Source organism: Medicago sativa, chromosome 8 (assembly GCF_051527215.1).
Source record: "Medicago sativa cultivar Bolivia chromosome 8, Bolivia_mono, whole genome shotgun sequence".
Taxonomy (NCBI): domain Eukaryota; kingdom Viridiplantae; phylum Streptophyta; class Magnoliopsida; order Fabales; family Fabaceae; genus Medicago; species Medicago sativa.
In genome coordinates this window covers 51,363,637-51,435,725 of record NC_140756.1, presented here as the reverse complement: position 1 = coordinate 51,435,725, position 72,089 = coordinate 51,363,637, and the positions used below count along the sequence as shown (strand labels likewise).

The window sequence follows — 72,089 nt, the reverse complement described above, 5'->3', positions numbered from 1 at the left end:
CATATTCTATCTATAGTGGTGTGTGTGCATGTGTCGGTGCTTGTGTCGGTGTACATTATTAGAGTCCATTGTCCTTTACATCACACCCTAGATACATTCTATGGCCTCTTTGCCAAGAAATTAAAAGCATGAAAGTAAAATATTACAAGAATTCCTAAACCTTTACATTCTAATTTTGGTACAAATTAAATTGCAAGAAGAATAGAAATGAAGATGGGATGAAATGGAGATGCTTATGATGAATATGAAATATGAATTGAAAGGAGTTAGTAGCACAAGATATAAAGCAAGTCCAAAGCTATCATAACAAAAGTAATGGAAATTAACATAAAAGACAAGCAAAAACAATGTGAAATAGGCCTAAAAAAAAAAATCATCACAAATGCAAGGCTTGAATATGACCTATAATCCTCATACTTCAAAGAGTTTCCAAAGAATTTCAATTCAATTTTCACAAAGAGGATTTAAAGGAATATACACTACCAAGCATTTAAGACAAAGATTAGGCAAATTTCACATTATTTATTTACAAACAAAACTTGGAACACAAGGCATTAACGACATATTCACAAACAGCACCAATTTCATGGATTCACAATCACAATTTTCATAAAATTCATGTAACAAGATTCCATATCAAATACTCAAGATTAAGGGCCAAGATCATGCAAAATTTTCACAAGAAGTTACCAAAAAGTAACATAAAATCACAAGAAAACTCCACATATATTTTTATCAATTTTAACATGCAACAATTATCATAAAAAATACCACAAAACTATCAAGAAATATGTATGGAATTTTTGGAGTTTTTAAGGCAATTTTGGACACAAAAACATATAGAATTTCCACCAATTTTTAACCAAAATAGTAACAATTGTCAAGAAAAATATCACACACTTTTTTAATCAAGATTCAATATATGAATATATCACAAAAATGTCAAGAAAATGGTTAAGAACACATAGGAATTTTTAGGAATTTTTTTTAAGGTTCTTTGGACTAAAAATTGCAAGAAAATTATTAATTCTAACAAAAATAAGGGGAAAAAAAAATGCTTCAAGTGCTTCTCTCCAAGCTTTAGCACAAAAATGTCACTAAAATGTAAAAAAAATATTAAGAACACATTAGAAAAATTCAGAAGTTTTTGTGAAAAAATTTGAACTGGTAATGGTGCAAATAGCAAAAAACAGCAAGAAACATACAAGATAGGGGGCGCAAAGAGCAACATATGCACAAATATGACAGTTGGGCCTCAAAGAGGCGGGTTATGGGTCGATCCAACGGGCTGAACCGGTTCACAGGCCTATATAAGGCCTTGAACCGGTTTCTTGAACCATTCCTAACCCTAACTTCTCTCTCTAAGTTGAACGCGTTCTCTCGTCCTCTCTCTACAACCTCTCGTCGGATCCCGGGAATAGTATGAACTTCACGGCGAACTCATGAGTTTTCCGATGAATATTCGGCGAACTCATGAATTTTCCGACGAAGGTACCAAGAACCATCCCTATTCAAAACGCTTTTTCATGCTTCTCAAACTGAAAACTTCTCCTCTTTTCAAAATAAAACCCTATTTTCGGAGGAGATGCGTGGATTAGTGCAGATCTACGAAATTCTTTACCGATTTCTTATTTTCAAAGTTTTTTTCGAAAGGCAAACCCTAAGATTGGTGGATCCATACTAATCTATGCTTTCACACGTTCTATTCGGACGAAACACGTTCATAGCTTCAAATGATTAAGTCCGATACGAAATGAAAGCGAGAGAAAGTGACATTTACCTCGTTGGATTTGCAGAGAGATGAAGGAAGGACCGCTTCACGTAGTTCGTTCTTGTTGCTTCTAGCGAGCGAGATCGAAACGAATGTGGATCGTTTTTCTTTTTCTTCTTCGTATTCCGTGAACTTGTTGTTGGATCTTCCCCGGCAAATCTTGTTGAACCGGTTTTCCTACTTCGTCCCTTCTTCTTCTCGCTCTCCCTTTCGTGATCGCACCGAATTAGTCCTTGCGACGAAACGGTGCTTGAATTGCAGAGCTCAACATCCGATGATGATGATTCAAAGGTTGAATCTCTCGAGGATTATACTCGTGGTAATTTTTGATGAATTCTGAAATTTTTGTTGTTTGGAAGCGTTTTCCGGATGAATATTCGAACTGGTGATGAATCTCGTGGATATTGTTGATTGTGGTTGATGAATTTGGTGGTTTTGTGTTGTTAATGCCGTGAACTTGCGGTGGTTTGCGGTGGCTATGTGTTTGTTACGGTGGTTGTGAGTTAGTTACGGGGAAAGAAACCCGTGATGAGAGTGGCGCGTGGCGCGTGGGGTAGAGGAGAGTGAGAGAAGAAGTTTCGGATTCTTGACTTTTTGGAAACGTGTAAAAAATGATTGGCCCCTTGAAATTTTTGTGATGTGGCGTATATTTATAGGTGGTGACCGTAACATCCGGACCAATGGGACGACGACACCTGGACCTAGACTTGTAACCGATTTTTGGACTAAACCGCAAAAGACTTAATAAAAAGGATCGAATATGCAAAAATGACAAAGAGACTAAAAAAAATAACTAATAATAAAATTGGTAAAAAAACGTAATTTGGAAATAAACGTAAAGTGGAACGAATAAAATTGACAAAACGGACTAAAACGAACCAATGGCCTAAATGAGGTACTTTAAAGTACCTCTCGCCGAAATTTCGTGTGAAATGACCAAAATGCCCCGGGGTGAAAACGACTAAAAATGACTCGTATGCGGTTGAAAAATGGATTTTTGACAGAGATTGAATCAAAGACTCACATAAACAAAATTAAAAGGCTCAGAGAGACAATTTTTTAGGATTTAAACAGGGCGTTAACACATGAAAAGACTAAAATGCCCCTAGGGGCACATCGACTCAAAAATGACTTCAAATGCAATTTTTAAAATGGGTTTTGACATAGAATGAAACAGAGACTTATTCACACTACTTGAAAGGACTCAAACAAAATTTTGAAAGACCGAGGGAAATTTGACGTAGGAAATGACTCAAATACCCTTGCATGTGAATTTTGCAAATAACATTGAAATAAAATGCAGAGAAGGATGCAATTGATCGAGACAAGCTCAAATGACTTAAAATGCAAGGAAAGAAGAATTGAGTTAGTATTTTTAGGTCCAAAATTAGAGTATGACAGCTGCCCCTATTTAAGTTTCTTTGTCGGAGAGTCAAGAGACGAAGTCCTTGGGTTGACGGGACGAAGATACTTAAATATTAACATTTGCATCTGCTTTTGGACATAAAAATACGTTTTTAGATTTTCAAGAACATGAATGCCATGCGAAATTTTGATTATGAATGCAAGACAAACGACCGGAGTCTATGGAACCCGTCATGTCACCGGGGATTCAGGTGAACATTGACAGGGTAGACAAACCAGGGGAGTAGAAAAATAGGTACAAGTTGTTCTTTGGGTCGAACTAGCCACTTGACCAAGGAATACAAAACAAGAGATGGGTACAAGGTTTTGTTCTTGGGATTGAACTTGGCACTTGACCGGAAACATAGACATATAGGCAGATACAAGTTGTTCTTTGGATCGAACTTGACACTTGGTTGAAGATACAAACAGATAGGCAGTACACAAACCGTTCTTTTGGGTTGAACCGGCCGTTTGGCCGGGGACATAGACAAAAGGGTTGATACAAGCCGCTTCTTTGGATCGAACTTGCTTGCCGGATTATCACCACATCATGTGGGGAGTGCAGATCGTTCTCTTAGATCGAACTTGTCGTTTGACCGATAACAAAGTATAAGCCGGGTACAAACTGTTCTTCAGATTGAACTTGTCGTCCGACCGATAACAAGGCATGAGCCGGGTACAACCGTTCTTCAAAACGAACTTGCCATTTGTCCGGAAGCATAGGTATACAAGTAGGTACAAGTGGTTCTTTTTGGCTCGAACTCGGCACTTGACCAAGAACAAGATACCAATTGAAAGTCCGGCTTAACAAGATACCAATTGAGGGTAAATTGTTATTGACTTGATTTGGAAATAGACATGACCATTTTTGTTGGCCCAAAAGTAAATTGAGAGTAAATTGACATTGATTTGAGTTGAAAATTGACATTGGAAGAGGGGTTGAAAGTTGAGATTGAACAGAGACATAGACATAGACATAGACATTGGATTGGAGAGTTGCAATTGACATTGGAATTGGATTGGAATTTGACATTGACATTGATATTGGAGATTGTCATTGAAATTGGAATTGAAATTGGAGATTGGAACTTTGGCATTGACATTGGATTGAAATTGGAGATTGACATTGGAATTGTCATTGGATATTGACATTGGAAATGGAAATGAGATTACTTCGAATTTGACAGTTGAAGTTGAAATTGAGATTGGAAATTGCTTCGAATTTGACGAGTTTGACATTGAAATTGGAAATTGCTTCGAATTTGACAGTTTGACATGATTGGAATTGAAGTTGGAAAGTTGAGATTGCATCGAATTTGGCAGTTGAAATTGAATTGAATTTGTCATTGGAATTTGGAATTGAAATTGGTTTGAATTTGGGGATTGGAATTGAATTTGACAGTTGAAATTTGGACATGCAACATGTATGCATGGTATAGCAAGATTATTGGATGTATGAGCGCATAAAATACATGATTATGCATGTATGAATGCTTGAAATGCATGATTGGCTGGCCGTTGGACGAGAAAGTTTCACAGGGGATAGACAAAACATTGGAAGGTTGGGCACGTAGTGGCTCGCGCCGCAACATATTCACAGGGGAAAACCTCTTTGGAGAGACCGTCGTTGAGAGACGTATCAAAACCATGGGCCGAGGGCAAGTAAAACTTGTAAAGGAGAGACCCTTGGAGGGTTCTTGGATACAGGTCGCCGTTTCTAGGCGTGTCGTTGCCGGGTAAACATTGGATGTTCGCATCGTGGTCAATGCTTTTATATTCTTTCATTTTTCATTTTCAAACCCCATTTTTGCTCGAACCGCCCTTTCGAGTTTTCGATTCACCGGGGAATAAGATTCTTTTCATTGCCCCATTTTTGCTCGAATTGCCTTCATAGGTTGTCAATCAGCGGGGTGCTCATTTTTGCCTAAGCCGCCCTTTCGGGTTTTCAACTTAGCGAGCTTTTCATTTTCATTTTTCATTTTTTTTCATTTTCATTCTGTTTTTCATTCTTGCCTATTGACCACGGATCATCCTGGGGAGTAACTCGCTTGTAACACGTATTGAAATAGACATTGACATTCATTTATTCATGCATGTTTCATTGAAATGTACCCTATTGCTCAGGTTTGCTTTCAAAATAGACGGGAAAAGATTTTTAGTTTTCAAAAGATGTTTATTTCAGACATTGACATTATCAAATAGAAAGGAAGTATTTTGTATATAGCATTGAAAGTAGAAAGAAAAAAAAATAGAGTTTCAAACAATAGAAAGGCTCAAATTGATGCAGAAGAGTGAGAGTCGCCCAAAGGCATGACTTCACGGATTTACAAAGCTTGGAAAATGGTAATTTTATTGGTTGGTGATACATTGAACACGATGACCGCTACATTTCATAGAAAATTTGAATTCACAAGTACGAGAAGCCTCGATGAAGACGATCATTGACGATGCAGATGCCCCAAGGAGTGATGGTGATTTGCCGGATATAGTTACTTGTCTTTTATCAACCTCATTTTTGCATGAACCGCCCTTTCGGGTTTTCGGCTCATCGAGGCGCTCATTCTTGCCTCGAGTTGCGTACAATCTCAGCGAGCTCTTTCATATTCATTTTTTGTCCCTAACTTTTGCTCGGATCGCCCTTTCGGGTTTTCGATCCACCGGAAGCGCATTTTTGCCTAGGCCGCCCTTTCGGGTTTTCGACCTACCACGCCGTTCTTTTCTTTCTAGACAAAGTATTTCTTGACTATATCGGCATTAACAGGATTTGGGAGTTCAACACCATCCATGTGTGTCGAATCAAAGCACCACCAGAGAAAGCCTTCTTGACGACATAAGGACCTTCATAGTTAGGTGTCCACTTGCCCCTTGGGTCGGGTTGCCGACTTATTCTTCTTTTCAATACAAGTTCGCCTTCCTTGAATTCTCGAGGTCGGACTTTCTTGTCAAAGGCATTCTTCATTCGCACTTGATACAACCGTCCATGAGCCATAGCATCCATACGCTTTTCTTCAATCGATTCAATTGATCGTACCGACTTTGACACCATTCGGCATCGGTTAACTTTGCTTCCATGATCACTCGAAGAGATGGGATCTCCACTTCCGCAGGGAGAACCGCTTCCATGCCATATACCGAGAGAAGGGAGTTGCCCGGTTGAACCGCGCACCGTTGTACGGTAACCATGCAAGGCAAAAGGCGGCATCTCATGCCAAGCCTTTGTAAGCGGTGACCATCTTCTCGAACAATCTTCTTGATGTTCTTGTTAGCGGCCTCAACTGCACCATTCATCTGAGGTCTATAAGGAGAAGAGTTGTGATGTTCAATCTTGAATTCTTCACATAAAGCTTCGCATCATACTATTGTTCAGATTGGAACCATTGTCGCTGATGATCTTGTTGGGAACACCATATCGACAGATGATGTTATTCTTGATAAACTTGACAACCACTTGCTTGGTCACATTTGCATAGGAAGCGGCCTCAACCCACTTGGTGAAGTAATCAATTGCCACTAGAATGAAACGATGTCCATTGGAAGCTTTTGGTTCAATCCTTCCGATCATGTCAATGCCCCACATGGAGAAAGGCCATGGGGAAGATATAACATTGAGAGCGTGTGGAGGCGCATGGATCTTATCGGCATAAATTTGACATTTGTGGCATCTTTTAGCATGTTTGTGGCAATCACGTTCCATGGTTATCCGGTAATAGCCGGCTCTTAACGGTTTTCTTGACATGGCGTGGCCCGAAGCATGGGTCCCAAAAGTACCGTCATGTACATCATGCATCAATTTCTCGGCCTTCTTGCTTATCAACACATCTCGGCAAGACCATATCATAGTTCCTCTTGTATAGGGTTTCTCCGTCCAGAAGGAACGCTAGCCCATCGTCTCAAGGTCTTTTTATCCCCGTTGGAAGCACCAGTGGATATTCATGATTTTGCAAGAATTGTTTGATGTTGTAATACCGTGGCTTTTTATCATTCACATCTTCATTAGCTTGATCCGGCATATTCTCAATAGTAAACACATGAGCGGGTCTATCAAGACGTTGCACTTTGATTACGGGCACATCATTCCGAGTGATTGACACGAAACATGGAAGACAGAGTAGCAAGAGCGTCGGCCATCTCGATTTTCATCCCGAGGGATATGGTGCAGCTCAACCTTTGTAAAGTATGTCAACAGACGTCTTGCATAGTCGCGGTATGGGATCGGCTTCTCATGATGAGTCTCCCATTCACCCTTTATCCGGTTAATAACAAGTGCGAGAATCTCCATAGATGTCAAGGTGCTTAATTCTCGGATCGAGGGCTTCTTCAATGCCCAAGATGCATGCTTCATATTCAGCTATGTTGTTTGTGCATTCAAAAGTTATTCGAGCGGTGAAAGGAATGTGGTGCCCCGCGGAGTTACAATGATGGCTCCAATCCCTTTACCATAAGCATTAACAACACCATCAAACACCAATCCCCATTTGCTATTGGGATCCGGCCCTTCATCGATCGGTGGTTCTTCACGGTCTTTCGCTTTCAAGTACATAATCTCTTCATCGTGGAAATCAAACTTAATTGGTGGTAATCATCAAGAGGTTGACAAGCAAGATGCTCACCAGACGCTTCCTTTGATTGCTTTCGAGCTTTGTACACAATATCATATTCGGACAACGGCATTTGCCAACGGGCAATCTTTCCAAGAATAAAGAAGCTTTTCAAAGATGTATTTGATTGGGTCCATTCGGGATATTAACCAAGTTGTATGATTCACCATGTAATGACGTTGGCGTTTGGCAGCCCAGGCTAAAGCACAACAAGTCTTTTCAAGCATCGTATACCGAGTCTCACGGTCGGTGAACTTCTTGCTCGTATAGTAGATGGCATGCTCTTTCTTACCGGTCTCATCTTGTTGACCGAGAACACAACCCATCGAATCATCTAATACCGACAGATACATAATCAAAGGCCTTCCTTCCCTTTGCGGGACAAGGATAGGTGGCTCCAACAGGTATTCTTTGATGCTATCAAAAGCTTCCCGGCATTCATCATTCCATACAACAGTCGATTCTTTACGAGCAATTTGAAAATTGGTCCACAGGTAGTAGTCATGTGAGATATGAATCTTGAAATATAATTCGGACGTCCGAGGAAACCTCGACTTGCTTCTCGGTTTGAGGGGCCGGCATCTCTACGATGGCTCGGACTTTGTCAGGGATCAACCTCAATGCCTCTCTGGTCGACAATGAAGCCTAGCAACTTCCCGGATCGTACACCGAATGTGCATTTGTTAGGATTCAACCGCAGCTTGTACTTTCTTAATCTTTCAAACATCTTTTTCAAATACACAACATGCCGCTCTTCATTACTTGGCTTCACAATCATATCATCAACATATACTTCAATTTCCTTGTGAATCATATCATGAAACGAGTGGTCATACCCCTTTGATAGGTAGCACCGGCATTTATCAAGCCAAACGGCATCACTTTATAACAGAATGTTCCCCATGGAGTGATGAAGGACGTCTTTTCTCTATCTTCGGGAGACATTCGTATCCGATTATAACCAGAGAAACCATCCATAAAGGAGAAGACTTTGGATTGAGCGATGCGTCAACAAGTACATCAATATGAGGCAATGGGAAGTTATCTTTTGGACTAGCTTTATTCAAATCTACGTAATCAACACACATTCGAACTTTCCCATCTTTCTTTAGTACCGGTACGACGTTGGCAATCCACTCGGGATATTCGAGTTTGTCATGAGGAAACCCGCATCAATTTGCTTCGTACTTCAGCCTTGATCTTAAGAGCCATGTACGGACGAGACCTTCTCAATTTGTTTGACGGGAGGACATTCAGGTCTTGTCGGTATCCGATGTTCCACAATTTTGGGATCTAGTCCCGGCATATCTTCATAGGACCATGCAAAGACATCCGGATAATCATGTAGAAGCCGAATGATCTTCTTTTTCACCTCCGGCTCAAGTGCAGCACCAATCTTGATCTCTCTCTTGTTTTCTTCGGTACCTGTGTTGATAAGCTCAATCTCCTCCCGATGAGGCTGAATGGCCCTTCTTTCTTGCTCAAGCGGTCGAGTGATCTCATACGGTATCCCTTCATCATCATCATCCTCATCTTCACTTCATATACGTGGAATTCAAAACTTGGAGGAACCATAGGGTCACCGTGTTCAACAGGTTTATTATGGTTCAATCTGCATAATATGATTGGGGATGATTTTTAGAAAAAGTTTTTTTCATGCGAGATTTTTGAAATTAATAAGAAAATACGGATGTTTTGGTTTTTCCGGCATTACCATTATTTCCAAGAAAAAGGCACTAAAAAGTAAAAAAACAGTCGTGAGAAAGACGACAACTTTTATTGATAACGGCAATGCCGAAACAAACATGCCCTTACAATGATATCACTTTCTCCTTGGGCGAGAGCGAAAGGATTGTTATTTTGAAAACAAGAAAACATGAGCAACAAGACATATTACATGGAAGTATGCATGACTAAAGGAACATCAATGGCTTCCCAATTTCTCACGGTGCCTCCCTGGTATAACAAATGCGGTCACGTAACCACCTCCGGCGGCATCTTCGGTAATAGCATTGATGAACCCAAGATCGTAAAAGGTTCCCTTTGAAACGAGCGGATGTCGGGGAGAATCCAAGGCCCTCTTTACGCTTGTTTTCCGAATCTGAATCACTTTGCCCCCGGCCAGCAGCCACCGCCACGCGAACAGCCTTCCGGGCGTCTTTCGGTGAAGCCATGCTAGCACCAGCCCTCCGGGGCTCTGCACCCTCAACGGTCAAGCCTTGAAACGACGTCCCTTCGGCGGACCCCTGCTTCAACACAAGAGAACGATGATACCCGGCTAACTAGATATGCTTCCTCACCATGCACGGTGACAATCTTACCGTTCCTCATGAATTTGAGCTTCGATGCAAAGTGGATGTGACTGCTCCCGGCGTCATGGATCCATGGTCTTCCGAGGAGACAATTTGTAAGAAGCATTGATATCCATGACTTGGAAAGTAATCCGAAATGTCTCGGGACCAATGGTAATTGGCGGGTCTACTTCCCCGAGAACATCCTTGCGGGATCCATCAAAAGCTTTAACCGGATAGGCGCTACCCCTCGGGGAAATTCCATGATGACTCAATTGCCTTAGTGTGGACTCGGGCATTACATTCGAGAGACGATCCGGTGTCCACCAACACGTTGGATATCATGTCGGATCCACAATGTACCGAGATATGTAGGGCCAAGTTGTGGCGTTTCCCCGCTTCGGGAGCTCATCGTCACCGAACCCCAAGTTGTTGCGAGCGGTAATATTACTCACTATCCCATCAAATTGATCTACGAGACTTCGTGGTCAACATAAGCTTGCTCCGGTATCTTCATTAACACCTTCTGTGAGCTTCGAGCTCATAAGTAGAGACAAGATGGATATCTTTAATGGGGTTTGTAGCATTTGGTCAACAATCTTATAGTCACTTTTCTTTATAAGCCTCGGGATTTCGTCCAGCATTGGACTCTTCAATAGATTGGCTCTTGGGCCGGTGTTCTTGTCAACGGGAGGAACAACCGGTGGAGTTACCGTGGCAATGGGTGTAACTACCTTCTTTTGAAACAAAGGTGGACGGACCTTTCCGCTTCTCGAGTTGTAACTTCACCGGCAACATTGTCAATCGTAGCCGGGGATATCAGAGGCACCTCCACTCCGTTCTCAATCATGGTTGCATTGTATTTGTAAGGAATTGCTTTGGTAGAGGTATAAGATACCGGACCAGTAGCCTGATCACCAAAGGCCCAACATTCTTTGCCCGAGGTACACTTTCAATAGGAGAGTCATGGAACACCGGCACAATCACACATACATCACCGGCAATCGGGTACTTGTCATCCATCGAGCTCTGGATATCATTTTGCACAACACAACAGCCCATAGGATTCGAAGACATTACGAACAAGAATCATGATCATGTTTGAACAGAGAAGCCTCGGCAAAGTTTGACATGTAATGGCACCAAAGGAGTAACGACATTGCGGACATCCAACATGGGATCCTCTTGAGGGACGGGAACCCTTTCAAAGGCCTCAATCATATTGACAACGGCATGGTTTGGAAGCGGATTGTCAAGGACATGAGGAACACTGTTCTCAAAAGTCAAACGTCCTTTTTCTATCGGATCTTTCACAATGTATTTCGGAGCAAAGCAACCTTCGACATCATGGCCTTGAGCACCCCGATGGAATTCACATGTTAAGTCTGACGGAACACAGGAGGTAACGGATTGGGCGGAGGCTTGCTCGGCTTTGGTGACACGGTGTCCCTTAGCTAGTAGAGTTGGGAGTAGCTCACCATACCGCATTGGTATTGTTGGAAAAGAAGGCTTGGGTCGGGGACCTGTTGTTCTTGCCGTTCTTTGTTGAGCGGAGGCTGTTGTTGTACTTGTTGAGGAATGGCATTGACGGGCATTGGTGGTTGACCGGTGGCGAGAGGATATTGCTTGGTAGAATGGTGGGAAGAAAGGATGTTGAGAATACCGCATGTAGTGATAGGGCGAGAGGTAGTTGTGTAGTAGGCTGGCGATGGGTTACCGAGACACCATTCCTCCGTCGGATTCTTTCCTCTTGTGATGACCATTACCATACTTCTTTGGCGCCTTTGTTTGAAGATTCACCTTTCTCAAAGACAATAATACCATCTCGGACGGCCTCTTCTAGGCGAGTTCCCATTGTAACCATATCGAGAGAAGTTGTTCGGAGCGAGACTATCATTCTTTCCTTATACTCCTTCTTTAGAGTCTTCGGGAATGTTTGTGTTAACTCTTCCTCATCAAGTCGAGGAGAAACACGGGCAGCTGCCCCTCTCCATCTACGGCGTATTCACGGAAGGTCTCATCGTCGATTTCGAGATAGGGCTTTAAGAGAGTCCCTATTTGGCCTTAGACGGGTATTGAACTCATATTGACCTTCAAAAGCAACAACGAGTTCCTCAAAGGTATGAATGTTATCTTTGCTCGGACTAGTGTACCAATCTGTTGCATCATCTGTCAAGCTACTCGGAAGCAAGTGGATCATCGGTGCATCATTGTCGGCGTAGTTAGCCATCTTTCGGACATACCGGATAACATGGTTGTGCGGACAAGAAGTTCCATTGTATTTGTCAAATTCGGCTCTTTGAATTTCTTAGGGACCTCAAATCGGGATACCAAGCATAGATCACGAGCTTTAGCGGGAGCACCATTGTTTCCTCGGCTGGCCTTGACCTCACGGAGTTCTCCGGCCAACTCCCTTGCTTGTCTCTTCATAGCTTCTATTGCGGGATCTTGTCCACGTGGAGTATCAACATCAATCACCTGTTGCACGGTGTGTACAATAGGGTCGGTAACAACGGTAGTCACCGAGGCATAGCAATAGATACGGGAATCTGTCCTTGTCCAAGCAAAACCGAGACACCGGCGGCGGTATTAGGAGAGTAGTAAGCCGAGAGGCCATAAGGACGGCCGTTGGGCATAACAAAACGAGCATCGGTAGCCACGGTAGACGAGTGGGATAGAGGGAATCACCTCGGCGGTAAGCTGGAACGGGCGGCTGGTTGTTCTGTGCAGCCATCATAGCGGACATAGCGTCATGAGCCTTAGCCAAGTCTTCTTTCATAGCGACCAATTCGGCACGGAGTGAGCATTTTCCTCTTCAAAGTTAGCCATCATTCTTCTCTTGTGAAATCTTGTTTGATGAATTCGTCCGGTTGGTAGACTTTGCGAACACGAGCCACTTTTCGGATGCGGCGGACAAAACCGGGAGGCAATGAGCACGAGAGAAATTTTTTGTGACCAATGGATGCATATGATGCATGAAATGTATTAATGCATATGCAAAAAGACTCTTTTTATGTTATCGAAGGGTTTTAGACAAATTAAAAACTTGTAAACATTACTAGACAACAATTATCATAAACGGGAAACAAACAAACAACATATAGTTTTACAAGACCATTTCAACATAAACAAACGGAAATAACAACGGGAAAAAGAAATCCTCAAGCATAGGAAGTGGAAGCATCATCCTCGGACTCGGACTCATAGGCTGATATCGTGCATAGAAGTCATGGGCACTCCTAGCCCTCTTGGAGTCCCTCATAAGCAGTCTATCCTTCTCCTCGGTCTCTCTCTTAGCCTTGGCTAACTCTTTCTTCGGTGTCAAGACCTCATGAGTCTTCTGCTCATCCTTTCCATCCAAAGTCATGATCAAGTTCTCGGCCCTCATAGTATCTAGCTCTCCAGCGATGTTTCTCCCGACTCTCCATAGCTAGATGCTCCCGATACATCTCTGGGTAGGTGGGAGTAGAGGCAAAGGCATGGTAGGAACAGATGCGGACACATATCTCATAGAGGGGTAAGGCATACCAATCTCCTCGGCTTGGTTTATCACCCACTTGTGTATAGGCCTCATGAGCAATACCGGACCTTACACCCATATGCTTCACCTCTTTCTTCCGAAGCTTAGACCAAGCATCTATGAAGTCCTCTCTTATGCCGGTGGAAGCATTGGAGTAGTGAAAGAAATAAGGAGCCGTAGCAAGATTGATGGGCTTATCTTTCATCGGGAAACCAAATTGTCGCAAAGCAAGCTCCGGTTATAGTTGATTCCACCACAGGTACCAAGAAGAGGTACATTAAGAAACTTTCCACCACCAAAGATAATTTCCTTGACTCTAGAAGCCGGAGTGAGCCAAACCACTTCATTAGGAGTGAGAGCCATAATCCTCTGTGAAATAGACCAATTCTCGGATTGTCGTGGAAAGACTTCGGAAGGTGCGAAATAAACCACCTATAGAGGAGAGGCACACAACAAAGAATGTATCCACGACCCTTGCCGGATCGATCATGAATAGCATGGTACGTGTCGGCTAGCAAAGTAGGAACCGGATTCTTGGAGTGGAAGATCATAATAGCATTCATGTCCACGAAGCCATCAAGATTCGGAAAGAGAATAAGCCCATAGATGAGAAGTGCAAGAATAGCCTCGAGAGTGTCCCGACAAGTAGTATTGAGGTTGGCTTTCCCAAGAAGATACTCTGAAGTGAACCCTCGGATGCGTGCTTTAGTGACAAGATTCTTGGAGACATCGGTGGTCCCGAGATAGAGATCCTTAGCAATAACCAATGGAGTAAGAGGAGGCTCAAGTCTGAGAAAGGTATCCCCTTAGCAATAGACAGATCCACCGAGAGAAGAATAAGCCTCTAGAGTAGGCACCAACCGAAAGTCGGGGAAAGTAAAGCACCGATACTTCGGATCATAGAATTGCACTAGAGTGTGCACCTGAAGCTTCTCATCCACATTAGTATGGAGAATAGGAAATAAAGCCCCATAACGGTGTCGGAAACCGGTCGGATCCTCAATCTTGAGTGCCAAATCTCTCAAACTAGCCAAATCCACTTCCTTGAACTTGTAGGAATTAGTCCTCTTCATTCCTACAATGTTTACAAATTCAACTTGTCTAAGCCCTTCGATAACAATGCATGGAAAAAGTTTATGCATGTATGCATGTATGCATGAATGCATGATTATGTTCAAGTTCGGAGAAAACATGGTGGGTTGAAGTTCAAAGTTGAGGAGTCATGGGTGGACACGGTGTCCGGTGAATCTAGGGCTTTAGGAAATAGTAACCGGGTTCTAAAAGGTTCCCAAGTTGCAACCTCTCCGACGTATATCACGGCGTCACAAGACAACACTCGCTCCATGATTATATGTGGAAGGTCTAACTTGAGTGTAGTATCGCGTGACGACTAAAACTCGAGACAACACTCGGTTTAGCCTCCGCACTACATCCTAGAAAATGGTCATGGATGGGTTTGGTTATCTACGGTTCATAGCGTCATAGAACAATTAGAAGTAAAGTGCCTAAACGCGACAACACGCGCCGACACCATCACCCCCAAAATGCCTCGGCTATGTGGGATTGATCGCATAATCCAAAACACGAGGCAACCCCCGGAATGAATTGTCGATTATATCCCTCCTAAATCCTAAGTTCACTCAGCCCGGGTGCGGGACTTTTGATATTCTCACCCCACACGTTTGCAAGAAATTAAACATTTATTCACATAGGAAAGCAAGTAAAGGAAGCAAGTAAAAATACAAGCGCAAGCGTGGAAATAAAGACTAGGCGTAACTCTCGAATCTCCCCAGTGAAGTCGCCATTTGTTTTATCTTGGTTTTCGGGTGTCAAACATTGATTACGTTTGAACCTTTTGAACCGGTGATATCTTATTTTTCTTGGGAAGGGAAAAAGTAAGCAAAACCCTTGAGAATCGAGGTCCGGGAGTTGTTTTCGCTACGGGAAGGTGTTAGGCACCCATAACGACTATAGTATCCTATAGGAACCGTCTTTAATTTCTACGCGCGCGCTTTATTTTTAAATGCTATTTTGAAAATGTTATTTACACCTAAAAGTTACTAAATGAAGAATTGGAGGGAGAAGAATGTTTTTGGATTTTTATTTTAGTTGAATTGAAGGAATTTTGTTCCTTGCCTACGTACCCGATTAAGGGATCAAATCCACCGTAGTTCTCTTTCAAAAAATGTTTTTGTTTTTGTTGGTTGATTTTAAGTTTGAAAATGAAATTTTGAAGAATAAGAGAGAGGCCTCAAGGGCATGAGATTAGGAAATTGTGAGGTTGAATTAGTCATTTGCAAAATATGGTCTAAACATGATTATTTTCATTGAAATTTGATTAAGAAAATGGAAAGAAAATACAATGGGATGTTGGGTCCCAAGGTTTATTTGGAAAAGATTTGAGTGAAGTTGTTCACATTTGTTTGGAAAATGGTTTTTTTCTAAGTATAAGTCCTAGGCATTCATCTAAACATACAATCCTAAACATACATCTAACATGCATATTCTATCTATAGTGGTGTGTGTGCATGTGTCGGTGCTTGTGTCGGTGTACATTATTAGAGTCCATTGTCCTTTACATCACACCCTAGATACATTCTATGGCCTCTTTGCCAAGAAATTAAAAGCATGAAAGTAAAATATTACAAGAATTCCTAAACCTTTACATTCTAATTTTGGTACAAATTAAATTGCAAGAAGAATAGAAATGAAGATGGGATGAAATGGAGATGCTTATGATGAATATGAAATATGAAATGAAAGGAGTTAGTAGCACGAGATATAAAGCAATTCCAAAGCTATCATAACAAAAGTAATGGAAATTAACATAAAAGACAAGCAAAAACAATGTGAAATAGGCCTAAAAAAAAAAATCATCACAAATGCAAGGCTTGAATATGACCTATAATCCTCATACTTCAAAGAGTTTCCAAAGAATTTCAATTCAATTTTCACAAAGAGGATTTAAAGGAATATACACTACCAAGCATTTAAGACAAAGATTAGGCAAATTTCACATTATTTATTTACAAACAAAACTTGGAACACAAGGCATTAACGACATATTCACAAACAGCACCAATTTCATGGATTCACAATCACAATTTTCATAAAATTCATGTAACAAGATTCCATATCAAATACTCAAGATTAAGGGCCAAGATCATGCAAAATTTTCACAAGAAGTTACCAAAAAGTAATATAAAATCACAAGAAAACTCCACATATATTTTTATCAATTTTAACATGCAACAATTATCATAAAAAATACCACAAAACTATGAAGAAATATGTATGGAATTTTTTGGAGTTTTTAAGGCAATTTTGGACACAAAAACATATAGAATTTCCACCAATTTTTAACCAAAATAGTAACAATTGTCAAGAAAAATATCACACACTTTTTTAATCAAGATTCAATATATGAATATATCACAAAAATGTCAAGAAAATGGTTAAGAACACATAGGAATTTTTAGGAATTTTTTTTAAGGTTCTTTGGACTAAAAATTGCAAGAAAATTATTAATTCTAACAAAAATAAGGGGAAAAAAAAATGCTTCAAGTGCTTCTCTCCAGCTTTTAGCACAAAAATGTCACTAAAATGTAAAAAATATTAAGAACACATTAGAAAAATTCAGAAGTTTTTGTGAAGAAATTTGAACCGGTAATGGTGCAAATAGCAAAAAACGGCAAGAAACATACGGCATAGGGGGCGCAAAGAGCAACATATGCACAAATATGACAGTTGGGCCTCAAAGAGGCGGGTTATGGGTCGATCCAACGGGCTGAACCGGTTCACGAGCCTATATAAGGCCTTGAACCGGTTTCTTGAACCATTCCTAACCCTAACTTCTCTCTCTAAGTTGAACGCGTTCTCTCGTCCTCTCTCTACAACCTCTCGTCGGATCCCGGGAATAGTATGAACTTCACGGCGAACTCATGAGTTTTCCGATGAATATTCCGGCGAACTCATGAATTTTCCGACGAAGGTACCGGTAACCATCCCTATTCAAAACGTTTTTTCATGCTTCTCAACCGAAAACTTCTCCTCTTTTCAAAATAAAACCCTATTTTCGGAGGAGATGCGTGGATTAGTGTATCTACGAAATTCTTTACCGATTTCTTATTTTCAAAGTTTTTTTCGAAAGGCAAACCCTAAGATTGGTGGATCCATACTAATCTATGCTTTCACACGTTCTATTACTGGACGAAACACGTTCATAGCTTCAAATGATTAAGTCCGATACGAAATGAAAGCGAGAGAAAGTGACATTTACCTCGTTGGATTTGCAGAGAGATGAAGGAAGGACCGCTTCACGTAGTTCGTTCTTGTTGCTTCTAGCAGGCGAGATCGAAACGAATGTGGATCGTTTTTCTTTTCTTCTTCGTATTCTGTGAACTTGTTGTTGGATCTTCCCCGGCAAATCTTGTTGAACCGGTTTTCCTACTTCGTCCCTTCTTCTTCTCGCTCTCCTTCGTGATCGCACCGAATTAGTCCTTGCGACGAAACGGTGCTTGAATTGCGAGCTCAACATCCGATGATGATGATTCAAAGGTTGAATCTCCGAGGATTATACTCTGTGGTAATTTTTGATGAATTCGAAATTTTTGTTGTTTGGAAGCGTTTTACGGATGAATATTCGAACCGGTGATGAATCCGTGGATATTGTTACGGTTGTGGTTGATGAATTTGGTGGTTTTGTGTTGTTAATGCCGTGAACTTGCGGTGGTTTGCGGTGGCTCGTGTTTGTTACGGTGGTTGTGAGTTAGTTACGGGGAAAGAAACCCCGTGATGAGAGTGGCGCGTGGCGCGTGGGGTAGAGGAGAGTGAGAGAAGAAGTTTCGGATTCTTGACTTTTTTGGAAACGTGTAAAAAATGATTGGCCCCTTGAAATTTTTGTGATGTGGCGTATATTTATAGGTGGTGACCGTAACATCTGGACCAATGGGACGACGACACTTGGACCTAGACTTGTAACTGATTTTTGGACTAAGCCGCAAAAGACTTAATAAAAAGGACCGAATATGCAAAAATGACAAAGAGACTAAAAAAAATAACTAATAATAAAATTGGTAAAAAACGTAATTTGGAAATAAACGTAAAGTGGAACGAATAAAATTGACAAAACGGACTAAAACGAACCAATGGCCTAAATGAGGTACTTTAAAGTACCTCTGCGCCGAAATTTCGTGTGAAATGACCAAAATGCCCCTGGGCCGAAAACGACTAAAAATGACTCGGATGCGATTGAAAAATGGATTTTTGACAGAGATTGAATCAAAGACTCACATAAACAAAATTAAAAGGCTCAGAGACAATTTTTTAGGATTTAAACAGGGCGTTAACACATGAAAAGACTAAAATGCCCCTAGGGGCAATGCGACTCAAAAATGACTTCAAATGCAATTTTTAAAATGGGTTTTGACATAGAATGAAACAGAGACTTATTCACACTACTTGAAAGGACTCAAACAAAATTTTGAAAGACCGAGGGAAATTTGACGTAGGAAATGACTCAAATACCCTTGCATGTGAATTTTGCAAATAACATTGAAATAAAATGCGAGAGAAGGATGCAATTGATCGAGACAGTTCAAATGACTTAAAATGCAAGGAAAGAAGAATTGAGTTAGTATTTTTAGGTCCAAAATTAGGGTATGACAGATATGAACAGTTTAATTGATTGATAAGAATCAAACACTCTAATAGAAGAACATATGTGATCACTTGCACACGAATCAACTATCCATGAACCAAACTGGATTGATTCAAAGCATATGAGAGTCCGGATATACCCGAGGTCACATGATTAGTGACATGGTTCACCTTCTTGGAAGAACTTCTGCCGAGTTTGAAGAAGATTAACCTACTGTTCATACCGCTCCTTTGTGATACCAAAAGAATCATTCCCTTTGCAACTCTTTGAATCATCGAGATCCTCCCTTTCTTCATGCACTTCAAGGGAAGAATTATTAGCGATGGCGAGTTTTTGCCAAAATTTGGAGGAAAGCCATGCTTCCTATAACAAGTATCAACCGTGTGGTTGCTTCTTCCACAGAATGAACACACTCGTTTTGCACCGAAGTGGATGAAGAACCTCCATAACCACGTCCTCTTCCTTGGGACTTAGGAAAATTCACCGCATTAATGAGAATCTTAGATTCATCACAGAACAGAGACTCTAAACTCGTCTTTCATGCCGTAGCGCCATTAAGAAAATCTTGTTGAAAGTTGGTAAAGGATTCATCAACAGAATTTGGGAACGCACAAGATCAAATTGATCATTGAGACCAATGAGAAAACGAATAGAACGCGTAATTTCATGTTGATGCTTAGCATTGAGCACACCGATATTACAAGTACAACGATGAGGACATGCACAAACCGGTGTTGGAAGATAAGCTTCAAGCTCTTCCCAAAAAACCTTCAAAGCAAGTGAAGAACTCGAAACAGAGCGTGAATCTTGTTTCAATCCAAAGATTTCACACCGTAATTCAGAAATGCGAATGTAATCTCCTTGAGAAAACCTTTCTTTGAGTTCGTTCCAAACATCTACGCATTCTCAAGAAACACAATGCTCTGCGCAATTGATTCTTCAACGAGTTCATGATCCACGAATGAACGAGCATGTTGCAACGATTCCATGCCTTGAAACCGGGATCAAATTCCGTAGGAACCGGAATTGATCCATCCACAAAATCAAATTTGTTCTTTCCTCCTAAAGCTCTTCGCATTGAACGCGCCCAAGAATGATAGTTCGAATTGTTCAATACCGGAGTGATAGCAACAGAGGAAGGACCATCGGAAGCGTGAACGTAATAGACATTACCGGGTTGTTGAGACGGATCGAGAATCGGAGGATTAACCGCACCTCCATGAACGCCACCGTTTACAACGGCGTTGCCGGCGTTGCCACGCACCATCGGAGAAGAAGCGAGAAAACTAACCGTAAGAAAAGAGAAGAAAGAAAGAGACGATGGGCAACAGAGCTCAGAGGAGCTCGATACCATCTTAAACTTCACCATTTCCATGGTGAAAACACAGAGAAAGCTTAAAACTTGTTGAAGAAGAAAGGAAGAAAATGAGAGAAAAAGTGATTTCATTCAATAATCCCAATGAACTATTACAACAGTGCTATTTATAACAGTTCATGAACCTAACAAACTTGTAACTAACTTTTAGATCTAGTAAAGCTAGTACACTATAAGGATCTATGGAATCACAAGGGAAACTTGCTCTCCAAGTAATCTAATGTTGGTAACTTGCTCTGCAAGTTACTTAATGATACAAGGAGTAAGTAGTTTAACAATATTGTTTTAGAAATTAATGCTACTTTTCTGCAACATATTGCTAACAACAAGCATTATTGTGATGATAAAAATGTTTTCAAATAAGTCTGGAAAAGGTTTGGAGGAGTTCAAAAATGAAATGGTGGTAATTGCCAAGCTTCAACACCTTAATCTTGTCAAATTTCTCGGTTACTGCATTCAAAAAGAAGTAATGTTGATCTATGAATACATGCCGAACAGAAGCTTAGACAATATTTTTGGTTTGATGCTTTATCAATTAGTATCTTCGTTCATATCGATATTCGCCTAGCTATGTTAGTGTATCTCTCATGCTTATATATTTTTTAGAAACATCATATTATTAAAAGCTACACCACACAAAAAGAACGGCAAAGCTAGAGAAAAGAACAACAACGGTCGTAAATATGCGGCAACCCAAAAATATGCTTATCATATTTGTGTTATTGACTAGATATAAATAAACGAAATATGTTTGACTGGATCAAGCGCTTCAATATTATTTGTGGCATTGCACGAGGACTTCGTTATCTTCATCGAGACTCTAGTTTAAGAATTATTCAGAGAGATCTAAAACCAAACAATATTTTACAAGATGCAAATTTGGATCCAAAAATTACGGACTTTGGTCTAGCGCGAACATTGTTGGGAGATCAAATTGAGGCAAATACAAAGAGGGTGCTAGAACCTAGTAAGTCAGTTTCTTATTATGGTATATGAGATTGTATTATCACTATGTCATAACTAAAAATTTTATAGCCTTTGAAGATTAATTTGTCACTAGTTTTAGTTGGAACATCATATGTTTTCAGTGGATGCATGCCTCTTGAATATGCAGTTCGTTGACGTTTCTCAATGAAATCAGATGTCTTTAGTTATGGAGTGGTAGTTCTTGAAATAGTAAGAGGAAAGTAGAACAGAGAATTTTCCAATCCAGAACATTGCGAAAATCTTCTTGGACATGTAAATGACTTGACACCTAAAGGATTAGGCGATTTTGAATAGCTACAAACTTACTATCTCATTTCCTCAATTTTAGGTATGGAGACTGTGGACAGAAGGAAGGCAACTAGAAGTATGGGATGAAATATTACAGGAAAGATGCACAACTTCTGAAGTCATGCAATGCATAAAAGAGGGTTTACTATGTGTTCAACAAAGACCAGAAAATAGGCCGGATATTTTGTCGGTACTTCTGATGTTGGATGGTGGGAAAATATTGCCAAAGCCGAAGGTTCCTGGCTTTTACATTGAAAGAGATCTTACTCCTGAAGATGCTTTATTGGCAAAGGTACTCCTCCTAACATGGGATAAAACATTAAGTTAATATTTACTTTCATACTCCACTTCACATATGCAAGTTACCCCCAACTTTGTATAAGGAGTAATTCAGTCATTAAATTTAATTATTAGTTTGGGTTTATGAGTTAACTACCATTGGTAAAACAATGTAATGTTAAAGTCATGTTCCCATTATTGAATGAAGTTTCCCCTTAAAAGGAACGAATTCGAATTCACACGGGAAAAAAGCAAGAAATTAAAGCAAGAAATTAAAGTTGGTCTCTATAGTCTATAGTTGGTTGCAGTTTATGTGTTTTGATGTTTCTAGAATTTCTTTGATGTTTATCAATTTCCTTGATTCAATGCCATGCTGAAAGAACACATAATCGCCCTACATAAAAAAAGCTGCATAAATCTTGTCGGACGCCGTTCTCCTGATCACCTAAGATCATTAACATTTATTTATCGATACACATAGTCAGAAAACAAAGAAATATAACATTTATAGGATCAAGACTGAGATAAATTTTTTGACTGAAGTTACTATACAAGTACGGAAAGTTAAGGCAAAACATTACATATTCATATATTTAGCAGAATGACACATCCCAAGTTTATCATCAATATCCATGGAGAAACAGACAATACTTTCACTATCTAGGTTCCAACATTGTCATAGATACTTCATTTGTTGAATAGGAAATCTTCTGATCAGAAGTATATTCATCAGTTAAGAAGATAGGCTCTTTTGGTTGGGGTAGAGTGCTATCACTAGTTAGCATAACAAGCACAGATGTCATAGTTGGTCTGTCATTTGGATATTGCTGCACACATAGAAGACCAATATGAATGCATCTTAACACTTCAGATTGAATGTATGAACCCTCTTCCAAACAAGTATCCAAAAATTCCATTGGGATGCATTCTTTCCACAATCTCCATGCCTACAACAATCCAAAACAATAATTAGCAACCATCATTGTATTTAGAAATATAAGTTACTTTTGTTTTTTTTTTTTTGAAGAAACTAAATTAGCCCACCACTTAAATTGACTTTTTTGAAGAAACTAAATTAGCCCACCACTTAAATTGACATAAGAGAGAATCGAACTTGAGACCTTAAGGAGGAGCACACTCTCGAGTCCCAAGCCAATACCACTATGTCAACCCAAGGGGGTTTATATAAGTTACTTTTGTTACTTACATGCCCAATAAGATTGTAGCTGTGATTTGAATAGGAAAGTCCTTTATTTCTCTTTCCATTTATAATTTCTAACAATAAAATTCCAAAGCTATATACGTCAGATTTGATGGAGAATATCCCATCGATCGCATATTCGGGTGCCATATAGCCACTGAAAGAAAATAAACAAATGTATTATTTTGAGGTTCTATTTATGTATAATATAGTTTTAAAACCACTTATTATAATATATACTTACTATGTACCAACAACTCTACTTGTGTTTCCTTGAATCTGATCACCTCCACACATTCGAGCTAGGCCGAAATCAGATATTTTTGGACTCAAATCATTATCTAATAAAATATTACTTGCTTTTAAATCTCGATGTATGATCCTTAATCTAGAGTCTTGGTGAAGGTATAGGAGTCCTCTAGCAACACCACCTATAATGTTGAACCGCGTATACCAATCTAAAACTTTACTTCGAGACGAATCTGAAAAGTTATATACTCATGTTATCTATTATAATAATCACAATAATAATCAAATAGAGAACAAATGAAATTGTAAATATTTAACAATTTTTGAATAGATACTTACCAAAAAGAAAGAAGTCTAAGCTTTTATTGGGCATATATTCATAGATGAGTAATTTCTCATGTTCTTCAATGCAAAAGCCAAGAACCTTAACTAGGTTCCTATGTTGGAGTTTGGAACAAAACATAACCTCATTCTTAAATTCGTTGATTCCTTGAGTAGAGGTATGTGAAAGTCGTTTAACTGCTATATCTTGTCCATCTGGTAGTGTGCCCTTAAAATATTACATTTGTAAAGTAATTTGATGATTAATTAAAAAAGTTAGGCTATGTCCTCTGTTCTTAATTAACCTTAAAATAACAAGTTGCATGTTAACTTAGCTTACCTTATACACAGGACCAAAACCACCTTCACCAAGTTTGTTGTCATTTGAGAAGTCATTAGTGGCAAATGTTATTATACCAAAGTCAAACAAAGGAAGTTCCAAATCTTCTTGTTTCATTTCACTTCTCTTTACTTTTGTCTTCATGATTCTTGTTTCCTCTATAAAATAAAAGATTAGAAGAACTTTGCAACACCTATATAATACTAGCTATGCACTTTGTCTCAACTCTCAAACATGGAATCAATGATGAACACAAATTAAAATCATGTTAAATATAATGTAACTTTAAAGTGTTAAGTTTAAATTCAACTATCGTAAAATTATCATAAATAACACTTTAATTAATAAAATATTTCATTTCTCCAATGTTAAAAAAAAAAGACCGAATGTGTAATATGCAAATAACAATCGTAAAAATTACCTCTTAATTTGGATTTGGTTTTTCTCCTCCAACAAAAAAACGTGATGAATATCAAAAGCATCACAATTAATGAAGTGGAACATGAGACCACAACTACCATTTTCCTTGAACCATATCGATTTCCTTGAGCCGCAGCTACTTTATCTCGGTTTGCTTGATAGGGAAATAAAACAAACAATCAATTAATAATTTTTTTTCAAAGAGTCGATAAATAAATTTTGAAAAACATATTAATTTCAAATCTAACTGATTTAATTTTTGGGTTTAAACATGCGTTTAATATTTTAATTTTAATCTATGTAATATTCTTTGCTTTTGGTATTGGTGTTTTGTTTTAATATCTACGAAGTTTGTTCATATTAACATTGAGACATGTAACTCTGTCAAAGAAAAATTGAGACATGTAATATTCTTTTTAAGTTAAGGGATTCAAATAAAATATTCTACATATTATACAAGGATTAATTTGAAGATGAACAAATCTCACAGTAATATACAAAACATCAAGAATCGAAAGTAAAAAAAGTTATACTCCCTCCGGTCTTTATTATAAGAAACAATTGATTTTTTTGGTTCATTGTGTAAGTGATGTATCTAGTCCATATTTACAATAAAATACATTAATTATTCTATGAACCTAAAAGTCAGCTTTTTCTTATAATAAGGACCGGAGGGAGTATATTTTTGTGGACCTAAACCATATTTAAACTTAGTGTTTTACCAAAGTTTTGTGAGTTTAAAATAAAATTCCATACCTGTTTCGGAGACGGGATCTAACATATAGATCTTGTCCAGCATCTGGTAACTGTCTCAAGTCCAAAAGATCACCAAACCAAAGGATGCAACCACTTCCATTTCCAAGGATGTTTGTGTTTGCATAAGCTGTACATGAACAATTCTCCCAACATTTGCCCTTACATTTCTCAAGTGTCATACTTCTATCTATCCAAGATTGCTTTGTGTCCGGAACCTTCACATTTTGAAACTTGATGAAGCCATCTTTATTTTTCTCTCTACACCTCCAAGTTTCATTATGCACACATCCTTGACTCCAGTTCTTTTCACTCCAATTTCGAGGCGATTTTGGAGTGAATCCAGTTAAACAATCACACATTGACGACTTACCTGTCATAGCGCAGATCCCAAATGAACTACAACGGTTGTAGATATCGCATTCCTCCCTCGGAACATTCAAATACAACATCCATTTTTTATTCTCTTCGGACCACGTTAAGCGTTGAAGAGAAGAAACTGTTTGGTTGATGACAATTCTTGAAAGTAATGATTGATTTTTGGGTTGGTAAGTGAAATAATACTCATCCTTTTTGTACTCAAAATCGACATAGAATAATGGAACATGTTTCAATTTTTGTGTAGCAGCGAACCGATCACCATTGAAAGGTCCACTTCTGTATATCATCGACGAACCATTCCTTATCTCCGATTCAGGATTGTCACTTCTTATGAAGCCGTAAGTCATTTGACCTGAAGAAGGGTCATCCCAATTCTTCCAAGCTGTTAGTTGCCTATTAAGACCGCTTGTTAGGTTCCAACCAAGCTTCATTCCTGGAAGAATTGTATCAGTAGGATAGTCAAAGCTCTGCCATAAGTAAAAGCCATGATCACTATGGTCTTTCTCATTATTTACAACCAAGTTTCCAGTACCTAAGAGCCTTGCTATGAAGCTTGAGGTTGAAGGTTTGGTTGTTACATTTGTTGACCAATGAGTTGTGCCATTTTTGCTGAGAAGAACAAGGTTTCCTTCTTTGTTTACGCTCAATATGCCGGATTTGTCACTGATTGGATTGTCGCGATTGGCTACCCAAACAACTGTTTTTATAGGGATATTTTTGAACCAAATTCCTACATAGCGGTTTGTGGAACTACCAGGACTGAAGAAACCCAGTTCAAATGCTCCATTGACCAATGTGCTTCCATCATGAAGTGGAAGAAATTGTGTTATGATATCAGTTTCAGAGGAAATTTTGGTGGACAACAAGAGTAAATTGACAACAAAAAACATGATAGATAGAATGGCCATTTTTTGTGTTATTAAGAACCACATGAAGTTGAAGATAACACATTAAGTAGGAGCAAGGTTTTAAATAATGGTCCAATACAGCGAAAATGACCATGATCAAAAGGCAAACCGTTTTTCATGGTTTTAACATAGCGAACAAACGTGACATGGTGATATTGACTTGAGACCCGAGAATGTGATCCGTTCAACAAACTATTTTGAAAAAACACTGCGACAAGCGGGAGGTAACAAACTTGTTTAATTTGATTTTTGTATGCTCTTGTTTCTTCTAAATATATCCGTTTGGTTTGAGAGTTTTGGAGGGGAGGGAGGGGAGGGGAGGGGAGATTTTTAATTTGAAGTGTTTGGTTCAATTTTTAGAAGGGGAGGGGAGGGGTGGGGAGGGGAGCAAATTATAATGCACTGCCAAAATTATCCTTATATTAATTTAAAATCTCAATATTATCCTTGTAACATTTATTATTATTAGGTTATATTTTTGAAACAACTTTTACTATTATTAGGTTATAGGTTATATTATCTTGTAACAACTTTTATTCCATATTATTAACAATTTTTCTTGTAACAACTTTTTATTACTACTTGTAATTGTAACAACCCTATTACTAATTCATTATTCCATCGTCTACATTGTGTTGTTATCGATTACATCGTTATTGTTTCGTTACTTTATTATCCTTATTTAATTAAGTTTAAGGGTAAAACAGTAAAATAATTTTCAAATCCCTCCCCTCCCCTTGTGAACCAAACACACTTTTAATTAAAATATCTCTCCTACCCTCCCCTCCGTTAAAATTCCTCCCCTCCCCTCCCCTCCCCTCCCTTCCTAATTCTCGAACCAAACGGACCAGGGATAATAGTCACTTTGGTCCGTGAATGTGTACTAGGTGGTCACAATAGTCAATCAATGTATTTAAATTTCAAAATAATCCGTAATTGTGCACTTTGTTGATCCAAATAGCCTCGATGTTAAAATAATCTCTCAATTTCACAATAACTCTTTTCATATAATGACTAAAATGATGATGAATAAATATTTATGAGTGATATGATAATAAGTAAGTATATTTAATGACTAATATTACAATATTAATAAATTATTTTAACATCGAAACTATTTCGACTAATAAATTGTACAATCAAAGACTATTTTAAAATTTTTATAAATTAAAATATTATTGTGAATACTCGTTACGTTCAAAGATGATAGTGACTATTGTCCCAATAATACAAAGACAAAGAATTTTGTTCTTTGGAGTCTCTTGCGTGTCATATCTGCGAAATGTACCACTACGGAACACCATCCACATGAAATGAAGTATACACTTTAAGTCATCTGTCAATTTTTGCTATGACCTGAACAATCGACAATCTACGGGAACCACAAATTACAAACACTTACTTTTATATAAATCCAACTGATGCTTCAATCAAATTATACATCTTTTTTTATTAAATAATTTTTTTTTTTAAATAACAACCAATATATTGAAAACTAGCTGTATGTTTGGTTAATCAAAAGGATGAGAGATTTTAATGGAGGGGATTAGAGAGATGAAGGTGAGAGGAAAGATTTTTGTCACAACCTAAAATTTTAATCCGGAACAGTGCACGAACTAATACCTCGTAGTTTGACAAGTCTCGTGACCAAAAGGAAAAATAACTATCATTCTAACATCAAAAAATAATAAAGTACCAAGGTAATTTACCCGGAGCTCCAAGTAACCCGCCTTTGTTTGTGCAAAATGTAATCAATCAAAGTAATCGGAGTAGAATTCCAAACAACCTCTGGTCTGGCTAGTTGACCAGACATCATCAATGTTGCAAAGAGACTACGCAAATAACTACGGGTTCCCCAAAGACTTGCCTGTTATTGCGTCTATAAATTCTTTGTCATCGTCCAATAAACCCATAGCAAAGCAAGCTTCCTTGCAACTATTATATTTGACATTGTCGACTATTTTTATGTCATCGTAAGATGTAAGACTCTTGACGTAATTTAGAAGAGTTCTCAAATAAAGCTTTTCACACGAACCAAGAGGCACAAAATAAACCCTTCTAATCGAAAGACCTAGTTGCCTAGGAGCCCATTTATGATCTTTTGCTTTCCAAATGAATTTCAATGGAAATTGGTTGTAAGTCAACTTTCTTGCTTACGGATACTTATGGTTTGCTTTCATCCATGCCAAAAACTTTGTATAGTATTACTATATGATCTTTTAATAACATCTTCAATATTCTCATGATCTTCATATATAATCGACTACTCGTCTTCCAAGTGATAGTTTCGCCTTTCAACCGAAGGTTATCGATATGTATGTCAAAAGAGTATATTCTCCAAGCAGCCTCACACGCACACAAATATCGACAATCATGGTACATATTTATCCCATCCAAACATTAAGAGGTGCCATTTTCAACTCCACATCCGTACAAATTTGTGGTCACACGATCATGTCCTTTGTTTACGTATTTAAAAAGATTCTTGATAGATGTTGATGGTCGGATTTAGACAAGTGTACCAAATCATTTAATAAGTAATAAAGTGATACGTAGAGTATTGTATACACATGGTCTCTTCAAAAAAAATGGTCTCTTAAAAAAATGTATCTTTACGTCAAAAATAAAAAGACAAATAGTCCTACTGCTCTACCCATTTTTGATAGTACCAAGGAAGGAAGGATGACAAAGGCAAGTTGATGTTTTAGTAGGAATCCCTAGGTTAGTAAACTAGCTCCAAGTTCTTTTATTAGCCTACTTTCCCAAATTATATATCCACCCTTAACCTAAGCCAAGTTCTAACCCTTAAAGTCCTCCAAGTGTGTGAATAATCCGATTTTGACTGTCTCGCTTAGAATTTCTTCAAATTTATAGCAAGGTACATTCGTGTGACGACCGGAGTAGGAAAATGTCGTGACCAGCCCTATCGGCTTTAGGAGATACATACGTGTATCATAGAAAAGAGTATGGTTGTGAAATTAAAGGTAAGCATCGATTAACATATACCAAACGAAGGTCATCACATGGCTAATCATGACGGCATGGATGAAAATATAAAATAAATTAAAGGCATCTCGGATCAGTGAATAAAAGAAAACCATTTGATAACAATCATGCAATAAAATTAAGGACATCGATGAATACATATCAACGGAATATACATCACAAAATCTCAATAGATCAAACATATAATTACGGCAATTTAAAAGGATACAAATTTAATAAAGATTCATCAAAGAAAGAAGAAACAACCAAAATTAACAACCATTCACTACCCACATGATCATGCAACCCTTATGGTGAATATAGATTCCCCCTTTACCTTTAGTTTTTGCTAAATTGATGAATTCCTACGGTTGAATCTCTCCCTAAGCTCTTCTCTCTTTGCCTTCTTTGCCTCTTTTCTCCAAAACCCTAGTTTTTCTTTTTGTTGCCTTGTTTCTCTCTTTCTCGGTAACCACTTTCTCTCTAACTCTCCTCTCTATTTATAAGTTTTAATTGAGTTTGTTTCTAATCTTTCCAGATTACACCTTGTTACTAATCTTTTCGCATTACTATTTTCACCTCTAGGTTTTGTTACTATTCTATTGTAATTATTCAGCTCCACTATTTACACCTCCTTTTATTTATTTAATTAAAACACTACTCAACTTATTTACTTAAACCTCTGTTTTACTAATACGCCTCTATTCTCTCATATTTTCTAAAAATATCCCTTATCCCTTAATATCTCATAATCTTCTATTTTTCAACAGTTAACTAATCCATCTATTCACTAATACCCACAATCCTACAACATATATTGAAAACATTAAACAGACAATTCCTAATAATATTAATATTACTAATATTATATAAAAAAATATCAATAAATTAATATTTAAAAATTGGGGTGTTACATCAAGCATATGCAAAGAGGCATATTCGCCTCAAGCATATGCCATGCACCCCAAGCTTGCTTAAATGCGGGGGCACAATCGTCATTTTATTTGTTTTTAAGGGTTTAATCTGCGTTTTTAGCCAAAACCCGGTTAGAAATCTCCACTATAAATACTAGCATTCCTCATTCAAAATTTCTCGTTCGTAATTGTGTGGCAGTTCAAGAGGAAGGCTACTTTGGAGCTTCGGGAGAGAGTCTATCTTCTCCTTGATTTTCTAGGGTATGTTTTTATCTTTAATAATTTTTTAGTTACCATGTGTTACTAAATCTTGTTAGGTTAGAGTTCTAAGATGAACCTCTGTATATTTTTGTTGGATATTTATTTAATTTAATATGTCGTTTATTTTATTTATTTATTCTTTTGTTCTCTATTAAGTTTTATTAGGAAGTAGCTTTATTTATGTGAGAGGTGCAACCCTTGATTAGATACTTAGGTTGTAACGGGGCCTAATATTGCTATCACTAACTGGATTGCTTATATCTTGATATTTATATCCCTTTACCGATAACTATACGTCTACGAAATAAGTGATTATTAACTAGCCAAAGATACCATAGGAATTGTTGACCCTACACGTAGGTACCCGGTGGATGATAACCATTGGGTCGTGTCGTGCATTACCGAAGCTATGAATTAACCGGTTGGTAATTAGGGAAACAAGCACCTAGCTGTCAAACATAAAGTTATAACCTAATATAACCATTCTCTTGAAACCCTTAGTAAGGTAGACGTAGATTAGGGTTGTCCGTTTGTAGAACTACTAAGTAAGCGTAGAGAGAGTGTGCTATGAGTGTCCTAAGATTCATATATAGGCAGACCTAAGGGAACCTTGGCCTTCATTGCCTTGGGAAACACCGGAAAGCCAATATAAAGTTTATGTTTCAATTACCATTAAATTAACAAGACCCCACACATAAGGATTACGGTGTTGGATAATAAACTTGATTTGGTCCATTGGACTAACCAAGTGTTAGGCCCAATTATCAAATAAGTGATGTAGCCCATAGAAAGTTCTAGAGTCATGTAGACCTAGATTGGTAGAAATATCATTAAGTGTAGTTGAGAGAAGAGTGTGGAACTCTCATGAGAGAAGTGTGTAGAACACTCTCTTGAAGTGTGTAGAAAGTTATCCTAGGATGTGTCTAGAACTCTCCCTTGGAACCTATAAAAAGAGGAGAGCTTGTCATTTGTAAAGAAAGCAAACAAACAAGAATCAAAGTATCCTTTCAAGTAATAGAAATTGTTCTTCTCTCAAATATTCTCCTCCTAAATTCCTCACAAAGTTCTCACTATAATCTTCTCCTATTTTCCAACGAGAGAGTTATAAGAGCTTAGGTTACGAGAATAAATTATTCCATAGTTATGGCGGTCAATGGAGCGGCATCCTTCCAAGCTCCACTTCTCAAAGGGAGTACCTATGATAATTGGTGCATCAAAATGATGGCTCATCTTGGAGCACATGATGTTTGGGAGGTTGTTGAAAAAGGCTATACGGAATCACAAGATGAGGATTCCTTAACTAAAGCACAAAGAGACACTTTGAAGGATTCAAGAAAGAGAGACAAAAAGGCTCTCTTCCTCATCTACCAAGCATTGGATGAAGATGAGTTCGAGAAAATCTCAAATGCAACATCCGCTAAGGAGGCATGGGAGAAGCTTAAAACCTCTTGCCAAGGAGAAGACAAGGTAAAGAAGGTACGTCACCAAACTTTAAGAGGCGAGTTTGAATCCTTGCATATGAAAGAGTCGTAGTCTATTTCAGAATATTTTTATAGAGTTATCTCTATCTCAAATCAATTAAAAAGAAACGGTGAAAAGTTAGAAGATGTGAGAATTATGGAGAAGATACTCCGATCATTAGACCCCAAATTCGAGCATATTGTTGTGACAATTGAAGAAACCAAAGATTTATAGACTATGACAATAGAGCAACTTCAAGGATCTTTGCAAGCTTATGAAGAGAAGCACAAGAAGAAGAAAGAGATCATTGAGAAACTCTTCAAGATGCAACTAAAAGAGAAAGATGAAGGTCAAAGAAATGAGAGGAGCCAACAAAGTCAAGGTAGAGGCCAAGGACGAGGTCGCGGTCGAGGACAATTTGGACGTGGCTACGGTGCGCGTGGTTCAATTTTTCCGGGAAGCAAGATTACGAGAAAGGAGAGACTTCAACTAGAGGAGGTGGGAGAGGATACCCAAAATCAAGGTATGACAAATCTCAAACTCAATGCTACAATTGTCACAAGTTTGGGCACTACGATTCGAGTGTAGATTCTCCAAGAATCTAGTAGAGGCGAAGACCAACTACGTGAAAGAAAAAGACGAGAAATTTGAAACAGTCTTGCTAACACGTGGAAGTAATGAAGGCATCCATGAAAATTCATGGTGCCTTGACACCGGTGCAAGCAATCATATGTGTGGAAAAAGGAGCATGTTCGTGGAGCTTGATGAATCGGTGCATGGAAATGTCTCATTTGGCGATGATTCTAAGATTCCGGTGAAAGGCAAAGGTAATATCTTAATTCGCTTGAAAGATGGAAGACATCAATTTATTTCAAATGTCTACTATGTCCCTAATATGAAGAGAAATGTTTTGAGTACGGGGCAACTGTTAGAAAAGGGTTATGATATTCGCATGAAAGATTCAAGTCTTTCCATCAAAGATGAAAAAAATAATCCCATCACTAAGGTACCAATGTCAAGAAATAGAATGTTCTTCTTGAATATCCAAAATGATGTTGCAAAGTGTCTCAAAGCTTACTACAATGATACTTCATGGCTTTGGCATCTCCGATTTGGGCACTCAAATTTTGGAAGCTTAAGCTTGATGGAAAAACAAAATATGGTGAGAGGTCTTCCATCTATCAACCATCCGGACCAATTGTGTGAAGGATGTTTACTTGGGAAGCAATTCCGGATGAGTTTTCCAAAGGAGTCAAACTCAAGAGCCAAGAAGCCGCTCAAACTTATACATGTTGACATATGTGGACCAATCAAGCCATGCTCACTAGGTAAAAACAATTATTTCCTCCTTTTCATTGATGCTTTTTCTAGAAAAAACATGGGTCTATTTCTTGAAGCAGAAATCGAAGTCTTTACAACCTTCAAGAAGTTTGAAGTCATTGTGGAGAAAGAAAGTGGTCGACGAGATAAAAGATATGCGAGATCGACCGAGGAGGAGAATTCACTTCTAAAGAGTTTCAAGAGTTTTGTGAAGAGCATGGAATCGGCGTCCATTGACAGATTTCAAGATCCCCCAACAAAATGGTGTGGCGGAAAGGAAAAATCGAACAATACTTGACATGGCTCGAAGCATGCTTAAAAGTAAGAAACTACCAAAAGAGTTTTGGGTTGAAGCCGTGTCGTGTGCAGCCTATCTATCTAATCGATCTCCAACAAGGAGTGTGTGGGGAAAGACATCACAAGAAGCACGAAGTGGAAGAAGGCTAGGTATCTCACACTTGAGAGTTTTCGAGAGTGTAGCCCATGTTCACATTCCGGATGAGAAAAGAGTAAAGCTTCGATGATAAGAGTGAGAAGTTCATCTCTGTCGGTTATGATCGAGCTCGAAGGGCTACAAGTTATACAATCCGGACAACAACAAGATTGTAATTAGCCGAGATGTGGTCTTTGATGAAGAAGGAGAATGGGACTTTGGAGCACACAAAAAGGAATACAATTTCTTTCCCAAATTCGAAGAAGAAACGTCTCAAGAAGTTCAACAAGTGCCCCGTTCACTAACATCACCCATCGCGAAGATACAAGTAGTGAAAGAATTACGGCGCGCACACGGAGTCTTCAAGATCATTATGATAACACGGAGCCACTATCACAACGAAGGCTTGAAGATATCTATGAGGAAACAGGAGAGACGGATAACATCACACTATTTTGTCTCTTTGCAGATTGTGAACCCATGAACTTCGAAGAAGCTACGCAAGATAAGAAATGGAGAGATGCAATGGATGAAGAAATCAGATCCAAAGAGAAGAACAACACATGGGAACTCGTATCCCTACCCAAAGGGCATAAATCCATCCGTGTCAAATGGGTGTACAAAGCAAAGAAGAATTCAAAGGGAGAAATTGAAAGATATAAGGCAAGAATAGTCGCAAAAGGCTATAGTCAAAAGGCGGGATTGATTATGATGAAGTGTTTTCCCCGGTCGCTCGTCCGGAGACCATAAGACTCATAGTCTCCCTAGCAGCTCAACGAAGTGGAAAATTCACTAGATGGACGTGAAATCTTCCTTCTTAAATGGAGTTCTAGAGGAGGAAGTGTACATCGAACAACCTTTGGGTTACAAGGTGAAAGGACAAGAAGATAAAATTCTCAAACTAAATAAAGCATTGTATAGTTTGAAACAAGCCCCAAGAGTATGGTACGATCGAATTGATAACTATTTCAAAGCAAACAACTTTACAAAGTGCCCACACGAGTATGCCATGTACGTCAAGATCAAGAATGGAGATATCTTGATTGTGTGCATATATGTGGATGACTTGATCCTCGCGGGAAACAATCCAAATATGTTTGAAGAATTCAAGAAAATTATGATCGATGAGTTCGAGATGTCCGATATTGGGCTCATGTCATACTATCTTGGCATAGAGGTAAGGCAGAAAGAGGATGGAATCTTCATTTCCCAACAAAGATATGCAAAGGAGATGCTAAAAAAGTTCAAGATGGATGGTTGTAAACCAATTAGCACACCAATGGAGTGTGGATTGAAGCTATCAAAGATTGATGGAGCGAGAAAAGGTGGATGCTACCAACTTCAAGAGTTTAGTTGGGAGTTTGAGGTATACGACATGCATAAGACACGACATCCTATATGCTACGGGATCATCGGTCGACACATGGAGAATCCAACTATTACCCATCTCAAGGCTGCAAAAAGAATTCTTCGCTATATCAAAGGTACAACCGACCTTGGCTTATGGTTCTCATCATATAAGGACTATAAGTTAGTTGGTTATAGTGACAGATGATTGGGCTGGAGATGGAGATGACCGAAAAAGTACTACCGGCTTTGTGTTCTTCATGGGAAACACATCTTTCACTTGGATGTCGAAGAAGCGGCCAATTGTCGCACTTTCGAATGTGAGTCGAATATGTAGCAGCTACATCATGTGTTTGTCATGCAGTTTGGCTTAGGAATCTATTGAAGGAATTGGGAATGTCACGAAGGAGTCGACCACAATTTTTGTAGACAACAAGTCATCCATCTCTCTTGCAAAGAATCCGGTATTCCATGATCGTAGCAAGCATATTGATACTCGCTACCATTACATAAGGGAGTGCATCGAAAGAAAGGATGTACAAGTTGAATGTGTGAAGTCTCAAGATCAAATAGCCGACATCTTCACCAAGCCACTCAAGCATGAAGACTTTATCAAGTTGAGAGGTTTACTAGGCATGATAAATCAAGTTTAAGGGGGATGTTGGATAATAAACTTGATTTGGTCCATTGGACTAATCAAGTGTTAGGCCCAATTAGCTAATAAGTGATGTAGCCCATAGAAAGTTCTAGAGTCATGTAGAACTAGATTGGTAGAAATATCATTAAGTGTAGTTGAGAGAAGAGTGTAAATTTTTGTCGTTTAAGGTTTGTGCACGATTATCAAGGAAATGATTAATTGTGTTGATTTCAATGGTAAAATCAATAACATTTACTAAAATACCTTATTAATTGTAGTTAGTGTAGTAGTTAAGTTGAATGAAATTCATTAAACAAGGGTATAATAATGAAAAAATAATAATAAATGCTGCATTGGTATTGTAAAGTGAAAATTATTTTGAGGAAAAGAAAAAAATGTAAAAGAGACGATTATTGTGAGACGGATGGAGTATTAGTTACTTCTTGATTTGGGTATTTGTCACATTCTTAAGTCTTGTTATCTCAAGGTTGGTTCACTTCGAAGAAACAAAATCCTATACTATAGTAAAATTAAATAGGATTCATAAAATAAATGAATAAAGAACTTAAATTAAATAATCTAACAAATAAAATAGAGGTTCATCATAGAACCATATCCTAATAGGGTTTAGTTACTCATGGTAACTAATGGCATATTACAAAAGAAATAAAACATACCCCGGAGACTTAGAGTGAGGAGAGAGACTCCTCTGTTGAAGCTCCTAGTGCTTGCCTTCCTCTTTAATTTCTTTGCTCTGAATGCGAAATAATGAATGAGAGGTTTGGTATTTATAGGCAAGTTTTCAACTGGTTTTGGGCTGAAAAAAATGGGCTTGTTCCACTAAAAAGTGGAAAAAGCAAGTTCCGACCCACTCCCGGCATGCCCGGGGAGCACAAGAAAAAAATCTATGCCCAAAGTGTATGTCCAATTCCCAAGGCGTATGACGGCTTTCCGAGGGCGCACCGGTGTAATTTCCTGCGCATAATCGTGTGTTTCTTCATCTCTTTGGATGTTTCCTTCCGTATAAGATGTCTTGGAACTTGGGAACACAATTCCTCCCTTTGTAATGTCTTTTGAGGCCTTTTGAATCTTCATGCATGGTCTTCCTAAGATATTCATAAGTCTTCAAATGTTTTGCTTTGCCGGTTTGCATGATTTCTTCTTGAACTATATCAAAACACCCTAAAATTAATATGTTTCGCAAAAAACTAGAATTACGTGACTCAAATAGAAATGTTACAAATGTCTCGAAAACCATAAGCAATTGTTCTAATACTCCTCTATTTTGGATTAAAACTAAATGAAAATGTGTTGGATATTTGTATGTTGGCTTCACTTTTGCCTAAAACAAATATTCAAGTGTGATGTTGGATATGATGTTCTAACATCTGGCAAGGTTCGGTGTGACCTATTCATGTGCCTTGATTTACGCACGCGTTTTATATTTAAGGAATCCACGCCTTTATTCTTGTTGGTCAACTGCGTGCTTTTAGTACGAGAATCGGATCGTTTGTGATTTCCTAAGAATGTGCTATTTAATTAGGAAAGTTTTGGAGGTGATCGGGATGTTCCTAATTATGTGCCAACATATTAGGAGTTTCCTTTTCTCGGTTCTCGTTGTTCGTGAAATGGATCACCGAATTGTTACGAAGCCGAACAAGTTGTTCTTACCGTATTGCTTCGGTATTTAAACAAAATTACAAAACCTAATTCATGACCGAAGCCGCCGCACTAAAAATTTAGAATTTTAGGGTTTTGAGTCTTTGTGTGTTCTACTCTTGTATCCGTCGATGCAAGTTTAGTTACGATTATTTGCGAGCCTTTCTTGTATTGTTTGTGATACATGTTAAGGATAGATCGAGTTGTAAACTCATGTGTACTACACCAAAGCTGTGAAGCACGGTTGTATGTAGATTGTTTTGAAGGTAACTTCATATTTGATTGAGTACGTAATCGATAGGTCGCTGTGGGCCGTGGATCGATCGTTGTTGTAGGGAGTGAGATGGGATCTCGGATCTAGGAGTTCCTAGGTTGAAGTCTATACGGGTAGGTCCTTGGTCATATAGTGTAAACATGGTTTGCCGAGAGCCGTTGAATATGGCGGTCCTTGGTGACGAAAAGCGATAAGGCGACCGAAACCCTTCACTTTCAACAATAACTTCATTTCGTGTATTTCTTGGGGTCAACATCAACGGGTTGAAGTAATGAGAGATGAAATAGTTTGTTTCCCGACGGACGTAAGTTGCAACTATTGATCCCTCAACCCTTGCTTTATTTCTCACCATTCGCTTTGCATAACCCATAAACCTTTCAAAAGGATACATCCACCTATACCGAAAAGGTCCATTGAGCCAAGCTTCGTATGCGAGATGCACGGGAAGATGTTCCATAGAATCAAAGAAACCCGGGGGAAAACTTGCTCCAATTTACAAAGAGTGATAGGCATATTTTGATCCATTTTAACAAGTTCATCCATCCTCAAGGTTGAAGCACACAATTCTTTAAAAATTTGGCTAATTTCAGCCAATGGGTTTAGAACATTGTTTGGCAATGAACTAAATGCAATTGGAAGTAAGCGTTCTGGGAAACGTGGGAATCATGACTTTTCATTCTATGCGGTCTTCCCGAGTTGACGTTGGCACACCTCGACAAGGTAGAACAATATCCGTCCGGCATCCTCAATTATTTCAACCATTGACAAACAGATTTTGCTTCATCAGCGGTAAGACTATAAACAATCTTGGGTTTTAGATATTTTCCATTTGGAAGAAGTTGTAGCTCCATTTCGGTCTATTACAATGCAATGGCAAGTCCATTCTAGCCTTCTCATTATCTTTTGTTTTACCAGAGACATTCATCACCGTGTGAAGTATATTGTCACAAAAGTTCTTTTCAATGTGCATAACATCAAGATTATGTCTTAGTAAATTATCTTTCCGGTAAGGGAGATCCCGAGAAGATACTTCTTTTGGTCCAATGGTGCTTGTTACCGTATTCGGATGTCCGACTCTTTTGCCAACATCTGTGAATTTTAAAAGTCCTAGTTCATTAACTCTACGGTATACTTCCTCCGATGTTGTCCTAGGAGGCGGACCACCTTTTTCTCGTTTTTCCTTTAGTAAACAAATTCCTCTTCTTACAAAATTCATGTGTCACTGGTAAAAACGGACGATGACGTCAAACCACGAATGCTTTCTTCCGTGATCCAACCATATGGCCTTTGTGCATTTCATGCAATGTGGACAAGCCAATCTGCCATGAGTCGACCATCCAGACAACATTCCATAGGCGGGAAAGTCATTAATAGTCCACATCAAAGCTGCCCTCATTCTAAAATTCTTCTTCCTTGCAATATCATATGTCGATACACCGTTCCACAATCTATTCAAATCATCAATCAAAGGTTGTAGATACACATCTATACCATCTAAGGGGCTCGTAGGTCCTGGTACAATACAACTCAAAAATAAATAAGGCTTTGACATGCACATCTCGGGAGGAAGATTATACGGGGTAAGAAGAATTGGCCAACAAGAATAAGGCGTTGCCGATGCTTGGATATACGGAATAAATCCATCGAGCATAATCCAAGCCTCACATTACGTGGATCTTCTGCAAATGTACTTGATCAAAGTGCTTCCATGCCACCCCGTCACAAGGATGTCGCATCACACCCGAATTAGTTTTATTGTAATAATGCCACGTCATTTTATCGGCCATGTGAGTTGATGCAAATAATCTCGCAATCTTGGTATTATTGGCGTATCAAACATTGACTTGAGCGAGACTCGTTTCTTCTTCGAGAACCGGAATCATCACATACTTCATACCTCGGTGCATTGCAAAATTTACACGCCACCAACACCACATCATTTTTACCAAATTCGTTGTCGTAAAATAACATGCACCCATTAACGCAACAATCAATAGTTTTAACTTCTAATCCCAACTTCTCCACCAACTTTTGAGCCTCATAAAAACTCAAGGGCAAATTGTCCTTTACGGGAGTTGCGTCCCTCATGATATTTGTATAACACTTTGAGCCTTCTTCGGCTACACTCCAATACGACGCGGCGGCTAAAAGCCTTACACTCATGGATAACTTAGAAGCGAGATGACCCTTCAAACAACGGCTTGTTTACTTCTTGCATCATCTTGTAAAACTTCAACGCTCTCTCATCGGGATTTTTTCCTCTTCACCACCCTCGTTGTAAGACAGGTTCACCCCAAGAGCATCACCGACCGTATCTTCCATCACGCCAAAGTTTTCACACTCCATATGCACCTCATCGCTTGAAGTGTGCATATTAACATCGTACTCGGTATTATTTGTCGACTCTTGTTCACCGTGATAAATCCACACATAATAATTCTCCATAAAACCAAGGTCTTTTAAATGGTTTAGAACATCTTTTGGGCTCCGAATCAACCTACACGTACATTTAACACACGGACATCTTATCCCTCCCTCCAATTGAAAGGCATCTTGTGCCATGGCGTAAGCAACAAAATCACGAACTCCATCCACAAAAACCGCCTTAAGTTTCCTTTTCCGGATATTTTCTATCGTACATCCAGCTACGATGAAAAATATGTTGATCTATTTTTCGTGTCGCTGCAATTGACTCAAATTAAATTAGTTCCATTTTCTAACATTCTTTTTTATACGTAAATCTTTTTCTAATATAAATAACAATTTTTTTCTAATCACCTAAACATTTAGAAATTTGTACAAAATAAGCATGCTATCGCATAAAAATTATATAATATTTAATATTTTATGACTAAAATATATAACATTTTCTAATCTATATCACATTTTCTAAAATTTGTATGAAATAATTATTGCGCGCATATACAAATTACGAACCACATATAAATGTTAAGCGCGGCCGCAAAAATTAATTCCCACAAAATAATTTCCGTATGTCATGTTAATTAACTTCATAATTTTTTTTACTAATTTACATTTTTTCTAACAAACCTTATACATATTTCTTTACTAACATAACTTTTTTTAAATAACTACAGTAACATTTTTACCAACTACAATTTTTTAATAACTAAATTAACAATATATAAATACACACATTTTTAAAAGTAAACATTTTTAATTAAACTATCAGTTTTTCTACAAGCTAATGTAACGCCCTATCTCTATTAAAGCGATAAAACACGCGAATATAACGAATATTCAAGAAATAGACGCTACGTCTCACACAAAATCCAAACATATCATACATGCATAAAATGTCATGTTACATAACATAGCGAGCGGAACATACATAACCATATGAATAACATCTCCAAATCTCATGATAATAAATACATGATCTCAAATCTCAACATAATAATGTCTCAACACCAAAACTACATAATCAAATAGAAATCCAACGTGCAAGTACTACCCTAGATTAGAGCCCTAATCTAGACACTTGCTCATAAAAAGAGGAACTCCGCTCCTCGACAACATCGGCACAAAGTCTAAGCATCCTGCACTCCATCTACCCGTCCATACGGAAAGGTAGGTGGTAAACCACCGAGGGTTAGCATTACATCATCATAATCCAATTAAAATTAAAAAGAAACTTTGAGAATGAAAGATATATTTAAGAACGATGAATAAGAAACTATACATGTACTCACAAGTATTCATAACATTCACATCATTCAATATCATCATCTCAAGTTCATATCAACAAGTGTATCATACACGCATCACAAATTCAACCATGTCAATCAAAAATTAACAAATTCAATCATCATTCACAATTCAAATGCATTTCAATTCACCAACAATGTATGCAATGGCTCTAGACTCATCTAGATGCATGTGGTACCGAGTCTCCTCCAAGGTCTTCACCTCCGATGCAACAAAAACAACGTAATCACCTCAATTGGATATAAAATCCACCACCATCAGTCATGAATGCCTGAACATATGACTCAACTCCAAATACATATGTTCACACATACAAATCACCTCAACATCACCAAGATTTAGTATATATGCAATCAACAACAATTCACCACCACATAACATATATACAATCACCAACAACATCCATATTCCAATTAAAATGTAGTTGTCACATATATACACCATTAATCATCTCCACTTATAATGTATCAACTATCCATAAAGGATTCACAAGACAATTAGCTCTTAAAGTCATTTTCAACAAAGTTCGTCTCTCAAAATCACAACATAAAATAACTAGAGGTTATGAACCAAAACCAATTCTACAAGCTCAATTGCCTATGCCATGCACCCTCACAAGTCACTTATGCGTGCAGTAGAGGTTACATAAGCATTTCATCGGCCACATATGGAGAATTCGCAAAAATTCCGAAGTTCGTCTCACTTGATCACTTTTCTCAAAAATTTCCATTTTCAAAGAAAGACAAGTTAGATTCACCACATCATAGTTTGAATACCTTAATTGAACTCGTAAAAATCAAGTTTCAAAGATTAAAAACATTCCACAAGGTTTGGGTCGACTTAGAATTAGTTATGCGGGTTTTTCGATAAAACTTTTCAAGAATATTTTCCCCATAACTTGAAAACCAAAAATCATATTCAAGTCAAACCAACGCCTTTAGAAAGCTAAAAATATTATCTACAATTTCCATGTTTGTACAAAAAACCAGTTCACAACAAAAACAAGGGAAAAAGATGCAAGAATGCGAAACGGGGGTGCCGCCATGTGTAACTCGCCATTGCGAGTCTCCGAGGAGCCCTGCTGCTCGCATCCAACTCGCCATTGCGAGCACGGTGGCAAGTTGTGACACACAAATCCCAAAACCCCAATTTTGACTCCCCAATGCCCAAATTTGATTCCAAGGTCTGTCCAAACATTTATAAACATGAAAAGACACACAAATCCATATAAAATTTGCACTAAAACAACCTTGCAACAAAAATCATCATTTGACCCATTTTTCATTAAAACTTCAAAAACAACACAAAGTCATAGCAAACTCCACAATTATGATTACCCAAGGTTTTAATCATCAACAACAACATCTCTCAACAACAACGGCAACTAACCATCATGAATTCATCAATAATTCATCACAACAACACCTATATCATCATTTTTGGACAAAAATGCAAAGCACACATACAACCACAATTTAAGCATGTAATTTCATCATCAACAACTCAATTAACATTCAATTTACATACCCAAACATTGCATCAAAACATGAGCACGAATTTACAATTAATTAGGTTCAATTCATCAATTTCACAAAATGGGTAGAAATGAAAAGTTAGGAATTATGGTTGAAACCTAACCCTCTTACCTCTAGCACCAAGAATCTCTAACCCAAGCTTCAATTTAGCTCCTAGATGATGAATCCCCTCTTGCCACTAACCATTCTATTCTCAAATGAAAAATGTTGGTGAAAAACCCAATTTCTCTACTAACATTAGTTTATATAGGCTCCCCTAATTGGGCTTATCTCACAAACCTTAATGGGCCTAACCCATTTCTATTCTAACCTCAAAAATGTTACTACTCACTGTTATGCCCTAATTTTGGACCTAAAAATACTTATTCAATTCTTCTTTTCTTGCATTATAAGTCATTTGAACTGTCTCGATCAATTGCATATTTCTTTGCATTTTATTTCAACATTATTTGCAAAATTCACATAGAAGGGTATTTTAGTCATTTCCTGCATTCAACTCATTTTAATCCTTGAAAATTGTTTGAGTCTTTTAAATTGGTTTGTATAGGTCCTTGTTTCAATCTCATGTCAAAATTCATTTCAAAAATATCGGTTGAGTCATTTTTTAGTCGGTTTAGCCCCTAGGGGCATTTTAGTCATTTCCTATGTCAAAATTTCTTTCAGTCTTTTAAAAATTTGTTTGGGTCTTTCAAGTAGTTTGAATAAGTGCTCATTTCAATTCTATGTCAAAATCCATTTTAAAAATTGCGTTTGAAGTCATTTTGAGTCGGTTTTGCCCTAGGGGCATTTTAGTCTTTTCATGTGTTAAAGCCCTGTTTAAATTCTAAAAATTGTCTCTGAGTCTTTTAATTCGCTTGTATAAACTCTTGCTTTAATCCCTTGTTAAAAAATCATTTTAAAATTGCATTTGAGACGTTTCGAGTCATTTTATTCCCTAGGGCGTTTTGGTCATTTCACATAATATTTACGATTCGTTTTAATCTGCTTTGTTGTTTTTAATCGTCTCGTTTTACGTTAATTTTCAGTTTACTTTTTCAATTCAATTTTAGTTTTAATTTTCATTTTAGTCCTCGCACTTTTATTATTTGCATTTTAATCCCTTTTTTAGTTTGTTAGAGTCCAAGTGCCACGTGTCCAAATGTCATTTGTCCACAAAAGTTTGTTAGAGTCCAAGTGCCACATGTCTCTATCCTATTGGTCCAAGGCCAATGAGCTAGCCTATAAATTGGTCAAAGAGTCAATTAATCATTCATTCAATCATTTTTCCACAACAACTAATCATTTTTATTTCACAAAAACTCCACAAAAATCCCAAAAGTTCATAACTTATTTTCTCTCAATTTTCCCTCCCTTCTAACAACTTTTTCTCCCTTCTAACTAACTTTCCACCACCACTTCCTCCACCACAACAAACTCTAAACCACCTCCATCACCACCCTAACAAACTCTAACCACCTCCATCTTCATCATTCAACCATCATCAACCACCACAAACTTCCATCTTCATCTCTAATAACTTCCAAACCACCGCAATCCATCACCGTACAACAACGAATTCGCCGAGCCATAGCCAAATCACACCGATTCTCCAAGAATCCGAACTGTCACAAATCCATATATCATTTTCGAGATCAACATCAACGATCGGTCATCAATCTCGGTGGACCTTCACCGAACTCGTCCTCAACAATTCATCAAGGAACCGCGAAAATCCGTACAACGGCGGTGACGAAGAAAGATTGAACGCGGGAGCTGAATCCGTTCCGTGTAACAACCTGCAGCAATAAACCGAATCCGGAATCGAAGTGAAGCAAGGAAGGAAGAAGAGGAACGACGAGTGTGGATCGAGCAAAGTGTGTACAGAACCAACTCGAATCGGGTCGGAGCATATGTCAACCGGTTTTTGAAGTTTTCCATCGATCGTTTTGATATCTCCGACTTAAGCAAAAGTACTTTATCTTCTCCCCTTGTGATATCACGTTTTGTTGTTGTTGATTGTTTATCTTTGTTCATAAATTTTCGTGACTTTAAATACTAGATCTAGGTTGTGTTGTTGTTTTTTTGTGAAAACTAGATAGATTTTTGGAATGAGGAAAGAAAAGGATTTTAGAAAACGATGTTTGTTTTTGAAAACGGCGGAGTTTTAGTTCCGACGCGGTGGTGCCACCACCGGCCACCGCGCCGGAAAAGGAAGAGTTGGTCGGAGAAGATGAACATGAGGAGGCGCTGTTCTTGTTTCATGTAGAAAGAGAGGTGAGCAATTTCTAAAAGGAAAGGAACGTGATATATGTTTCTTTATCAGCCAAAACATATTTTGTACTATGCCAAAACTGGTTCAATTAACCCAACCTTTTCTTAAGCCCAACCGGTTTTTGTTTCCATTCATTCCTCTCTACAGCTTTCTTGTTTTAAACCCTCGCAATGCTTTTTACACCTTTGCTTTACCAAAAACCCTCTAAAAAATCCCCAAAAAATTGTTAAGACTTTTCTTGTTATTTCTAGTTGTTCTTGAATGCAATTTCATGTTAAAATTTACTTCAGTGGCGTATGTGTTTGTGTTTTGCGGGTCTGTGCACATCTTGTTAAGTCTTTTGTGGATTTGTGACGTGATTGTGAACTCGGATTTTAGTGCATGAGTGTGGCTTCGAGTCTGAAATTTTTGGAGTGAATTTGACTCTTAGATATGGTGTATACTTGCTGTTTTCGAGTTAGTCTTTGTGAATCTTGTGTTTGTGAAGTAATGTGAAGTATCTTGTGAAATAAAGTGCATAAAGAACTTGAAAAATTCCATGATCTTTGGTATAGTTAATGACCTTAATCCTCATATTTTTTCCCTTGAACTAAGTCACTCAAAACTTCTCCAATATCATGAGGGTTTAAGCCTTTAACCTTGCTTTAGAATTGTGTTAAAATGTCAAGTTTCTTTTATCACTTTTGGTTAATTTGGCTTGTTACTTCACTTTCAAGTTACATTTACTTTGCTATGCCTTTATTATGTTGTTCCTATTTCACTCACGCTACTAACCTTTCTTGTTTCATGTCTCCTTTCCATAGCATTTCACATCATACTTCCATCCCTTATTTCCTTACACTTTAATTTTCATGCAAAGGCTTAGAATGTAAAAAACCCTAGGGATTCTTGTATTTTACTTTTATGCAATTTAAATTCTTGCAAGACCATAGAATGTAAACTAGGGCATATGTAAAGGACTATGGACTCTAATGATGTACACCGACACAAGCACCAACACATGCACACACTTCACTTTAGGTATATAGCTAGAATATGCATGTTTAGATGTATGTTTAGGATTGCATGTTTAGATGAATGTTTAGGCTTTATACTTAGAAAAATCATTTTCCAAAAAAATATGAACAATATCACTCAAACCATTTTTTAAAACAAACCTTGGGATCAAAGTCCCATTGAATTTTCCTTTTCTTTTTCTTAAACAAAAATCTTAATGAACCTTAATAATACTTAGACCACATTTTGCAAGTAACTAATTCCACCTCACATTTTCTAAATCTCATGCCCTTGAGGCCTCTTTCTATTCTTCAAAATCCCATTTTCAAACTTAAAATCAACCAAGATAAAACGTGGCGACTTCACCGGGGAGATTCGAGAGTTACGCCTAGTCTTTATTTCCACGCTTGCGCTCTCTTTACTTGTTTCTTTTATTTGCTTTCTTATGTGAATAAATGTTTAATTTCTTGCAAACGTGTGGGGTGAGAATATCAAAAGTCTTGCACCCGGGCTGAGTGAACTTAGGATTTAGGAGGGATATAATCGACAATTCATTCCGAGGGTTGCCTCGTGTTTTGGATTATGCGATCAATCCCACATAGCTGAGGCATTTTGGGGGTGATGTTGTCGGCGCGTGTTGTCGCGTTTAGGCACTTTACTTCTAATTGTTCTATGACGCTATGAACCGTAGATAACCAAACCCATCCATGGCCATTTTCTAGGACGTAGTGCGGAGGCTAAACCGAGTGTTGTCTCGAGTTTTAGTCGTCACGCGATACTACACTCAAGTTAGACCTTCCACGGATAATCATGGAGCGAGTGTTTGTCTCGTGACACCGTGATATACGTCGGAGAGGTTGCAACTTGGGAACCTTTTAGAACCCGGTTACTATTTCCTAAAGCCCTAGATTCACCGGACGCCGTGTCCACCCATGACTCCTCGACTTTGAACTTCAAACCCACCATGTTTTCTCCGAACTTGAACATAATCATGCATACATGCATAAACTTTTTCCCATGCATTTATCGGAGGACTTAGACAAGTCATCTTTTGAACATCACGGATGTGAACACCAAGTGATACCATCTCAACTAAACTTCTAGTTTTGCTTAAGATCTTCAAATAAAACCGTGTTTCCCCGTGATGTTCACAACCACTTTGACAAGTCTTCGACAAAAAGAGTCTTTTTGCATTTGCATATCATGCATCATATGCATCATTCATCGGTCACAAATGGCTTCCGTGCTCATTGTCTCTGGTTTTTCCGCCGCGGTCGAAAGGTGGCTCGTGCTCGTAAGGTTTACCAACCGGCTAGAATTCATCAAACAAGATTGTACAAGAGAAGAAACATGGCTAACCTTGAGGAAGAGAATGCCAGCCCCTCGGGCCAGCCCATTAAAGAGTCTAATACGGACGAGGTTTTAAGGCTCATCAAGAAGAGCGATTATAAAATTGTTGACCGGCTACGCAAGCTCCATCAAAGATATCCATCTTGTCTCTGCTCTTGAGCTCGGAGGCTCGCGGAAAGTGCTAATGAAAATGTTTGGAACAGGCCTATGTCGATCATGAAGTCTGCTGTGGATCGGTTCAACGGAATAGTGGGTAACATTACCGCTTGCAATAACTTGGGATTTGGTGATGATGAACTCCCCGAAGCGGGGAAACACCACAATTTAGCTCTACATATCTCGGTACATCGCAAGTCGACATGATATCCAATGTGTTGGTGGACCGGATCATCTTTAAATGTAATGCCCGACTCTACACTAAGACAGTTGAGTCATCATGGAATTTCTACGAGGGGAAGCGACTATTTGGTTAAGGCTTTCGACGGATCTCGCAAAGATGTTCTTGGGGAGGTAGATCTACCAATCACCATTGGTCTGAGACATTCCAGATTACTTTCCAAGTCATGGACATCAATGCTTCTTACGTTGTCTCCTCGGAAGACCATGGATTCACGGCTTATTTGGAGCGGTAACTTCTACTTTGCATCGAAACTCAAGTTCATGAGGAACGGTAAGATTGTCACCGTGCAAGGTGAGGAAGCATATCTGGTTAGCCAAGTATCATCTTTCTCTTGTGTTGAAGCAGGGTCCGCTGAAGGGACGTCATTTCAAGGCTTGACCGTTGAAGGCGCGGAGCTTCGAAAAGCCGGTACTGCTATGGCCTCATTAAAAGACGCCCGAAGGCTGTTCAAGAAGGGCAAGCCGCCGGGCCGGGGCAAAGGGATTCAGATTTTGGAAAACAAGCGTAAAGAGGGCCTTGGATTCTCCCCAACCTCTCGGTGTTTCAACGGGAACTTTCTACGGTCTTGGGTTTATCAATGCTATTACCGAAGATGCTACAGAGAGTAGTTATGTGCCTACATTTGTTGTACCGGGAGGCACCGTGAGAAATTGGGAGGCCATTGATGTTCCTTTAGTCATGCATGCTTCCATGTAATGTGTCTTGTTGCTCATGTTTTTCTTTGTTTTCAAAATAACAATCCTTCCGCTTCCGCCCAAGGCGAAAGTGATATCATTGTAAGGGCATGTTTGTTTCGGCATTGCCGTTATCAATAAAAATTGTCGTCTTTCTCACGACTCTTTGTTTTTTACTTTTTAGTGCCTTTTTCTTGGAAATAATGGTAATGCCGAAAAAACCAAAACATACGTATTTTCTTATTAATTTCAAAAATCCGCATAGAAAACATTTTTCTAAAAATCATCCCAATCATATTATGCGAGATTGAACCACAATAAACCCGTTGAACACGGTGACCCTATGGTTCCTCCAAATTTTGAATTCCCCGTATATGAAGCTGAAGATGAGGAGGGTAATGAAGAGATACCGTATGAGATCACTCGATTGCTTGAGCAAGAAAGAAGAGCCATTCAGCCTCACCGGGAAGAGATTGAGCTTATCAACTCCGGGTACCGAAGAAAACAAGCGAGAGATCAAGATCGGTGCTGCGCTTGAGCCGAGAGGTGAAGAGGAAGATCATTCGGCTTCTCCATGATTATCCGGATGTCTTTGCATGGTCCTATGAAGATATGCCGGGTCTAGATCCCAAGATTGTGGAACATCGGATACCGACAAGGCTGAATGTCCTCCCGTCAAACAGAAATTGAGAAGGTCTCGTCCGGTACATGGCTCTTAAGATCAAGGCTGAAGTGCAAAAGCAAATTGACGCGGGTTTCCTCATGACGGTGAATACCCCGAGTGGATTGCCAATATTATACCGGTACCAAAGAAAGATGGGAAAGTTCGAATGTGTGTTGATTACAGAGATTTGAATAAAGCCAGCCCAAAAGATAACTTCCCATTGCCTCATATTGATGTGCTTGTTGACGGTACGGCTCGGTCTAAAGTGTTCTCTTTTATGGATGATTTCTCTGGCTATAACCAGATACGGATGTCACTGAAGATAGAGAAAAGACGTCTTTCATCACTCCATGGGGAACGTTACGTTATAAGGTGATGCCGTTCGGCTTAATAAATGCCGGTGCTACCTATCAAAGGGGTATGACCACTCTGTTTCATGATATGATTCACAAAGAGATTGAAGTATATGTTGATAACATGATTGTGAAATCAAGTAATGAGGAGCAGCATGTTGTGTATTTGAAAAAGATGTTTGAAAGGCGAGAAAGTACAAGCTGCGGTTGAATCCTAACAAGTGCACGTTCGGTGTAAGATCCGGAAAGTTGCTAGGCTTCATTGTCGGTCAAAGAGGCATTGAAGTTGACCCCGACAAAGTCCGAGCCATCGAGAGATGTCGGCCCCTCAAGGCGAAAAGCAAGTCGGGGGTTTCCTCGGACGTCCGAATTATATTTCAAGATTTATATCTCACATGACTACTACTGTGGTCCAATTTTCAAATTGCTCGAAAGAATCAACCCGTTGTATGGAATGATGAATGCCAGGGAAGCTTTTGATAGCATTAAAGAATACTGTTAGAACCACCTATCCTTGTCCCACCAAAGTGGAAGGAAGGCCTTTGATTATGTATCTCTCGGTGTTAGATGATTACGTGGGTTGTGTCCTCGGTCAACAAGACGAGACTTGAAAGAAAGAACATGCTATCTACTATCCGAGCAAGAAGTTCACCATTGTGAGACTCGCTATACAATGCTTGAAAAGACTTGTTGTGCTTTAGCTTGGGCTGCCAAACGCCCGCGTCATTATATGGTGAATCATACAACTTGGTTGATATCCCGAATGGATCCAATCAAGTACATCTTTGAGAAGCTTCGTCATTCTTGGAAAGATTGCACGTTGGCAAATGTTGTTGTACGAATATGATATTGTGTACAAAGTTCAAAAAGCAATCAAAGGAAGTGTCCTTCTTGAGCATCTTGCTTGTCAACCTCTTGATGATTACCAGCCAATTAAGTTTGATTTCCACGATGAAGAGATTATGTGTACGAAAGCAAAAGACCGTGAAGAACCACCGATCAATGAAGGGCCGGATCCCAATAGCAAGTGGGGGTTGGTGTTTGATAGTCTTGTTAATGCTTTTGGTAAAGGAATTGGGGCCATCATTGTAACTCCACGGGGGCACCATATTCCTTTCACCGCTCGAATAACTTTTGAATGCACAAACAATATAGCTGAATATGAATCATGTATCTTGGGCATTGAAGAAGCCCTTGATCCGAGAATTAAGCACCTTGACATCTATGGAGATTCCGCACTTGTTATTAATCGGATAAAGGGTGAATGGGAGACTCATCATGAGAAACTGATCCCTTATCGTGACTATGCAAGACGTACGTTGACATACTTTACCAAGGTTGAGCTGCACCACATACCTCGGGATGAAAACCGGATGGCCGACGCTCTTGCTACTTTGTCCTCCATGTTTCGTGTGAACCATTGGAATGACGTGCCCGTAATCAAAGTACGGCGTCTTGATAGACCCGCTCATGTGTTTACTATTGAAAATATGCCAGATCGAGCTAATGAAGATGTGAATGATGGAAAGCCTTGGTATTACAACATCAAACAATTCTTGCGGAATCATGAATATCCACTGGTGCTTCCAACGGGGATAAAAAGACTTTAAGACGATGGGCTAGCAGATTCCTTCCGGACGGAGAAATCCTATACAAGAGGAACTATGACATGGTCTTGTTGAGATGTGTTGACAAACAAGAAGCCGAGAAGTTGATGCATGATGTACATGATGGTACTTTTGGGACCCATGCTTCGGGCCACACCATGTCAAGGAAGCTGCTAAGAGCCGGCTATTACCGGATAACCATGGAGCGTGACTGCCACAAACATGCCAAAAGATGCCACAAGTGTCAAATTTATGCCGACAAGATTCATGTGCCTCCATATGCCCTCAATGTTATATCTTCCCCATGGCCTTTCTCTATGTGGGGCATTGACATGATTCGAAGAATTGAACCAAAAGCTTCCAATGGACATCGTTTCATTCTAGTGGCAATTGACTATTTCACCAAGTGGGTTGAAGCCGCTTCCTATGCAAATGTGACCAAGCAAGTGGTAGTGAAGTTTATCAAGAATAACATCATCCGTCGATATGGTGTTCCCAACAAGATTATCACCGATAATGGTTCCAATTCGAACAATAGCATGATGCAAACTTTATGTGAAGAATTCAAAATTGAACATCACAACTCTTCTCCTTACGGACCTCGGATGAATGGTGCAGGTTGAGGCCGCTAACAAGAACATCAAGAAGATTGTTCGGAAGATGGTCACTACTTATAAAGATCGGCATGAGATGCTACGCGTTTGCCTTGCATGGTTACCGTACTACGGTGCGCGGTTCAACCGGGGCAACTCCTTTCTCTTTGGTATATGGCGTGGAAGCAGTTCTCCCTACGGAAGTGGAGATTCCATCTCTTCGAGTGATCATGGAAGCAAAATTAGCCGAGGCCGAATGGTGTCAAAGTCGGTACGATCAATTGAATCGATTGAAGAGAAACGTATGGATGCTATGGCTCATGGACGGTTGTATCAAGTGCGAATGAAGAATGCTTTTGACAAGAAAGTCCGACCTCGAGAATTCAAGGAAGGCGAACTTGTATTGAAAAGAAGGATAAGTCGGCAACCCGACCCAAGGGGCAAGTGGACACCTAATTATGAAGGACCTTATGTTGTCAAGAAGGCTTTCTCTCGGTGGTGCTTTGATTCTTACACACATGGATGGTGTTGAACTCCCAAATCCCGTTAATGCCGATATAGTCAAGAAATACTTTGTCTAAAAAGAAAAGAACAGCGTGGTAGGTCGAAAACCCGAAAGGGCGGCCTAGGCAAAAATGCGCTTCCGGTGGATCGAAAACCCGAAAGGGCGATCCAGGGCAAAAGTTAGGGACAAAAAAAATGAATATGAAAAAAGCTCGCCGAGATTGTACCCAACTCGAGCAAGAATGAGCGCCTCGATGAGCCGAAAACCCGAAAGGGCGGTTCATGCAAAAATGAGGTTGACAATAAAAGACAAGTAACTATATACGGCAAATCACCATCACCCCTTGGGGCATCAAGCTCGTCAATGATTGTCTTCATCGAAGCTTCGTACTTGTGAATTCAAAATTTCTATGAAATGTAGCGGTCATCGTGTTTAATGTATCACCAACCAATAAAATTACCATTTTCCAAGCTTTGTAAATCCGTGAAGTCATGCCTTTGGCTAACTCTCACTCTTCTACATCAATTTGAGCTCGTGCTATTGTTTGAAATTATATTTTTCTTTCCACTTTCAATGCTATACACAAAACATTTTCTTTCTATTTGATAATGTCAATGTCCGAAACAAACATTTTTGAAAATTGAAAAATCTTTTCTGTCTATTTTGAAGGCAAACTCCGAGCAATAGGGTACATTTCAATGAAACATGCATGAACAAATGAATGTCAATGTCTATTTCAATACATGTTACAAGCGAGGTTACTCCCTAAGATGATTTGTGGTCAATGGCAAGAATGAAAAAAACGAATGAAAATGAAAAAATTGAAAAAATGCAAATAAAAAGCTCGCTAAGTTGAAAACCCGAAAGGGCGGCTTAGGCAAGAATGAGCACCCCGCTGATTGACAACCTATGAAGGCAATTCAGGCAAAAATGGGGCAATGAAAAAGAACTTTACTCCCCGGTGAATCGAAAACCCGAAAGGGCGGTTCGAACAAAAATGGGATTGGAAAAATGAAAAATGTAAATGGTATAAAAGCATTGACCACGGATGCGAGTATCCAATGTTTACCCAAAGACCGACACGCCTAACAACGGCGACCTGTATCCAAGAACTTTCCAAGGGTCCCCCTTTACGAGTTTTATTGTCCTCGGCCATGGTTTCGATACATCTCTCAACGACGGTCTCTCCAAAGAGGTTTTCCCCCGTGAATATGTTGTAGCACGAGCCACTACGTGCCCAATCTTCCAGTTGTTTTGTCTATTTCTGTGAAACTTCTCTGTCAAGTTACAAACCAATCATGCATTTCAAGCATTCATACATGCATAATCATGCATTTTATGTGCTCATACATTCAATAATCTTGTTATACCATACATACATATTGCATTTCCAATTTCAATTTCCAATTTCAATTCAATCTCCCCTTTCAATTCAACCCAATTTCAATTCCCAACTCAACTCAAATCCCAATTTCAATCCAAGCTCAATTTCAATTCAATCCAAATTTCAATCGTCAAACTCGATTTCAATCTCCAATTTCAATTTCAATCACAATTTCAATTCCAACTTTCCAACTCAATTCAATCTCCAATTTCAATCCGGTCTCAATTTCAATTCAATTCAATTTCAACTTGTCAAATTCGATGCAATCTCAACTCTCCAATCTCAATTTCAAATCATTTCAAATCTCAAATTCGATGCAATCTCAACTCTCAAATCTCAATTTCAATTCAATTCCAATTTCCAATTCAACTCAAATCAATTTCAACTCTCAATTCAATGTCTATGTCTATGTCTACGATTATTCTCATCTTTCAATGCCTCTTTCAATGTCATCTTTCAATTCAATTCAAATCGATGTCAATTCACTCTCAATTTGCTTTTGGGCCAACTAAAATGGTCATGTCTATTTTCAAATCAAATCAATGTCAACTTACTCTCAATTTGAATCTTTCCAAATCCAACTTCCAATTTGTATCTTGTTATCGGTCAAGTGGCAAGTTCGATCCAAAGAACGACTTTGTACTGCTTATATGTCTATGTTTCCGGTCAAACGGCAAGTTCGATCCAAAGAACAGTTTGTACCCTTGCTTATGTTTTGTTATCGGTCAAACGGCAAGTTCGATCCAAAGAACCGGTTGCACCTACTTACATGTCGTGGTATTGATCAAGCGGCGGTGTTCGATCCAAAGAACAGCTTGTATCTACCCTTTTGTCTATATCTGCTGATCAAGTGGCAAGTTCGATCCAAAGAACGGCTTGTATCTGCCTATATGGCTATATTTTCAATCAAGTGGCAAGTTCGATCCAAAGAACGGCTTGTACCCCCTTTTCTTGTTTGTATTTCTTGGTCAAGTGGCGAGGTTCGATCCAAAGAAAAGCTTGTACCTATCTTTTGTTTGTATTTCCTCGGTCAAGTGGCATGTTCGATCCAAAGAACAGCTTGTACCCATCTCTTGTTTGTATCTCTCGGTCAAGTGGCGAGGTTCGATCCAAAGAACGGCTTGTACCTATTTTCTATCCCCTGGTTTGTCTACCTGTCAATGTCTACCTAAATCCCCGGTGATATGACATGCTCTGTTAGACTCCAGTTGCTTGTCTTGCATTCATAATCAAAATGTTGCATGACATTCATGTTGTGAAAATCTAAAAGCGTATTTTTATGTCCAAAAACGGTGCAAATGTTAATATTTAAGTATCTTCGTCCCGTCAAATCAAAGACTTCGTCTCTTGACTCTCCGGACAAAGAAACTTAAATAGGGGCAGCTGTTATGCCCTAATTTTGGACCTAAAAATACTTATTCAATTCTTCTTTTCTTGCATTATAAGTCATTTGAACTTGTCTACGATCAATTGCATATTTCTTTGCATTTTATTTCAACATTATTTGCAAAATTCACATAGAAGGGTATTTTAGTCATTTTCTGCATTCAACTCATTTTAATCCTTGAAAATTGTTTGAGTCTTTTAAATTGGTTTGTATAGGTCCTTGTTTCAATCTCATGTCAAAATTCATTTCAAAAATATCGGTTGAGTCATTTTTTAGTCGGTTTAGCTCCTAGGGGCATTTTAGTCATTTCCTATGTCAAAATTTCTTTCATTCTTTTAAAAATTTGTTTGGGTCTTTCAAGCAGTTTGAATAAGTCCTCATTTCAATTCTATGTCAAAATCCATTTTAAAAATTGCGTTTGAAGTCATTTTGAGTCGGTTTTGCCCTAGGGGCATTTTAGTCTTTTCATGTGTTAAAGCCCTGTTTAAATTCTAAAAATTGTCTCTGAGTCTTTTAATTCGCTTGTATAAACTCTTGCTTTAATCCCTTGTTAAAAAATCATTTTAAAATTGCATTTGAGACGTTTCGAGTCATTTTAGTCCCTAGGGGGTTTTGGTCATTTCACATAATATTTCGATTCGTTTTAATGCTTTGTTGTTTTTAATCGTCTCGTTTTACGTTAATTTTCAGTTTACTTTTTCAATTCAATTTTAGTTTTAATTTTCATTTTAGTCCTCGCACTTTTATTATTTGCATTTTAATCCCTTTTTTAGTTTGTTAGAGTCCAAGTGCCACGTGTCCAAATGTCATTTGTCCACAAAAGTTTGTTAGAGTCCAAGTGCCACATGTCTCTATCCTATTGGTCCAAGGCCAATGAGCTAGCCTATAAATTGGTCAAAGAGTCAATTAATCATTCATTCAATCATTTTTCCACAACAACTAATCATTTTTATTTCACAAAAACTCCACAAAAATCCCAAAAGTTCATAACTTATTTTCTCTCAATTTTCCCTCCCTTCTAACAACTTTTTCTCCCTTCTAACTAACTTTCCACCACCACTTCCTCCACCACAACAAACTCTAAACCACCTCCATCACCACCCTAACAAACTCTAACCACCTCCATCTTCATCATTCAACCATCATCAACCACCACAAACTTCCATCTTCATCTATAATAACTTCCAAAACCACCGCAATCTATCACCGTACAACAACGAATTCGCCGAGCCATAGCCAAATCACACCGATTCTCCAAGAATCCGAACTGTCACAAATCCATATATCATTTTCGAGATCAACATCAACGATCGGTCATCAATCTCGGTGGACCTTCACCGAACTCGTCCTCAACAATTCATCAAGGAACTGCGAAAATCCGTACAACGGCGAAGTGACGAAGAAAGATCGAACGCAGGAGCTGAATCCGTTCCGTGTAACAACCTGCAGCAATAAACCGAATCCAAAATCGAAGTGAAGCAAGGAAGGAAGAAGAGGACCGACGAGTGTGGATCGAGCAAAGTGTGTACGTAACCAACTCGAATCGGGTCGGAGCATATGTCAACCGGTTTTTGAAGTTTTCCATCGATCGTTTTGATATCTCCGACTTAAGCAAAAGTACTTTATCTTCTCCCCTTGTGATATCACGTTTTGTTGTTGTTGATTGTTTATCTTTGTTCATAAATTTTCGTGACTTTAAATACTAGATCTAGGTTGTGTTGTTGTTTTTTGTGAAAACTAGATAGATTTTTGGAATGAGGAAAGAAAAGGATTTTAGAAAACGATGTTTGTTTTTGAAAACGACGGAGTTTTAGTTCCGACGCGGTGGTGCCACCACCGGCCACCGCGTTGGAAAAGGAAGAGTTGGTCGGAGAAGATGAACATGAGGAGGCGCTGTTCTTGTTTCATGTAGAAAGAGAGGTGAGCAATTTCTAAAAGGAAAGGAACGTGATATATGTTTCTTTATCAGCCAAAACATATTTTGTACTATGCCAAAGCTGGTTCAATTAACCCAACCTTTTCTTAAGCCCAACTGGTTTTTGTTTCCATTCATTCCTCTCTACAGCTTTACCGTTTTAAACCCCGCAATGCTTTTTACACCCACTCGCTTTACCAAAAACCCTCTAAAAAATCCCCAAAAAATTGTTAAGACTTTTCTTGTTATTTCTAGTTGTTCTTGAATGCAATTACATGTTAAAATTTACTTCGGGGCGTATGTGTTTGTGTTTTGCGGGTCCGTGCACATCTTGTTAAGTCTTTTGTGGATTTGTGACGTGATTGTGAACTCGGATTTTAGTGCATGAGTGTGGCTTCGAGTCTGAAATTTTTGGAGTGAATTTGACTCTTAGATATGGTGTATACTTGCTGTTTTCGAGTTAGTCTTTGTGAATCTTGTGTTTGTGAAGTAATGTGAAGTATCTTGTGAAATAAAGTGCATAAAGAACTTGAAAAATTCCATGATCTTTGGTATAGTTAATGACCTTAATCCTCATATTTTTTCCCTTGAACTAAGTCACTCAAAACTTCTCCAATATCATGAGGGTTTAAGCCTTTAACCTTGCTTTAGAATTGTGTTAAAATGTCAAGTTTCTTTTATCACTTTTGGTTAATTTGGCTTGTTACTTCACTTTCAAGTTACATTTACTTTGCTATGCCTTTATTATGTTGTTCCTATTTCACTCACGCTACTAACCTTTCTTGTTTCATGTCTCCTTTCCATAGCATTTCACATCATACTTCCATCCCTTATTTCCTTACACTTTAATTTTCATGCAAAGGCTTAGAATGTAAAAAACCCTAGGGATTCTTGTATTTTACTTTTATGCAATTTAAATTCTTGCAAGACCATAGAATGTAAACTAGGGCATATGTAAAGGACTATGGACTCTAATGATGTACATCGACACAAGCACCAACACATGCACACACTTCACTTTAGGTATATAGCTAGAATATGCATGTTTAGATGTATGTTTAGGATTGCATGTTTAGATGAATGTTTAGGCTTTATACTTAGAAAAATCATTTTCCAAAAAAATATGAACAATATCACTCAAACCATTTTTTAAAACAAACCTTGGGATCAAAGTCCCATTGAATTTTCCTTTTCTTTTTCTTAAACAAAAATCTTAATGAACCTTAATAATACTTAGACCACATTTTGCAAGTAACTAATTCCACCTCACATTTTCTAAATCTCATGCCCTTGAGGCCTCTTTCTATTCTTCAAAATCCCATTTTCAAACTTAAAATCAACCAAGATAAAACACTCACTTAACGGTAAAACACAACACTAACGGTCACTTATCGGTAATAAAATAAATTACTACAACTCCCTAGCACTTAGTAAAATAACAACTCTCACTAAGCACCAAAATAATCTTCCGTCAAAATTACAAAATTACCCCTACTCTCAAAATGACCAAAATTCCCCTAAGTCCAAAATGACTAAAATACCCCTCTAATACCGAATTCTAGGAATCCCAACCAAAAATACACACGAGAGGCAATAATCACGTAAGAGCACACATAACACAAATAAATAAATAATTAAATAAATCTAGCGAAAATCGGGCTGTTACGGCTAACACTTTTTATTATACTCTCTCTAACACTAATAAGTTGAAATTTAATTTAATCCCACTAAATATTTTTTTAAAGAAGTTAATCCGACAAACATTTTTTTAGAAAAATCCCGCTAACATCTTTATTTAGTACAATACAATAATTTTAGTAAGCTGTTTTTCTAATAATTTATATTTATTACTAATATATACCATTGTAGCAATTATTTAAACTAAGTTAGAAATATACCAACCTCAAATAATAAGTCGACGAACTAAGCGGAGGCAGCAAAATCAACGGCAACGAACAACCTTAAAATGGATCGGAACCAACAAAACTATAAAAAAAAAGTAACTTATTTTAATATATAACTACATTAAATATTTATAAATTCAAACACATGTAAAATTGAAATCAATTATAAAAAAATAACAATAATAACTTGTGTTAGAAACTTCAACAATGATAATAAAATGATGGAGAATAAAATTTGAGTGATATTAAAAAAAATTGAGTCGGAGAATAGAGTGAAGAAAATTGTAAGGAAGAAAATAGAGTGAAGAAAATGTGAGTGAAGAGTGGTATTTATACACACAGAATGCTTTGCAATGGTAACAAACGGCTAGTATGCTGTGGGTCCCAAGTTTTCCGACGAACATTTCGTGGTAACGTCAACCAATCACAACCTTCCACGCACCCTTTATTCAACGGCTTTACGCATGTGGGGCCGCAGCTTTCCTAAGAACCTTTTCCTCGGTAAAAGGAGCCGGTCCCATGCTTCCACGCACCCTTTTTCTCGCACGTGGGGCTTGGGTTTTCCTACGAAATATTTCCTCGGTAAAGTAAGCCAATCACAAGCTACCACACCTCACCTTTACTGTGTATAAGGGTCCCCCTTTGATCGACATATGCTTTCCGACGAATATTTCGTCGCTAATTCTTAGGAAACATACTCCTAGGAAATTTCCTCAAAAACTTTAGTAGGAAAATCAAATATTTCTTGTAGTGGACTTAGCGAAAAAAGGTGTCAGCTAATCAACACATTTAGTTTATGCGCTGTAATAGTTTCATTTATTATAATCTATCAATTTACACACTATAATATGTCTTTAGAATGGATTTCTTTGCAGGTGGAGGGTGGCACATCTCAGATTATATTTACAAGTATTGGCCAAAGTAGAGGCGAGAGCGAAGTTCTGATTATTTTTTTTCATGATTTTTTAAGGGTTTTAGACTCCAAAAATCCTAAAAAAGGCATTCAGATTATATAATCTGGACAAGATGTTTTCAAAACTTATTTATTTATTTTTTTTTGAAGAAAAAACTTATGTAAGGCGAGATAAAAGTAGGGTGAAAAAAAATAAACATATGTGAGGTCCTATAAAAAAAGCCACTAAATTAATAAACATTTAAGGCACAATCACCTATAATAGGAACAGACTAGGAACACTACTTAATTCGATAGAAATTGTTTTGATTGGTCAAAGTTTCCAAACTTTGTTACATTAGGCATGCCTGTACAAGTTTGACTGTCTCAATCAATAGATTCAAAACTAATCTAACTACTTAAAAATGATTTGATACTTATTTTTTTCTTTATAAATCACAAATGTTAATATCAATAGTTTTTATGGTTTGTGCTGATCGGAACCATTCACCTATCAATTACTCAAATTTTTTAACTCTCAAGATCTATGATCCACCAAACAATTCTCGTATTCTCAAAAAAAAAAAAAAAAGATAAAAAAAAGGCACGTGGTTGCTCCAAAAAATAATTTTAGTCGCTCTTGATTTGTCCCCATGAGCTTAGCTCGGTTGGCAAGGACAATGCATAATATATGTAAGGTCCGGGTTCGAATCCCGGCTATCACCAAAAAGTTGCCCTTGGTTTTTTTCCGGGTTCGAATCATTGTCGCCCTTGGTTTTTTTTCCGGGTTCGAATTTCGGCCATCATCAAAAAGTCACCCTTGACTTTTTTTTTGTTGTTTTTTGCTTTTTGAAGGAATTGATTTTATTTTTTTGTTGATATGGACTAGTCACGGTTGGTTTAATTGCTAACATTGTTATTATTATTTATATAATAATAATAAAAGTTAGCAGATTTTTTTAAGTATCTTGTTTTTATATTCATCTTCGTAAGTTTACATCTAAATATGATTAAATATGAAAAGAAAAAAAAAATGCCATGCTCACCTCTTAAGCCGTCTAAATGCTAGTTATTGTTTAAAATTATTATTATCTAATCAAGCTCACCAAGAGTTATTTCTACATTGTCTTTTCTCGTTAAGCAGGAATTGCAGCTTTAATTGGATCACTACCTCCACTGGTAAGTAATTAATCTCTGTTGCACACCTTGCTTAGATTTCGATTTTCTTAATTTATTTTTCCTATTAAAAAAAGCTATGGAATCTATCTCATAATATAGGGAGACAAAAGTTGTCATATATCAACAACTTAATTGAGAGAGTATGGTAACTGAAAATCAACTCCAAGTTTCAAATGCAGGGCAACAAAATGAAGGAACCAATTTTTTCAAAACTTGTTTCAATGGACTCAATGCCTTGACAGGTCTCACATTTTCTCACACAAACATGATTATTTTTCAATTATTATTTTGTTCACCCACTTTTGCACACTGAAATGAGAGTTCTTTAGCTATGAATGCTTGGGTAACTATGTTTATACTATAGTTTTTTATTTTTTTATTTTTTATGAAGAAACTTATACTATAGTGTTAAAGAGTCATATATTGAGTCAGATATTAACTGAATGTGTGTTTGTAAGAGCATCTCTAATGGGATGTCCTTACTTAATAAAGACCACTCCTGTTAAGGACCCCTATTAAAGGAAGGAAAAATTAGTCCCTATTAAGGAACGAACAACTATATAAGTGGTGCATAATTTGGAATTTACAAGCAGATTTTGTAAGGTTTAGTTAGTTCTAATTCAATTTTCTAAGTCTTAATTTTTCATTGGGGCTTTAGTTCTTTTTGTGGATCGAGTACCCTTGAATTTTTTTCCGAAATGTTGGTAAAATACTCTTTATGCAGTTCTCATTCAAAGAAAATCTTACCGTTAAAAAAAATATTCAAGATCCATTAGGTCATCTACTATCGAACTATCAAGTAATGTTCTATATGTATAGTCCTTACTAGATAAGTTGGTTTTGTAAGGATTGATTTAAGCCCAATTTCTTATATATATATATATATATATATATATATATATATATATATATATATATATATATATATAATTTTCTTTTTAAAATAGGAAAGGGAAAATTATTATTAATAGCGTATGTGCTTAGATATACTTCGTGCTTAACTAGGAAAATATGTTTTTTCAGGTATTGGAATACTATCAATGCCATATGCAGTTTCTCAAGGAGGGTGGTTGAGTTTTATGCTGCTAATAATATTTGGGATGATATGTTGTTACACAGCTTTACTTTTAGATAGGTGTATGAATACACATCCACGAATCAAATCTTATGCTGATATAGGTGAGGTTGCTTTTGGGTACAAAGGAAGAGTTGTGATGGCTAGTTTTATTTACGTAGAGTTGTTTTTAGTTGCTGTGGAGCTTCTTATATTAGAAGGAGACAATTTGGAGAAGCTTTTCCCAAATATGAGATTCACAATCTTTGGCCTAAGAATTGGTGGTAAAGGTGGTTTTGTTATTCTCACTGCTTTGGCAATATTACCAACAACATGGTTGAGAAACTATGGAGCTCTAGCATATATTTCTATTGGTGGAGTATTTACTTCTATTGTTTTGGTTGGTTGTGTTGTGTGGGTGGGTGAAGTTGATGGTGTTGGATTTAATGAAAGAGGAAAATTCGTAAATTTGAGAGGATCGTCTACTTCAATGAGCCTTTTTGCTTTTTGTTACAATGTTCATGCATTACTTCCCACAATACGCAATTCCATGAGGGAAAGAAAACAATTTTCCAAGGTATTTTTTTCTTTCATTTAAAGAATTTATGTACTCTCTTTCAAAAACATAAATTAATCATGTACTTCCATTAGAGATGTCAAATTCGCTGTCCTGGCTCAACCAGGTTCGATCCGGAATGCCCGTCAACATAAATTTTCTCCTTTTATTTATATAGTTTCTTAATATATGTGAATTGATCAACTACGTTAGTTATTTTAGGACGGAGAGAGTATGATATAATGAAATGTGTCGCTCATTTTTAGAACGAGTGTCTAATATCCGAATTCATCTTTAGCATTTTGGCATCTTTCATATCAATATGATATTTCACTCATTGCAGGTTGTGCTTGTATGCTTTGTGGTAGAAAGCTGCCACTATCTATGGAACTATTGCCGTTTTAGGCTACATGATGTATGGAGAAAATTTGAAGTCACAAATCACATTAAATTTACCCATAAGCACTATAAGTACTAAAATAGCAATCTATTCCACAGTAATTAATCCTTTCACAAAGTATGCTATTCTTATCAGCCCAATAACAATTGCTATCGAGGACAAATGGCATCTATGCATGAGCAAACCTATTAGCATTATTGTTAGAACAACTATTGTGGTTAGCAGTGTACTTGTGGCACTATACCTTCCCTTTTTTGCGTACATTATGGCCTTCATTGGTGCATTCTTGAGTGTTGCAATTTCATTGTTGTTCCCTTGCCTTTGCTACCTAAAGATAAACAAAGCTGCTAAGAGACTTGGGTTCGAGGTGATAATGATTATTGGAATTCTAGTCATTGGTACGTTTATTGGAATACATGGTACCTACATATCAGTGGGGCATATAGTAAATCATATGAAGCATTGAAGGGGTATGCTTAATGCTAACTAATATTAATATCTACCATCATCAATTATAACATTTACATAGTCAAAAGAATATTAGAAGACACCCATTGTGAAACATGTGACTATGGTAAAAGTACATTATTTTTTTTAATTATGATTTTTGCAACGTAATGTAATATTGATCTTATAAATAGAGGGTACACATGAGTTTAACATGGTAGAATAGAATGAATATTCATTTTTCTCTAGTTTCTTAATCTTTGGAGTTAATTGTAGAGAGAATTCGTATATGTTGTTGATCAAAATGTTGTTACAAGTATTTTGTCGTCGTTCTTTTGTTTGCTATTCATTTTATATAATTGAGTTCGTTTGTGGTAGCAGTAAGCAGTTACAATATGACCAAAAAATATAAAGACAACGTTTTTTTTTTTTTGAAGAGACTAAAATGAATTATCATTACCACAACAAAAAGGCTCTCCTAGCAGAGAAGATGTGCTAAGGAAGAAACACCTTAGAACAAAACAAGTATCTGAAAAGTATTTACAAGGCTAACGCCAACCACCAAAAGACATTGTTATTATGTAGCATGACCAGCAAAAGCATAGAAAGTGAACGTAATATTGCTAATACTGTTGCTATTCGGTTGTTAATAGTGTTTGCAATTTTTTTTATATTCTATTGCTTTTTCTCCTCATAAATGTGCCCATCCAATCAAACAATGAATTTGTTCCCATTAAACTAACTTAACCAAACTAAAAACACACACACTACTCAGGCTCTGCGTGTAGACCGTAGATGGTGAGATTGGACTATTCGAATTAATTTATTTTATTGGCTAGATACCAAGTTAAAAAAAAAAACAGGCCACTTCCATGTGTATATACAATCAATGCTTGCACTCATTCCTATAAATAATCCTATTTCATAAAAAAAAAAAATCATATTTCTTATGTTTGTATTACGATGGTTGCGTTAAATTTACATCCTTTACAATGTGTGCTATACTCCTCTATGTGTAGCTACCACTAAAGCCACTTATCCACAATAAATACACACAACCTCACGCTACTTTCAAATGTATATTATATTAGTGCAAGGTCCCGTGCCAAGTACCGCATACATTTTATTTAAAATTCTTTAACATGTTTTACTCATAAATATGTTTTTCAAATATTATTTAATTTTTTTAGTTTGATTTCATTTCAGAATTTTGACATTATGTGGTACTTTATCCTCATATTTAAAATTGAAACAATAAATTACTTGTTTATTGGGACAAAAAAGTTAAATTTTATAAAGATATAACTATTTTTGTGAGTGCGATAAAATAGTAGCCAAAAGTACAATCATACCTAAAATATAAAAACACTATGAATATTTAATATATTCTTAAAGGAAATGTAAAATGCATTGCGTTAAAAATAAAGGTGGTCTACAAATCGGTTTACATACATTCTATATAACTTGTTTCCCTAGATGCCGGTAGTTTGAGTTTTATAAAATTTTGTAAATGTTTTGCGACCCTTTTTCCGACTTCGAAACACTTATTTATACTAGAATAACTAACCGGCGAACCACTAATCCCATGATCAACACCTCCTCCATCTTGGACAACTGCTTGCCCCCACGTTCCCACTAAGAGAACCGCTTATTGAGCTTGAAATTGTGTTTTCCCGCCTTGATTGCTTTACTTCGACGCGATCATGCTTTTACCCTTATTTTGTCGAACTTCGACTATGAGCGCCGGGCTTGCTATCTTGTCGAAATCTTCGGGTTGAAATGAGAAAGCCTTCGATTCTGCAAAGTTAAAGGTCAAACAAATATTGACCATATTAAATGAGCCTTTCGAAATTACAGCTAACAAGATGCCCCCCAAAAATTCCATTTTCGACGACTCTTGTCAAAAAAGAAGAAGAGTGACATTTTTGAAAGTGCTTCACATGCTTTAATAGTCGACGCCATTTTATGATTTTAGTGAACCACTCCTTGCGGTTGAAAAGTTAGTGGGACACTTAAGCATATCAAACACCAACTGTCGGCCATTGATCGTACACACCGAGATAAACACGTGGCGGTATCTAAACGGTTTCACAATTAAAAGGGTATTTAGCTCTCATTGCACTTCCCTTTTCGTGTAATTATTGTAATATCCCGCTTATTAATGATACGGTGTTTTACCTAATAACGTTAAAATGCGCGCGTTTAAGGTTAAGGATATTATGGTAATTGTTCATGGAGGGAGTATATAAGGACTTTTAGTCCAAAATTCTTCATAATTTCCCATCCCTTCTCTCTCTAGGGTTTGGCACAAAATTTTGCTCTTCCTTCTCTCTAGAAAATCGGTTCTCTCCCTCCTTCTCTACACTTAATCTTCACTCAATCATTCTTCTAGCAAGAATCAAGGAAGAAATGAGTAGAACTACGAGTGTTGGCTAGGAAATTGATAGCGCACAAACTAAAGAGAAGGGTAAACCCGTCATTTGGAGGGTTTATCAAAGGAGAAACAAAAATAACAATAAATAAGTAATATAATATTAGTGTGTTAGTTTGAATTTCAAATAGTTAGTTATTGGTTGTGGTTGTGAATTGTATTTAAGTTTGTTGTTTGTTGTTTTATTTTTTTAGTGGGAAGTTATTAGGAAGTTACTTCGCCGGAAGAAGTTATCTTACGAGAGAGCAACCGCTACGATAGATTGCAGATTGTATTTGCTTTCCTAAATCAATGAAAATCGCAAGTTTACTTGCAAAAGCTTCATCTCTATAATTCTGATCTCTATCAATTTGGTCCGACCTACCGGGTGCCACCGAAGAAGATGGAGGCCAAAGTGACCGCACTTGAAGAGAAAATAGCAACTTTGGAGGTTTCTTTACAAGAAATGCAAAATCAAAATAAGGAGAACCGGAGAAGATCATCTCTTTATTGAATTCAAGTAAGAAGAAGAATGTGGGAGAATCATCACAAAATAATGAGTCGGTTGGTAACAAAAAGAAAAATTACGAATTACATGATGAAGCCTTTGATGAATTTTGCATATACGTAAAAAATGTTGAATTACCGATGTTTAATGGTGATGATCCCGCTGGTTGGATCACTAAGGCGGAAGTTTATTTCAATGTGCGTAACACTACACCAGTAAATCAAAGTGAATTTGGCACAATTATATGTATGGACGGTCCTACAATCCATTTTTTCAAAGGGCTGTTGGAGGAGAATGAAACACCGACGTGGGAAGATTTGAAAGATGCACTTCTTGAAAGGTATGGTGGTTTTAGTGATGGGAATGTATTTGAACAACTTTACGCACTTCAACGGAAGGAACAATCAAAAAATACATTGAAGATTTTGAGAGGTTAGTAGCGCAATCGCCCAGATTACCCAATGACCAAAATTTAGGTTATTTCGTTCATGGTTTGAATGACAAAATCGAGAGGAAAAGTTCGCGGCATGATCGCTATGGGGCCCATGTCAAGAGCAAAGTTAATGAACATGGCTAGAGCGGTAGAACGTGAATTGAAGGAGGGACGAAGAGACTGGACATTGCGAAGGTCACATGGTTCACTATCTAGACCCGTTTTTGGTAACAAGATTGTGACACGAATGAAGGTAGAAATGGGGATTGGGTTATGTGTTGGGTATTTGTATTGGCTGCATTATTGCTAAAACAAATATCCTTGTTCCGTAAGTTGGAACCAATGTTCCGGCATGTGGTTAGGCAGCTTCCGTGAGATGTTGGATACAATGTTCCAACATCCCGGCATGGTTCGGTGTGCACGGGTTACGCCTTAACCGTACGCGCGTAGTTTATCCATTAAGGAAACCATATTTCCTTTACTTACCGACCAAGTAACGCGCATATCTTATTAGAATCACTGTGGAATATTACTAAAATAGATAATTTATTTTAGGAAAATATTTGTTACGATTTGGAATGTTTCCTAATAGGTTCCGACATATTAGGACTTTCCGAAATTGTTTCGATTCTCCGTTTTGCAGGTTCTTTGAACCGATCCGCAAGTTTACCGAAGCCCAATGATTATTTAGCCCAAGTTTGCATCGGTATAAAAGGAAGACTTGAAGACCTAATTGCTCATTCAAGCCGTCACGCTAAAAAGTTTAGATTTTTAGGGTTTGAGTCTTCATGTATTCTACTCTTGTATCGATTGTGATGCGGGTTTAGGATCTTTCTTGTGTTCTTGTTAGTATCGTGTTTAGATACTTGTTTAGGACTAGTTTTGTGAGTATTGGTACTCTTGTGCATCAAACCGAAGTTGTGAAACAAGGTTTGGTTGTTTGTGTTGGAAGGTAACTTCTATCTTTTGTGTTTGAGGTCCGATAGGTCACCGGGGCGGTGGATCGACCATTAGGATAGTGAGATGGGATCTCGGATCTAGGAGTTCCTAGGTTGAAGTCTAGACGGGTAGGTCCTAGGTCATATAGTGTAAACGAGGAGTTTGCTAAGAGCTATTGAATAAGGACTACACTAGTGGATTTCCTTCCGGCTTGATAGCCCCGGATGTAAGCGTGTTGTCTTGAACTGGGTCAACAAACTTCCCGTGTTCTTTATTTTTCTGCACTTTATTTTCTTGTTTTATTTTCTCGTTTATCGCGTGATGTTGAAACATTAATCGGAACATCGCAAACGTTTAAACATCCGACATAACCTAATAAAACAAGTACGCTAGAATTTCAATTGGTATCGTAGCAGGGCACCTGCTGTTTTAGGGTGAGCTCCGGGGAGTTTTATTCTAGCACTATGGACAAGGAAGGTGGATTTGTAAACAGGCCCCCTCTGTTGGATGGATCTAACTATGACTATTGGAAATCACGTATGTGTGCTTTTCTCAAATCCATTGACGGGAAAACACGGAAGGCAATTACGAGAGGTTGGGAACATCCCGTACAACTTGATGATGATGGCAACGGGGTGATGTGTTGAAACCGGGGAGAAGAATGGAGTGCCGATGAAGATGAATTGGCTTTTGGAAACTCAAAGGCTTTGAATGCTCTGTTTAATGGTGTGGACAAAAATATGTTCGGATTAATCAAGCAATGCATCGTGGCTAAGGATGCTTGGGAGATTCTCAAAACCGTACATGAAGGCACAACTAAGGTAAAAAGTGCTAAAATCCAACTTCTTACCACTAAATTTGAGAATCCGAAAATGTTAGAAGATGAGAGCATTCGGGATTATCATCTAAATGTCCTAGACATTGCAAACTCTTTTGAGTCCCTTGGAGAGAAAGTCTGCGAAGAAAAGATTGTGAGGAAAATTCTCGGATCTCTACCTAAGAGATTTGACATGAAGGTCACCGCTATTGAGGAGGCTCGGGACATATCTAGTTTAAAGGTTGATGAGTTGGTAGGGTCTCGCAAAACTTTGAAATAACCGTCAACGACAAAACTAACAAAAAGGGCAAAGGTATTGCTTTTGCTTCTAGTGTGAATACGATGATGCACTAGTAGACATTGAAGATGATGGAGACATGGCGAGTCTCCGGCACTACTTGGGGAGACGGTTTAAGAAGATCTTCAAAATATTTGACGAAGGTCCGGACCAAATGGGCGTAACATCCGACCCAACATTGGCAAATAATCAAGTAAAGAGAAGATGACAAGACTTGATGAAGCGTACTCTCAATACAAAGGGGTACAATGTCATGAATGTGAAGGATATGGTCATATCGGAACAGAGTGTGCCACTTTTCTTAAGAAACAGAAGAAAAGTCCGGGCCGTGTCTTGGTCGGATGGGGATGACTCGGATGATGAGGTTAAAGCCGAATCCGCCAATCATGTCTCTGCCTTATTTGGTAGAATTATGTCGACACTCGTGTCTTGTGAGGAAGAAATGTCTTATGAAGAGCTTGCTATGTCCTATCATGATCTAATGGACAAAAACGGTGGGCGACTCAAAAACTTGAAGAGCAAGCAAGAGAGATTGCACAACCGGCAGGATGAAAGGTTTGATAATCCGGCCCATATCTCGGGAACTCAATGATGAACTGTCAAGATTGAACCTTCAATCGAACCGCAGTTAATGAACAGACCGGGATGAAGTCGGCTAAGTCGGTGTTCCAACATTCCGAGGAACATCCCACTAACAAGAAATCAAAGATATGGGTTTGTGATCACCGTAGAGAAAGAGGACACATCAGACCCTACGCTTCAAACCGAAAGGTGAGTTCATGCATTCTCACAGAATTTATCCGGAATGGGTGGAATCACGTAAACGCCAAGGCTGGTCCGATTGCTCATACTTGCTTGAGAGCATCATCTAAAAAAGATTGGTATTTTGATAGTGGCTGCTCAAGACATATGACCGGTGTTGAAACTTATCCGGAGGATGTGAGACCTTATGTAACCGGTTATGTCACATTTGGTGATGGAGCTAAAGGAAAGATTGTGGGAATTGGAAACCTAATAAAACATGGGTTACCAAGACTTGATGATGTGTTGCTAGTCGAGGACTAACCGCAAACCCGATTAGCATTAGCTTTGTGTGATCTAGGTCCGAGAGTAAACTTCACCAAACCGTAATGTCGATTTCGGATGAGAAAGGAGAAGTTCTTATGAGAGGTACAAGATCCAAAGACAATTGCTATTTATGGGTATCTCGGGAAGAATCTTTCATCTCAACATGTCTCTTGAGCAAAGAGGAAGAGATCAAACCGTGGCATCAAAGGTTGGGACATTTGCATCCGAATGGGATGAGGAAGGCCATGACATACGAAGCCAACAGAGGTTTACGGATACGAAGATAGTTGAAGGTAACATATGTGGTGAATGTCGGATTGGAAAACAAACGAGGATGTCTCATCCAAGGTTGGAACATCAAGCAACCTCTCAAGTTCTTGAACTTCGCACATGGACTTGATGGGACCTATGCAAGTTGAAAGCATTGGTGCAAAGAGGTTCGGTGAATTCGTGAAGAAGGCATTAAACATGAATTTTCGTCACCTATAACTCCTCGGCAAAATGGTGTGGTGGAAAGAAAGAATAGGACTCTCCAAGAATCGGCAAGAGTCATGTTTCATGCTAAGCACCGACCTTATCGTTTTTGGGCTGAAGCTATGAACACGGCTTGCCACATTCACAACGGGGTGACACTAAGAGCGGTACCGAACAACTCTCTATGAGCTATGGAAGGGAAGAAAACCTCTTGTTAAATATTTTCATGTGTTTGGCGGTAAATGCTATATTTTGTCCGATAGAGATTATAGAAGGAAAATGGACCCTAAGAGTGATGAAGGAATTTTTCCGGGGGTACTCTACTAACAATGAGAGCCTACGGGGTTTACAATTTAAAAACTGAAGCTGTGATGGAATCAATCAATGTAGTGATTGATGATGTGCCTAAAGAGAGGGTTCCCGATGTTGATGATGATGTTGCAACACCTCTTGGAGAAACAAATGCACCTACTCAAGTGGTTGAGCCCGAACCGAGAGAAAGATGAAAATAATGATACCGAACCGAGATCAAATGTCCACTATGAAGGGTCCTTCCACACGAGTTCGAAGAATCATCCACTAGAACTTGTTATTGGGAATCTGATGAAGGGGTCACTACCGAAGATCAGTTGGAGTCATTGCCAACTCTTGTTTTGTGTCCAAGATTGAGCGAAAAAATGTCAAAGAAGCTCGACGGATGAGTTCGGATTGAAGCAATGCAAGAGGAACTGAATCAAGACAAAAGAAGTGAAGTGTGGGATTTAGTTCCAAGACTGAAGGTGTAAATGTGATAGGCACCAAGTGGATCTTCAAGAACAAGTCCGATGAACATGGGATTGTGACTAGAAACAAGGCAATACTAGTAGCTCAAGGCTACACCCGGATAGAAGGTCCGGATTTTGATGAAACATTTGCTCCTGTTGCTAGATTGGAATCTATAAGATTACTTGCTAGGTGTATCTTGTATTCTCAAATTTAAGCCGTTTCAAATGGATGTTAAGAGTGCCTTTACGAATGGGTACTTAAATGAGGAAGTCTATGTTGAGCAACCCAAAGGATTTATTGATCCTAGCTTTCCCAATCATGTGTACGGATTAAAGAAAGCTACGTATGGATTGAAGCGAGGCACCTAGGGCCCGGTATGAAAGACTCACTCAATTTCTTGTAGGACAAGGATACGGAAAGGAGGTACGACAAGAATTTGTTTGTAAAGAAGGATAATGGGCGACCGATGATTGCACAGTTTATATTGATGACATTGTTTTTGGTGGAATTTCAAACAAGATGGTTTAACATTTCATTCATCGGATGCGGTAAGAATTTGAAAT

The 72,089-nt window shown here is 38.1% G+C and overlaps 2 protein-coding genes and 2 pseudogenes across 3 annotated transcripts; 2 read left to right on the top strand and 2 right to left on the bottom strand.

Moving 5' to 3' along the window:
- Nucleotides 1-22,679: 22,679 nt before the first annotated feature.
- LOC146899395 (G-type lectin S-receptor-like serine/threonine-protein kinase At4g27290) lies at nt 22,680-26,784 on the bottom strand. Its single transcript, XM_085739290.1, has 7 exons — nt 25,476-26,784; nt 24,708-24,860; nt 24,287-24,444; nt 23,965-24,175; nt 23,621-23,858; nt 23,383-23,533; nt 22,680-23,122 (listed from the first exon to the last, which is right to left on the bottom strand). Exons 1-7 carry the CDS (start codon nt 26,770-26,772, stop codon nt 22,832-22,834), a joined length of 2,499 nt encoding a protein of 832 aa, XP_085595416.1. The 5' UTR covers nt 26,773-26,784; the 3' UTR covers nt 22,680-22,831.
- A 12,403-nt stretch (nt 26,785-39,187) lies between these two features.
- On the bottom strand, nt 39,188-51,396 carry LOC146899394 (uncharacterized; annotated as a pseudogene).
- Nucleotides 51,397-61,369: 9,973 nt separating this feature from the next.
- Nucleotides 61,370-64,034, top strand: LOC146899393 (amino acid transporter AVT1I-like; annotated as a pseudogene). Its single transcript, XR_015022930.1, has 3 exons — nt 61,370-61,599; nt 62,381-62,988; nt 63,311-64,034. The product of XR_015022930.1 is annotated as an amino acid transporter AVT1I-like (transcript).
- A 4,534-nt stretch (nt 64,035-68,568) lies between these two features.
- On the top strand, nt 68,569-69,201 carry LOC146899392 (uncharacterized). The gene is made up of 2 exons (XM_085736760.1): nt 68,569-68,739; nt 68,809-69,201. The coding sequence occupies exons 1-2, from the start codon at nt 68,569-68,571 to the stop codon at nt 69,199-69,201; spliced, it is 564 nt and encodes a 187-aa protein (XP_085592886.1).
- Nucleotides 69,202-72,089: the final 2,888 nt, after the last annotated feature.

Bases quoted from the DNA above. Each gene is read 5' to 3' on its own strand.
- LOC146899395 (XM_085739290.1), bottom strand. From the start codon at position 26,772: ATGTGGTTCTTAATAACACAAAAAATGGCCATTCTATCTATCATGTTT. The intron at 24,176-24,286 runs GTAAGCTAAGTT...TAATATTTTAAG, and splicing joins GTTTTGGTCCTGTGTATAAG to GGCACACTACCAGATGGACA. The intron at 23,534-23,620 runs GTAAGTATATAT...ATTTTCTTTCAG, and splicing joins AGTAGAGTTGTTGGTACATA to TGGCTATATGGCACCCGAAT.
- LOC146899392 (XM_085736760.1), top strand. From the start codon at position 68,569: ATGGACAAGGAAGGTGGATTTGTAAACAGGCCCCCTCTGTTGGATGGA. The intron at 68,740-68,808 runs GTGATGTGTTGA...GGAAACTCAAAG, and splicing joins TTGATGATGATGGCAACGGG to GCTTTGAATGCTCTGTTTAA.